General features: G+C 41.9%; 3 protein-coding genes across 3 annotated transcripts in view; all 3 read right to left on the bottom strand.

Annotated features, from left to right (window-relative positions):
• Positions 1-8031: 8031 nt before the first annotated feature.
• On the bottom strand, positions 8032-13856 carry LOC311601165 (melanoma antigen preferentially expressed in tumors-like; the record flags this gene model as incomplete). Its single annotated transcript, XM_084788582.1, has 4 exons — positions 8032-9452; positions 10198-10782; positions 11820-12119; positions 13846-13856. 4 exons carry the CDS (start codon positions 13854-13856, stop codon positions 8939-8941), a joined length of 1410 nt encoding a protein of 469 aa, XP_084644708.1. The 3' UTR covers positions 8032-8938.
• A 22431-nt stretch (positions 13857-36287) lies between these two features.
• Positions 36288-47196, bottom strand: LOC311601979 (melanoma antigen preferentially expressed in tumors-like; the record flags this gene model as incomplete). The annotated part of the gene is made up of 5 exons (XM_084789719.1): positions 36288-37215; positions 37963-38547; positions 39598-39897; positions 41119-41181; positions 46967-47196. 5 exons carry the CDS (start codon positions 47194-47196, stop codon positions 36702-36704), a joined length of 1692 nt encoding a protein of 563 aa, XP_084645845.1. The 3' UTR covers positions 36288-36701.
• Positions 47197-71085: 23889 nt separating this feature from the next.
• Positions 71086-72089, bottom strand: part of LOC311601796 (melanoma antigen preferentially expressed in tumors-like) — a 10119-nt gene continuing 9115 nt past the window's right edge. Inside the window, exon 7 of the mRNA XM_084789533.1 lies at positions 71086-71878. Coding sequence (XP_084645659.1) covers positions 71365-71878 — 514 coding nt within the window. The 3' untranslated portion in view covers positions 71086-71364. The remainder of the gene's footprint in view (positions 71879-72089) is intronic.

Genomic DNA, 72089 nt, shown 5'->3' with positions numbered 1-72089 from the left:
GAATAGGATGTGTCCATCAAATCTCTGTCCTCTGGGCTGAGAGAACCCCTTGGAAGCAGAAGCAGAAATAACCTAAGAGCCAGAGAGGGTGGAGGATACCAGGAGATCAGGACTTCTAAATCAACATGCTCAAAACTTACATGAACTCACAAAAACTTTGGCAGTATGAACAGGGCCTGCATGGGTCTACACTAGGTCCTCTGTGTATATATTATGGCTTCTAGTTTAGCTTTTTAAACAGGATTCCTGAATGTGTGAGTGAGTGGGTTTTTGATTCTTTTGTCTTTTCTTGAACTCTTTTCCTTCTGTTTGTTTGTCTTGTCTAACTCTAATGTGCGAGTTTTTGTTTTGTTATATTTTATTTTGTTATGTTTGATTGTTATATCTTAGAAACCTGTTTATTTTCTAATGAGAAACAGAAAGGAAGTGGATCTAGATGGAGGGGGAGTTGGGGAGAAATTTAGAGAAGTAGGGGGATGGGAAAACATCATCAGGATATATTATGCAAAAAATCTATTTTCAATATAAGGAAAAAAAGAAAAACTTATAAGCTGAAAATCACACAATAGAAGACTTTGGTATATGGGATCAGTAATATATGTGACCGAAGCCATTATCTGTGAACTTGAAGACACAGCAGTAGAATTTCCTGAATATAAGTAAGCCAGAGAAAGTACAATGAGAAACATCAGTGTCAGGGAATTGCAGAAGCATAATAAAATGGCTAGGGTTATAGTGTTATTTTCTGGAAGTGAACTGAGAGTATGAATGTGGCTTTTAAAAGACTTTGAAGGGATAATGGCTGAATATCATTATCCCAACATAAGCACAAAGAGTCAAACTTTAAAAAGATAGAATTATTCCTACTTGCTGATGACATACCTGGACACATAAATTATTTCAACAATTCTATAAAATATACTTAGAACCAAAACCAACCACAACTTTAGAAAACCGGACAAAAGAAATTAATTTTTGTGGGTATGCTAGCAATGTAAATGTGGAAATTATAATAGAAAACATATTTGAAACTTCATAAATAAAAGTTTTAGTGCTTAATCTGGTAAATTATGTATGGTATCTATTATGTGGATGTTTCAAAACACAAAATGGAAGAAACTGGAGACTAAATCAGAGATATATCATGAAGAGGTCACAGATTAGAAGACTCAATATTTGGAAAATGCCAATTCTTGTAAAACTCTTGTACAATTTTAATACAATGGTTATAAAAATACTAATAACCTTTTATTTATATAGGCAATTTTATTCTATATTTCTATGGAAATTGACAAACTCTACCACAGCTAATATATATCTGGTAAAAATAATAAATTGTAAGAAGTCGTTCTGTGTGACTTTAAGTATACATATACTAAAGATGTTGAGACAATGGCATGGTTATTGACATACATATCAATGAAACAGCATGTAGAAATGAATTCATACACATTTTCCAGCTGAATTTTTGAGAAGGCTGCAAAACAGTTTGACTTACAAAGGAACGAAGTTTAAACAAATAATGGTAAACAATTGGGTATCCATATGGGGGGGTGCAAAATACCCTTACAAAGCATACAAAGTTCAACTCAAAGTAGGCCAGAGGTTTCAACGTAAAAGGCAAAAGTATAATGCTTCGTAAAAAATATCCTTGTAACAAACCTCTGGAATCTAGGCCTAGGAAAGGCTGTTTTACCTGACCTCAAAATTTAATTTGCAAATAGTACAAAAACAAACTAGACCCCATTGAAATAAAAAAAAATGTTTGCTTTGTGAAAGACTACATGTAATAGATGAAAATACAAGCTGTAGATTAGGAGAAACATTTTCAGACCACTTTGCACATATGAACTCATAATAATGATAAGACACCACTTGAATTTTCACAAGACCTGCACAAGTTCAGTGATAGACTAAATCTCAGAAGAAAGTGGGAGGTAGTCACAAAGCTCTACCCTTAGCAGAAGAGCTATTGGCAATTAATAACAGCAGAGTCCATTTGCTTTAAAGATACATCCCCTGCTAGATATACTGTGTTCCGATGGAAGGCTACAAATCCGAGAATACATATGCAGCAAAAATTGAACTTGGTGTGTTATAAGGAAAAGAAGAGAATGTATCCAAAAGTGGGTTTCTAGGAAAAGGGGATGGATCTTTGAGGATTTGGAAAAGGGTAATATATGATCAAAATATATTGTACAAAGTTATCTGAGGATTATTTTTTTAAATCAGAAAAATATAAATCACATCATCCTGAATCTATTACATTTTCTTCCATGTAAGAAACTTCTTGTGTATCATTTATTTAAATGCCATAAATCATAAGGTATAGATTAAAAAGAAGGAAAGTATGTTTCCTTGTTTTAGCTTTCTGTGTATCTTGCAGTATAATTACCTTTGTGTGTGTGAGAGAGGTACTAAAGATTGAACCTGGAGCCCCACATATATTTTCCTAGTCTGTGGTATAACCTCAGTTTTTTTTTCATTTCTTAAAAAAATGTCTTGCTAAATTACCCAGGCTGACCTAAATGCCACTCTATAGCCCAAGCAGTTCTTCCTATTGTGATCCTCTTCACTCAGCTTCCCATTGGTGGTCATTGTAGACCCATGCCGCTAGGGTAGGACTTACACAGTAACTTTATATTTAGGATTCAGAAGGACAATATCTCAGACAACAAGGAAACCAGATTTTTTTTTATAATACAAAAAGTGACTCTAACCATATTTTCCATTTTTAGCAATGAATACTGATTTTACAATTGTATTAGAGACTTGAAAAGACCGAAACTGGTTGAATGAATATATGAATATTCATGAGTAAAGAATATATATTCATTTTATATAGACAGATGGGAGGAGACAGACAGAGAGACAGATAGGAGATTTATTAGAATGGCTTACAGGCTGTGGGCCAGCTAGTCCAAAAATGGTTGTTTACCAATGGAAGGTCCAAGCATCCATTAACTGTTTAGTTCATGAGGGTGTATGTCTGAGATGGTCTTCAGTATACTGTAAAATCCTGATGAAGTAGGCTTTAATGCCAAGGAAGGAATGGATGTGCTAGCAAGGTGAGGGCAAGCAGGCAAAGAACAAAAGCTTCCTTCTTCCATGTCCTTTATATAGGCTGCCTACAGGTGTCTCCCAGACTACAGGTGGATCTTTTCATCTCAGAAGATCTAAATTAGAGGTGTATCTTCTCACTTCAAAACACCAGATTAAAAGTAGGTCTCCCCACTACAAATATTTTAATTTAGAAAAATTCCATCACAGATGCTTGAGTTTTAGTTAATTCTAGATGTAGTCAAGTTGACAACCAAGAACAGTGATCACACCAAGTCAGTTGTTGGACACTTTGCATTTGCCTATGTTTGCTGCATCTAAATGTACAGAAAAGTATACTGAAATAATGTAAAATTATATAAAGCAACACAATCTGATCTTTCAATTTTTTCTTCTTGATGGTACATCTGGTAGTAACTGATGTTAGGTTTATCTAATGTGCTTTATTTTAAGAAAGGGAGAATAGGCTAAATAATAATCCCTTCTAGGTTTTATTTCAATTCTAGAATTTCATGTCTAGAATTTCTGGACAACTTAGTACTTCAACTGCCTTCTATCAATTTAAAATGTGACACTGTTTGCATGGCTATTTGATGATACGATATGTATTGTCCTTCTAATTCTGATATAGTTACAGACATTGACATAGTTATTTTTTTATAGGTTGAGTGTGATCACTTGAAAACTCAAAAAATTTCTCAGGAAATAGAGACTACTACCAGATATATATGCTATCATATATCTTTACTTACTGTACTCATGTTATAACAGGGCCCCAGAACTTAGTAGTCCCTTATCACTGATTCCATGAAAGTAACATTCAGGCCATCAAACTCAGTACACAGCACTACAAGTTAAAATGAAAACAAAGACCTAATCCATCAAATTCCATAGTTCTGAGAAAGTCTCTAACTTTACTAACTTGCTTGACTCTGTAGTTCTGATTCTGACTACCTGTTCTTATTAACTGAAATATGTCAACCCTTTGGGAACCAGCAAAAAGAAACTTGTCATAAGTCCCGTCACTTTGCTTTCAGATGTCATTCTAATCACAAAGTAAAACTAAGTTCTGGTTCCCAGGCCCTAGTGGAGCTGGGGACTCCTCAATAGTTTTCCAGCTTCTGTCATTTATATTTAGTTCCCCAGAACATAATAACTGTTCTGAGGTCCTGGGAAAATCAAAAGATTTTCCTTGTCATCCCACTTAAGTAAGTTTAAACAGTTTTCTTTTTTAAAATGGAACTGTTGGCACCTAAATTACCGCACGCCCTAGTGTGGAGATTAATGTTTTCTAACTGGATCGATCAGTGTGTCCCCAAATGGAGCTCACTTCAGGGATAGTTTATCCTGAAGTTGTTAGCTTCGATTGTGTGACTACTCATAGTGTTTAACGGTCTCAAAGCATCCTTTCGCTTATTAAAAATATTTTACTCTCTTCAGCCGGGTGTGGTTGGGCATGCCATAGCCCTTTTTTTTTTTTTTTTTTTTTTTTTTTTGGTTTTTAAAGACAGGGTTTCTCTGTGTAGCCTTGGCTGTCCTGGAGTCCCATTGTAGACCAAACTGGCCTCGAACTCACAGGGATCCACCTGCCTCTGCCTCTTGAATGCTGGGATTAAAGGCATACATCACCATCATCAGGCTAGCCCTAACATTTACAAAACTGAAGTAAGATGTTTTGGGGGATCTGTGCCAGCCTTGCCCATACATGGTGAAACCTTGCCCCCCCCCCCCCCCCCGCCTACACACACACAAAAGGATTTTATTCCTTTTTTTCCCCTCCCAGGCAGGGTTTCTCTGTGTAACAAAGCCCTGACTGTCCTGGACTTTGTAGAGAAGACTAATAGAGATCTGCCTGCCTCTGCCTCCATGAGTAGTGGGATCATAGGCACGCGCCACCTGTATTTACTCCTCCTCTACACTTATTTTTTATGTCAGCTTTTTAAAGTAACAAGGAGTGAGCTGTGTAATTATTAATTTCTTTTTTGTTGTATTTCATTCCCTTAGTTTTAAAAGTGCTTTTGACTTTTGAAAAGTGAAAACATGAAAATACCTGTCTTCTTCCTCTGCTTAGGGGGCCTCTTTAAGTATCTTCCGAAAAAGTGGTGCCCCTCTGTGAGTTCAACGCTAGCCTGGTCTACATAGAGATTCCAGGACAGCCAAGGCTACACAGAGAGACCCTGTTTCAAGAAAAAAAAAGAAATTAAGAAAGAAAGAAAAAGGGAAAGAAAGAAAGAGAGAGAGAGAGAAAGAAAGAAAGGAAATAGCAGGGTTTGGCAGTGAATGCCTTTAATCCTAGAACCCCTGAGGCAGAGGCCGACAGATCTCTGTGAACCCTAAGCTACTGAGGTAAACAAAGCCACCAAGTGAAAGTACAGGGGCCATGTTGCCAAGTGCTAGAGCCTAGGAGGCTGGGCAGCTCTGCTGATCTCACATCCTCAGGCCTGGCTCACCAGGGCATTCTGGAGCCATCAGGGCCAGAGCCACTCTGTTTCCCAGGAGAGGTGCAGGGCCTGCTTTCCCAAGTTCTACAGCTAATGAGGAGGGTAGATCTAGCTCTTGTGCTCTCATGACCTCAAGGCCAGCTCTCCCAACTACCACAGTTAGCAAGGGGGGAAGGCATCACCCCTGCGCCCATGATGCATCACCACAGATAAGTGGTAGGGCCAGCTCCCCCACACTCCCGCGCTCAGGGCCCACTCACCCACAGCCCAGTTATCATGGCCAGCTCCACCTTGCTACCTGAGCTGGGTGCAGGGTCCCCTCTCCCAAGTGCAGCTGTCAGTGAGAAGTGGGGCCAGTGCTCCAGAGCATGCCAGTCAGTGAGGAATGGGGCCAGATCTGTATGGCAATACCAACTCCTGATGGTACATTAGCCACAGACTTAGGCCCTCAGAGGCAGCCTCAGTGTAGCCTTCATTATGACCCCAGGTGGTGGGGAAAGCTGCTAACAACAGGCTACTTCTCTCCACCCTTGTGCCTCCTGTTCCATCTCTCTTCATACTACTTAAGCTGCTCCACTTCTCCCTCCCACTCATATGTCAACCACATACACTGTGGTGGCTCCTGTTGCAGGCTGGCCACGTGGATGTTCGGCCCCAGAGTGACATCCTCAAGGGGTGTCTACCACCTGCCTCTGTGCCATGCGCCAGAGAGCAGGCCTTTTGGTGGCATGTTCTCTGTCCTCCTTCTCCTCCTCCTGTTAAAAGGTACCCTGGCAGTGTGAAAATGCCTGTAATAGCAGAACTTGAAGGTGGATATGTGGACCAAGGGGCCTTGTGGTCCAACCAGCCTAAGCATTGGGTACATTTCAGATTCAGTAAGCAACCCTGCCTCAAGCAATAGGGTGGAGACTGACTGAGGAAGAAACCTTAATGTGATCTCTGCTCCAGACCCACATGTTTGTAACATATGCATGTACACAATAAACAACAATACCCTGCACAGTCAAACCTCCTATGGGAAAATGCTCCAGAATCAACATCAACCTGTGCTTCTTTGACACATGACTACAGAAGACCTTGGGTGTAGATTAGCACTTAATTCTTTGGGAGGGATATTCTTTAAAATTAGCTTTGATTATCTCTGAGCATGGGTTATTTTTTGAGTCAGATGAAAGCAAACATTTGAGAGTAAGCTACATATATATGCCAAGAAAACATATAGTTACATTGGAAAGAGTAAACCCAAACGAAAAACTTAAATGAGACTCATGAACTTAAATTTTGATGTTTTGTTTAATATAAAGTGTCAAAATAGTCTGATGTTAACAAGGAAGCAATATAAACCGTTTGCTAGTTACATTGACATTTTAGTAAGTTTTTACATTCTGTGAAATAACATGGCACAATATAAGCAACATGAAAACTGGGAATGCCATTAATTCTCCGTGCTTGCTCCCAAGTCTTTGAGATGCTATGTTCAGAAATGCATCAGAATTGTGCATCTTGTTTTTACTTGTACTTCTTCTTCACTTTGATCATCTTTTATCTCAAGGATGTAATGAATGGATACTTTACTTTTCTAGGTAAACGTTCAGGTTTTATATCTCCAAAATGTACTTCATTTTTCATCTTGACATATGACAACTATGAACAAAATTCTGTAGCTTTTAACTGCATTTTTACTTTGTAGATCTTAAATTCAGTAAGTTACAATTTCGAAATTGAAGCAATATAGACATACTGTTGTTTCTAATTTTCTCTTGCTAGATCTTTAAAATGCAGTTAGCTTTATTTCAGAAAAAAAGAACTACATAAATTATTTTTTCTTTTCCTTCACACTTACTAAAATGCAGTCGTGTTGACATTTCAGAATGTGACAGGAACAAACTAAATTGTATACATGTTTTGCGGTGACTTTTCAATGCAGTTTCATTGAATGTTTCATTTTCAATGAATTCACAGGGTAAACACATTACTAATTAATTGCTTTTATATGGTTGTTTTAAACTAGATCTTGAACAAACAATATGCTTTTCTACTTATATTTTAATCACAGTTGTGTCATCAATTATCAAGTATTTCAAGCACAAATTTGCTTCACAATATTATAGCAATTGTTACTATAAAGTAAATTGCAGAACACTCAATCAGAATCATGTCCGGCAAGAAAGAACCAGTGGTAAAGAAAAAAATCTAAAGGAAGAAAAGTCAGTGTTGTGGGTGGCTCCTAAATGTCCTCCCAAGCTCAAATGATGAAATCTTGGACTCAAGCTGATGACTCCATGGCAGGTGGGTGATAGTTTTGGGCAGGTTAGTTCAAGAATGGCTCCAGGGCAGGTGGTGGAAACTTTAGAGCAGGCTAGCTCGGGGACACAGATTGGTGTAGTCCAGCTCCTGAGGGGGACTCAGGGTCCCCCTCTCTCTGATTCTTGGACTCATGAGTTGAAAGGGGCTACATTTGCCACAAGCTCTTTACCATGGTCTGCTTTGCCAAAGATCCAAAGGAGCGCAATCAAGCAACCTTGGTGAACCATCTAAAACATGGAAACAACGTTTTCTTCCTTGCCAGTCTGTCATGCCTGGTATCTTGTACAGTGACAGGGGGCAGACATGAAACAGATTTGAGAGAAAGCTTCCAAGATGGTAACACTGAATGCATGAATTCTGCTGAGAAAAGATCCAGTATCATAGGGTCCCCTAGGCACTGAACAGCAGAGGGAAGAAGATCAAGAAAGATACAACTTACACTCCAAGAGTGAAAGATAACTTTCTATTGTGCAGAAATGGCAGGTGAGGCACGGAAATGTTCAGCCTCTCTCTGAGTGCCTTGAGTCAGGAGCCTGCCTTGCTTGTCTTTACTGTCAGGCTGCCAAACGGATCCTTGGCAAATGAGTATGAAATAAAAATGAAGACACGCAAAGGATAGTGCCTGCACATTTCTTCCCCTCAATGTTAAATTCGGATAGTTTTCTATAAACAGCTAAAGAGAGTCTTAAGTAGACAAGTTTAATACAACTTTAGGGATAAACAGGTTTGGCTTCAATCACCACCTGCCCTCCTAAGCCAGAAGTAGGACAGGTTAGATTGTCGCGACTGGAGTTACGTATCCTCACATAAAGCTCATTGGAGATGGAGCTGTGACATTTCATCATGTAGTCTTTCCAAATTCTCTACGTCAAATGTTAGTAAGTAAGATGAAATACTTTCAAGAACAATAGTCAAGAGACACACGGGTCCTCTCAAACTCCTCCATTTTCATCCTAGTTATTCGCTATTGAAATCAGTTACACACTTATACTTTTTTAACTGTATTTTCCTACAACATAAGGACTGTTTGTGTTAACTCTGGGGGATCACTAATAACAACAAAAACAACAAAAAACTCATTCAGCGCTTAGGAGAACAGATCAAGTTGAAACTGTGTTAGAATATTCAATTTAACCAGTGTAAGTGATCCAACACATGTCACCCCTTTCTGCCTCCTGCAACATGATCTTCAACTGCGCATTCACATCAGCAAGTTTCTGTCGATCCAAACTGCTCCGAAAGTGCCATCTCCCATAGCAATGCACAGGAATAGGATAAATCACGTATTTCAGCTGCGTCATGGGCGTTAAGTACTCAAGAATTCGCATGAGCATAGGCATAGTAATGGGATTAGAAGAAAAGCTGAACAAACAGAGTTGGGAACAGCGGCTCAGGGCTGGGGCCAGCATAGAGAGTGTAGCATCTGTTAAAAGGCAATGGTTAATTGCCAGACACTGTAAGGAACCAGAGAGATTCTCCAGGAGGCAATAAAAGGGTTCACAGTCTTCCCAATACATTGAATTGTTGCTGATATCCAATAACTTTAAATGATTGACTTGAGGACACTGAGACAGAAAGTTGAAGTCATTGTAAGTAAGTCCACAAAATGGCAGGTGTAAAAAATCCAAATCCGCTGGTACTACTCTGCCGAGAGAAAACACACAAGTACTTCTCAAAAGTGAGGACTAGATGATTGGAATTATACTCAGGAATCTAGAGTAAACTATTTTGCACATATATTGCATTAGCAGCTAATGCTCTGGGCTTTCACATACTTAGTAGACTTGTGTATCTGTGAAAGATACTTCATCACTTTAACAAATGCTATTTTAACCTTATAATGTGTACCAGACATATTTATAGAGATGTGTGAAAAGCTCAATGATATATATTATGTACTTAGTAACCAGAATATAATTAGAGGTGGGACTAATTCAGCTGCTTGGAAGAGATAGGGCAGACGGTGCAAGCAAACGGAAGCTCCCTGTGGCCTGCCCATGAATGACAGCCTCCACATTCCTGGCCTGAACCTTGGAGATAGCACATTAGGGAAATGGTCTGGCCCATAGTCTATGGGTATACATGGCTATAAGTATGTGCGCCTGTGCCACAACATAAACTTTCTCTCAATTCCTCCTCTTCATCTCCTGATGGCTAGAGAAGTACTGCACTGCTCTGTTCACCTTCACTGAGCACACTGCCTGCATGCGCTTAGATGACCAGTTTTCTGCAACTCTGTTTTTCTCTTCAAATAGAAAAAGGTGCCCTTCTTAGCTGTTTTTCAACCCACAACATTGCCCATTCTGCCATGGAAGGTGAAAGATGAATTATTTTTCTCACCTGAAAACAGGCTATTAACATACACCCAGTACCTATCTGAAGCTCTTACCTCAGGACATGTTCAAGATGATCAGTGAGGCAGAATGAGGACAGGCTGAGCTCCTTGAGGTGGTCCATACAATTCAGTTGAGAAAGGAAATTTTTGAAGGCTCTTCCATTGAAAGATCTACAGGTGATTTTAGACAGGCTAAGACTATCTAAGTTTATAGCCTGCTTCAGAAGAGAGACGACTTTAGTGAGAGAAGCCTCAACAACTTCCAGGTAAGTAACACATTTCAGATCAAGGTGGCTTAAGGCACTTTTGCACTCATTCAAATTCTTAATGCCCAAATCACGGCAGCACAGGTGCAAAGATCCCAAGCTCTGCTCAACTTTACTCAGAAGCAAAGCAAAAAATTCATTTTCCCTAAAGGCCCTATCAAGGGAAAGGCTCACTAGTAATTCCATAGTTGTCTTCGGGGACTGACTCTCAGATTCTGAGCTTGAACTACTATATTGGTTTTTGACTTTCACGAGAGAGCGCTCAGAGTTAGTGCAAGAACGCAAACAGGGTGTGCATGTAGTAGTGATCACAGGGCATTTGGTCTTGCAGCCAGGATGCTGAGTTAAATCTAGGATCCTCAGTTTAGGGCTCCTGTAGGTTAAAAAAAATCATAGAACATCTGAGAGGTAGCAAATATTAATATAACCAAGTGGGATCAATAATAACTTGTAATGACAAAGTTATCTCTCTTTTTTCTCATTCCCTATACCAGCTACCAGCAAGACTTTCCTATGCAAATACTATATCCGTTACTATCCTTCACTATTTTCTATATCAATTAATTCTCACAAGTCTTGCTGCTCCTGCCTCCATTTTATGTATATCTATAAGTATCACCCTCATGCAACTCAATTACCAAAGTAAAACCCTCTGTAAGACTTTAGAATTTTTAAGTTATTCTCACCTGACAGACCAAACACCTCACATCCATTTTTCAACATCTACCATAACAAACTGTGGAAGATAGACTACTATAGCTAGCTGGTGTTCTCTTGTATAAAGCTAGCTATCTTACCATGTATGTATTAAACACATTCTTACAGAAGAGCTGAATTCTTGGTAGTAACGTCTGAAGACCATCAGCCTTGGCTTTCAATTTACTGTGTTGCTTGTGTGCCTAATGCACTAATGCAGCATGAGAAAAAGGGTCAAACTTCAATACTGCTGTCAGTTCATCTTACATCCATCCACCGAGGCAGCATTGAACAACAGAACAAAGTTATCTTGGGATCTCCTCATGGTAATGGATCACTGGGCACTCAGAAAAAATCACTTTATTCTTGATTTGTATTTCTTATAGTGACTTACTGTCAACAAGTCTTTCCCAAGAAAAGTAAGCAGCACTCATGACTGTTTCCTTCAATTCTCCACCAATCATCAGCAACCTTAACACTCACGTCTTTCTTCAATGTATATAGTAATACCACAATTCAAATCCATCAATAGTGCTCTCGATCCCTTACATTCCATATCCAACATTATAAGACCCTTGTTTCAAAGTCACCTCAAGGTTTAGACTAACAGTCTCATCTTCTCTTTCACTACTAGCCTACACTACCTCTGAGAGAATAGCAGACAATGGCATAACCTCCTGTATATTACTACACCTCCGTTATACAGAGTCTTACCTAAAAGCTGGGTTCTCAGCAGGAAAAAGCTGAAGACTCTCAACCATGACCTTCCAGAGTTTGCGCTGGGCTTCCTGCATGCTTAATGGCCCAACATGGAGGCAGAAAAACGGCCAACTCTTCACCATTGCTGAAAGTATCTTCTCATGTCTACCCTTGAAGGCAGCAGTGAACAATGGAACAAAAAGCTCCCTTGGGATCTCCTGGAGAGCTTGAATTGCTAAAGGCTCATGGTGCAAAAGACATTGTATAGCAATATCCAACAGTGTGGGTGGTTCCTTGAAGTTCATCTTAATGAATCTGCATCAGAGTGAGAATCATTTAGAAAATTTGACAACATCCACAGTATCTTCTTTGCAAACAGTATTAACAACATGATAACTTTTGGTAGTAAAACAGCCACTTCTAGAGACCTCTACTTGTCTGCGATAGACATATGCCTGTGAGTATATTGTGGTCTATTTGTATATGAATATACATATAACAACTCCTTTACAAGTAAACACACACACGCACACACACATACACACACACATACACAAACCTGTGAAAGTGATAAAATGCCAATAGAAATGAACACTGTTGGTAGAACACAATTTTGTTCACTTAGAGAAACCATATTTCATCTCAATAATATACAAGGCATGTAAAAGGTTAGGGTAAGTATATACAAAATGGATAGCATCATCATTATCTTTAGAGAATCTAAGACATCAAATTAAGTGTGATTAAAGAGAAAAAAAGTCATTCTAGTCCATAATTTGTGATATTGTCATCCCCATCATGGCATATAGAGATACACCAAAATTACAAGAGATATAAATAAAAGAAAAAGGTTATGGGCTTCAAACTGACCTGAACCTATAACCAGAAAGACTAGTCACAATATAAGCCTAAAATAAAAATAATGTATCCTAAAGGTAAAGGGAGAACTACAGTTTAATGAAACAACCCTACCAAAGACGTCTAATTAAAATCCTTGTGCTCTCTCCCATATGTGGTAACAATCTACCTGAAAATAGAACTTCTAAGCGTCTAGTGAGGGTGCCACATACAGTGTCAAGGTGGGAAAAGAATTACAGGACATGTTAATGTAGGGTAGAGGAAGGTATGGAAATGCACAGTGAATTCCATTAAGATAAGTAACTAATGTATGTTAAAAATGAAGGTACCTATGTGAAAGGGAGAAGAAAAATCCCTTGGCTGTCAAGGGATGGGAGGGTGTGGAGAAGATTGAATTGAAGGTGGGAATATGTTTGAACTACCCTGGGTGATATTTTCAAATAATCAATGAAATTATTTTTAAAAATAAACAAATGAAATTTCCTTATAAGAAAGGCAGTTTCTGAAAAAGTGTAAAGTCAAACAGGCCAAGAGGATCATTCAAAGAAATACAGTATTTATGGGGAAAAAGCAAAGGGGGAAACTAAGAGTCTGATAAAGCAAAACGAAACACAGAATCAGAATATTTGTAACTATTATTTTAAGACCAAATCAAAAAGCTTACTGTGAAAAATTGTGCTCAGACATCTATACAGTTCCTTGACATGTACTCAACTGCACATAACACCTATCATAAATACAAATGCAACAACTTAAAATTAAAACAAAATTATAGAGAGAAGCAAAACAATAATGTAGATTGAGAAAAAGATAAACCTTAAATGTTCCAGTAGCATGCTCTCCTTGTGGGTGAGCTAAGAAATCACAGAGATCAAACCCCTAACACAAACAACAGAGTGACTTCCATGTCCAATCTTAAAACACACATGAGATACTCATCCCTATGCATGGACAGCTGCAACCTCATAATTTGCAAATGGGTGAGACTCTGGAGGAAGAGAGAACCTTCCTCCCCTAGAGGAAAAAGTTTTGAATAGATAATGGGCTTAGTGGGAAGCAGACACACACACACACACACACACACACACACACACACACACACACACACACACACAGACACACACAGACACACACAGAGAGAGACAGAGAGAGACAGAGAGAGAGAAGCTGTCAGACTACTGACCTTTGACTCATCGTGGATCAGCACCAACCTATAAGTTAATAAAGATGAGAAAATGCAAAGTCAATTCTCAGTTCTCACACTCTATCAGTGGGCCTAAAACAAGTATCTCCAAGATGTAGACATTAAATATAAATTGTATATCCGAATGTGTTTCCTCTTTTTTCCCTGCTGGGCTTTTGTATCATTTATACCTTACAGCACTTTAAACCTTCTAGCATTTATTCCTTTGGTTACATTTACCTAGTTTGTTCACATATTTGTTCTAACTAATGTGCTTCTATCCCTGTCCTTTCCTCTCCACATCCTAACATGCTTCGACTTTTCCTTTCTCTACTTTCCTTTATTTTATTAGGCATTGCCTGTCCCTGGGTTCCTCCCACCCACCCAATTCATTTGCTCAGTTTACTGTTTCCACTTTGGTCCACATTCAGTTTTAACTCTATGGTTCACTGCACAGTATATTCCTGATTCCTGATCTTTTCCCATTTGCCCTGTGGTAGTTGGATGTAAGCAACTTTGTGTCTCTTTACAGACATGGTCTATGATGGTGATCCAGTGCTTACTTTTGGTCCTCTCTAAAAAGTACTGAAGATTTACCCCACTGGAGGAGGATGCTCACTAACATCTCCAAATAAACCGTGAAGAGATACCAAGAGCAGGTGATGGAGACATCACAGCACAGATGCATAGGTCATATGAAAAGCATGGGAAAGGCTCACAAACTCTCAAATGTGTAAACTAAAAGACAATGAAGTAGTTGGAGGGCTCCACTGAGAATTCAGATGCCACACAAAATAGGACTCTTGGTGATTTCAGAGAAGTTTCAAATTGCAGGTGAAGGAATTCAACTACGAACCTGGAGATGCAAACCAGAAACATGCATGAGTACGTCAGCAGGACATTGTGAGTTTGAAAAGAGAAAAATTAGAAACATTAGAACTAAATAACAAACAAACAAAAAGCAGAGTAGAAAGGTTCACCTGCAGACTGTATCAGTTAAACTAAAGAATATTAGGGTTGGAAGAAAGATTCAAGGAAAATCTCTACTTAAACATCAAGATCATATAAGAATTATATAACCAAGGTGAAACTGGGTAAACCTAACTCAGGTCCTGCAGCATGCTCACTGCCCACAGCAAAGCATTATCTAGGTGGTTTCTTATCAGGGACACAGGATGGTTTCAGCGACACAAATCACTAAGTAATAGAGCTCAGAATATAAGATTAGACCAGAGAGCATGGGATGATCCAAAAAAGAGACAGCAAAGAGTGCTGGCTTAAAAAGGACACATCCTAAAAAGGGAAGGACACACAGGAAAGGCCTTGTGAAAAAATACAGATATGCTCATGAAAAAAAGCTCTGAAGGTTCTAAGAGCACACTCCTCAACATGAAATACTTTTACACGGCCAACTTGTAGCTGACATTAATCTAAACAGTGAAAACCAGATACTTCTTCATCTAAAGTCAGGGAATAAGACAATGGGGCCTGCTCTCTCAAACTATTTTCAATATGCTGCTGGAAGGTTTTACCTACAACAATGATACAAAAGGAGGAAGTAAGTGGGATACAAACAAGAAAGGATGGGGTTAAATAATCTCTCTCTCTCTGGGCAAGGGGAAAGCTCAAAGGGTTAAAAGAGTACAAACACTCAAACACAAGCACTAAGATGTACCTAATACTTTCACTAATGAAGCCGGATTCACAGCAACATAAAAATCCAGTTCACACTCACCGAAAACACATGATGCTATGAAAGGAATCAGAAAAGCAATTGCATGTAAAGTTGTTTCCAATATTAAAACACCTAGGAGTAAACCCGAGGGAGTGAAATACGTGAGCAAATGAAACTTTGAAACACTGAAGAAATGGAAAGAGACACTAGAAGAGAGAAAGGCTTCCCATTCGTACAGATGAGGCAAGTGACCATGTTACTGAAAGTTACACACAGGTACAATGAAATGCCTTGCAAAACACCAATTATATTTAGCACGAACTAAAAGCATGATCCAAAATACAGAGACAAGATCAAAAGACCATAGTTAGCCAAAGCAAAGGCTGCAGCAAAGCAATGCTGGAGGAAGCACACACAATACCTGTTCTCAGATGACACCCTGGAGCCACAGAAACAAAAACGAATGCTACTACAGGAAAAAGAGACACACGGAGACCCCCAGATTGGAATAGATGGCTCAGACATATAGCCAGGGACACTCATACTTTTTTAAATCATCTTTTTCTTTTTTGGGTCAAGGTTTCTCTGTGTAACACTACCCTCCCTGTCTGACCTGGATGCCCTTTGTAGAGCAGGCTGGCCTCGAACTCTCAGTGATCTGCCTGCCTCTGCTTCCCTGAGTGCTGCGATTTCTGGCCCCTGTCCCTCACTCTTCACCAAATCTAAATCAATATAGATCAAAGTTCCTAATGTGTGCTGGTACATACTGAAACCTCTCTCACAAGAACAGGCTGAAAATGCTTTAAGATATAGGGACCCTGGAAACAGCTTAGGAAACAATAAGAACTGAGTGAAAGGATTGTATGAAGTAAACAAGCTTCTGCCAAGCAAAGAAAATAAGTAAGAGTGAAGAGACAAACATCAGCATGGCCACAATGCTTTCCCACTATCTGACATGATTAATATCTACAATCTTTAAACAAGTCTACATTTAATCACCAAATAAAGGAACCACCAAATCAACACATGCCAAATGCACTGAACAGTTCTCAAAGGAATACACATGGCCAATAAATGGATTTTATGATGTTAAACCTCATAGTCATTACATAAATGTTCATCAAAAGAATTCTGAAAGTATACGGTTCCCAGACAGAAAGGGAGAAATCAAGAAAACACGTAACAGCCAGGCACAGTTAGACATTACGCCCATTCAAACCTGAGGCCATTTGTTCTTTTCCTAGGAAGGATTACTATTAAAGGAAGGTGAAGACAATATTTACTGAGCGCTTAGAGACAGATATTTCACTCTATTAATTAATCTCTCTCAATTAATTTGGAGGTATAATTGAATCATGTCTCTGCCATTATAGCAGCAATTTGAAAGATTCCTAATGGATATGAAATTTCCAAAGATCAGGCAACTAGAGAATGGTAGCATGCAAGGCTGAGCTCCCCCTAGACAGTTACCTTGCATGTGGCCTAGTCTGAGAGGTGAGGCCAGCATGCAGGCAGCTGTTCACCCAACATCCTCTGCTCTGCTGTGCTTTGTTTTGATGTTCTATTTCTTCTTTCTGGAGCTTAGTAAAAATGTTTTACTACAGCTGTTTAATTAAACAGTAGAGTGACAGGCCGGAGAGATGGCTCACTGCCCTTCGAGAGGACCCAAGTTTGATGCCAAGCACCCGTATCAAGTAGGTCACAACTCCTGCTAACTCTAGCTCTAGGAGATCTGACATCCTTTTCTGCCCTCGAGGGCACTGCGTTCATGTGTATACACAAACACACGCAATTTTAAAATCATATATACTTTTAAAAAAGAAGACAACAGAGTTGGGCACAGTGACACAGGCCTGTATTCCCAGCACTCTGGTAACCCTCTGTGAGTTCAAGGCCAGCCTGGTCTACAAAGAGATTCCAGGACAGCCAAGGCTACACAGAGAAACCCTGTCTCGGGGGGGGGGGGGAAAGAAATTAAGAAAGATAAAAGAAAGAAAGAAAGAAAGAAAGAAAGAAAGATAGAAAGAAAGAAAGAAAGAAAGAAAGAAAGAAAGAGAAAGAAAACAAAAAGCTCCGTTTGGGATGCCTTTATTCCCAGCAACCCTGATGCAAAGTCAGGCAGATCTCTGTGGAATCTAGGCCAGCAAAGTCTACAAAGCCAAGTCCAGGACTTATAGGACTAAAAGAGAAAACCTGTCTGGATAAACAAAACAAAAGAAAAGAAAAAACATTTTTTTAAATAAAGAAGAAAACCAATAACAAATGCTGAGGAGGATGTAGGGAAAAGGAACAGTTAAACATTGATGTTGGCAATTTGAGGAAGACAAATGTAACATAGGTTCTCTCATATGCAATGTTTAGACTTCAGGATATATTTACACACATATATGTAATACATACGTAGACATACACGCAATTGTTCCCTACTTACATTGACCTGATAATGGTCTTTTCTCCCTCTATCCTTTTTCCTTTTCCTATAATCCTTCTACTTCAAACAATCAGTCCTTATTTTACTTTTATTAAATATATACATACATATTATAAGCTGTGTGTGTTGGCAAAGGCTTTTAATCCCAGCACACGGCAGGCAGGGGCAGGAGGATCGCTGTGAGTTTGAGGCCAGCCTGCTGAACAAAGGGAGTCCAGGACACCCAAGGCTACACAGAGAAACTTAAAAAGGCAATATATGTATACATAGGTATATATGTATTATATATAGTGTGCAATAAAAATATATGTGCTTGCAAATGCCACAACCAAACCCATTATTGTGCATATAATGGAATATTCTTAAGTGAGACAAATGCAAATTGACAGAAATTGAAAAAAAATTAATGTGTACCTGACCAGGAATCTTCAGATATGTTCAGCTTGTAAACTTCAGTGATGATAGTGGAATTGTCCTTGTAGATGTGACTATGGAGAAATGAAGACTAAACTCACTGAAGTATCCTAAATGGAATCCTGGACCACAATGACAACATTACATGAATAAACCATAAAATACAAATGAAATATGTGGTTTACTCATTAGGACTTCAGCAATATTCATCTCCCTGTTTCTGGTAACCCTTTTAGAGTTGTAAGTTATGTATACTAGGGTAATATGGGGGCAGGAAAACTGTGTTATGCACCTAAGTTCAGTTTGTAATCTAAAGAGGTTCTGAGATACACATCTGTAATGACATCACTAGAGACAGAAGCCGGGGGATCGTAAAGACCCGTGAGAAGTTGCATGGCCACCTTGACTGGAAAACTTCCAAAGCATCTGAGAGCCTATTACACTAAACAAAATCACGTTCCTCTATGGCAAGTATGAAACAAGGTCCATGAGCATGTACGTGCTCTTCAGGAGTGAAAACCAAACTAATTAAATCCTGTAGAAAGCGAAATACAAATCTACACAGTTCGGTCCTTACTGTTTTAAAGAGCTGGCCCATAAGAGACGTTCCGACAGGTTGACGCAGAACTCCAAATCCGCGCAGCTCAGCTGTAGAAATACCAAGTCCTTCTCAGGAATCTAACTCTCCTGAGCTACCGCTACCTCGGGAGAAAGGCCGGCCTCCAGACACAGCACCACCTCAAAAGAAACGCACCAAAGGCAAGCCGATTCAGAACCACGGGGGAATCCTCCGTCCCGGTCACAGATTAATCCCTCTCCCCTTGTCATTTAGCCCCAAACAGGTTTAACTTCCTCGTAGTTTACCTAAGTAAGACGGTTCGTGTGTTCAGCAGTGGCAGCCACTCATTTTCTGAGAGGCTTTCCCGATGGCGGCAGCAGCAGCGGCCGAGGCCACGAGAAGGAAGGAAGCCGCCCTCGAAACAGTCCCGCCTTCTCCCGTTTAAACCAGTGACTGGAGAAATCTGATTGGCTCCTCGGCGTCACCTGACTCGTCACCAGATACTTCCGCCATCTGTGCGCGTCAATCATGCGCTGCATTGCTTGTCGGCTCGGAGTATGCGCCGGTCCACTTCCCTAAATACTCTTAGCCTAAGAAAAAAGAAAGTTACCTATAAAAATTAAACCCATCTCTGAGTGAGACATAACCACCACCTGGCCTCAGATTTTACTAGGCCGGGTCTCAAGCTCGGACACAGAGCCATCGCAATTAGTGGAACCAATACAGGAAGTGTTTCATTCAAACTCGAGGATCTCCTGGAACTCGCTCTGTAGATCAGGCTGGTCTCAGTTCGAACTCATAGAGATCCATGCCTGCCTCTGCCTCTGCCTACACAGAGTGTTTTTTTTCTCAAAAACAACAACAACAACAAAAAATAAATAAATATAGAGGCAGGCATGGTGTCACACGTCTTTAATCCCAGAGTTTGGAAGGAAGAGGCAGGGAGTTCTTGTGGGTTCAAAGCCAGCCTGGTCAACAAAGAGAATGCTGAACAGCCTAGACTATAGACAGGAATTCTGTCTCGAAAAACGAAAATAATAATAATAATAATAATAATGATAATAATAATAGTAGTAGTAGTAATAGTAGTAGTAGCAGCAGCAGCAGCAGCAGTAGTAGTAGTAGTAATAATAATAGTAAGAAGAAGAAGAATTAGAAATATACAAAAACAAACCAACAAAATTTGAGGGTCACTTATTGGAAAACATGGGTCTACCTTACCACTCTGCTTTCTCTTGACAAGGATACTTGCCCAAGTGCCAGCAGTCACAAAATGTAGGGTGCTGGAGAGGTTATTTTTGTTTAAGACAAAACTGAGAGGCAAAGAGACACAATTCTTTTTTTTTTTAAAGCCACCACCACAAACAACAAATTGCAGAAATAACCAATGATTTTTCAAAGGTGTTCTGAACACTCTGCTGAGAAACCACTATAATATTTTGTTGATATTTCAATGAGAAAAGGATACCTGCTCATCTTAGAATATTAACTGTCAATAAAGACGGTAGCCCCTAGTTATTTAATATCTTTTTTTTATCTTACAATACTGATCTTATTCCTCCTTACTTTTCTTTTCCACATTCTCATGCAATTGTATACAATACCGTTGCTCATGGCCTATTCTATCCTTTCCTGCCTACCATATCCTTTATTGCTTATGTCCCATGAAAGAAGGGAAAAGGTGCTGAGAGCATTATTATAGACTATGGAGGTTCAGCCCAAGAGGTTTCAGAGGGCAGTCAAATTAGCATCTGAGTAAAAGGCCATTCCTGTGAAATTTTGGCTGAGCACATGTATTGCATTGTTGCTCATCTGTTTGCTTTCCCTGCCCCCTTTCTTGGAATCTGCCTGAGGCTAAATTGAGGAGTTTCCAAACTAACTGTATTCGAAGAGGGGATTTGAAGATAGCCTCATAATGACTGGTTATTAGTCATCACTCTTATGCAGATTTGCAATGTTTGAGACTCAAAGATGTTGCTGATTCCAGAGCAGTGAGATTTCTGCCAGGGGAAGCTACCTACAAGAAGGAGATTCATCCCAAGAGAGAACAAAGTGTGTAGCAGTTAGAAAAGCTGACAGGATGGAACCATCTGAGCACTTTAACCTCAAGCATAGAGATACAGGCTTTGGAGCTTTTCTTGCTCGGTTTTGGTCTGGCTTTGGTCCAGTATGTCATCAGAGTGGCCGTAGTCCTCCCCTTTGGAGTGATAATATATATGTTGTGCCCTTGTATGTTGGATTTATGTAATTTGGTTTTTTGATTTTTTATGTTTTGAGGGTTCCTGTGAAGAAATTGCCTTATGTCAGAAGTAACTTTGGACTTTAGGCTTTCAAGCACTCTGAAGTTTATATTTTTGTTTAGATTTGAGAACTTTTATGATTTTGCTGAAAATATTTTCTGTGCTTCCTTTTTTCTCCTTTCTTTTTAACTATTATTTAGAGGTAGGGTCTTTTCATTGCATCCCAGATTTCCTTGTTGTTTTGTTCCTGTTTTTCTTACTGTTTGTCTTGTAAATATTTCTCTTTGATTTCATAATCATTTTTTTTCTTCCCTGATATAATATCCTTTTCACTTCATTCAGTTTGATGATTAGACTTTCTGGTTTTCTTTTTCATTTTCCTTTTATGGTTCTATGTAGTTTATTTCAGGGTGGGTTTTCTTCTATGTTTGTATCTCTTTATTAAATTTTTCATGCCTTTAATTTTTCATTGTCTTATATAAGTGTTTCTTTTTTCATGGTCTTCACTCAGTAATTTTTCAGTTTCTTCTTTTAGTTCCTTGCATTTGTTAACAAGTGTTAATTTGAAATTATTATAGATCAGCTATGTTATTTTCATCTGACCAAATTATAATGGCTATTGCTAATTTCTTGAAAACAGGAATTGTCTTGGCTTCTCTTGCAGTTTGTGTTTTACAATGGGATCTGGACATCTAGAGTTAGGATCTTTGTGGTGTTCCTTGGTCTGTAAGGCTATTCTTATCTTCGTTGAGTATATTTGGATGTTTGTTGTAACTCTACTTGTCAGGTTCAAACTCTATGTTCAGACTCCAAAAAGTCTCAGATTGGCAAAGTGGGTGTGGGGGTAGACGGTGGAGAAGGGACAAATTTCCATATCTTTCAAGTTTCAAGTGGTAGAATCCATTGTTTTAAAGTGTGTACAAAATGTTTCAGGCAATTTCAAGTTATTACATCTAATTAGGAATCCACACTTCAGATGGAGCCACAGAATACAAGGGAAGGCTGGAAAACTACTAAATCATGAAAACATACGACCACTTGGATACGTACTAGTACAAAACATTATTTGCTTTAGAACGATTCACAGAAACATTGTTCAGAGTTTAGAACTCTGGCCTTAATTCCTTGCCATGTAGGTGTCTCTAAGAGCTATTTGAACGTTCATACGACATTATCAGCTAGGTCGGGAAGAGAGGATTGAAAGAAGCCATAATGCCTTCCTTGAGTCCACCATGACTAGTAGTCCATGGCCATCTTTAAATAATCATTTTAACTGGTTTTTTTGCGAATGCTCTATTGCTATGAAGAGACACCACGATCATAGCAACTCCAACAAGAGAGAGCATTTTACATGGGCCTCTCATATAGTTTCAGAGGCTTAGTCTATTGTCAATAAGGAGAGCATTGTTACATATAGGCAGACATGTTGCTGGAGGATATTCTGAGAGTTCTATGCCCAGACCTGAAGTCAGTGGGAAGAAAGAGACACTGAGACTAGCTTGGCCTTTGAAAGCTCAGAGTGCACCCCCAGGGACATTCTTCCTCCAACAAAGTCACACCTCCTCATCCATCTCAAGTACTTCCACTCACTGATGACTAAGCATTCAAATATATCAGCCTATGGGGGCCATTCTTATTCAAACCACCACAATTATTGCAAGAGGGCCCCCCTCCACCTTACAAAGCCACCTAGTCTGTCACCCCTAGAGGGAAGTCTGGTTAAAGCACCTCTGTTTGGACACATAATAAAGATATGTTAAGGCTACTGACTCACTTACTAGGATCCATGTGAGAAGTCACCAGATTCCTCCTGTCTGTCTTAGGTATATGAATGTGTGGTGGCCACCCCGGTTTGTCTTTACTCTTGTATTTCTGTATGTGTCTCTCTGTCTGTTTTTCTGTGTATTTCTGTCAGTTCTGTTTCCTGTATTGACGAACAGTTTTCTCTGGTATGAGACAAAGCCATTTCTCCAGGCTTTACACTTATACTGCCCCTCATACTTGGACCTAATTACTTTGCCTCTGTCAGGTCCCTCAGAGAAAACAAAACCCAAACTGGAACCCATTTCTGCCTAACTCCAGGGCTCTAGCTTATTTCGTTGCCTGAGTCCCAATCATGGTCTAGGCCCCTGTGTGGAGTAAGAGAAGGGCTGGGCCTCTCCTTCAGGACTTTGCCATGTCGAAGCAAAATGCACACAGGGAGGGGAAGTAGTCCCTTAGGGTGCCAAGTTCTCTGGATAATTCTAAGCAGCCACAGAGAAGGGGAAAAGTTCCCCTGGGTTGTCCCTGAGAGGAAAAGAAGTTTCACTCCTTCTTCTTTCATGATTTTATTCCAACTTTTCAACTGATGATCCATACAATTGAGAAACTCAAAACCCGACATTCTCTGAGTAAAAGTAGAAAAAACTGCCCCTGGGCTGCATGGGGTAATTAATGATAGACAGCGCAGCCAGGATAAAAGTAATTTTCCCTTCTTTCCAACACTGACCAATGATACTGTTAGCCTAATTTTCATTGGCCATTTTTAGACAATTTAAAGACATCTGCTAAATGATTTCCTTTGCAACCCATTTGTCATCACCCCTAATCCCCAGGTATTAGTGTTGGCATAAGGTTACTGTATAATTCAAATGCTGATTTCTGTATCTCCCATGTCTGGTTGCAACCCTATCCTGCAAATCTTCTGTCTCAAATGTTGTGTAAACTCCATTATTGTCCCCTGGTATGTCAACAAAGCAGCTTGCAGCCAGTCACCGAGCAGGGGAGACTATAAGGATGGAATTCCTGCCAATAGGAGAGCATGACTTAGAAGAGGAAGGAGGGATCTGGCCTGGGGATTGAGCCATGAGAGAGAGGTCCAAGAGACATCAGGAAGAAGCAGAAAAAGGAAAAGCTGTAAAACACCAGTACCACTGAGATGTAAGGATGGAGGAAACCAAAGTACTTGAGAGAGTAAGAAATAGAGTTGTGAAGCTCATTATTAAACAAATATAAGAGAGTCTCAATTTTTTGTGTGATAGCCAGGATAAGAGAGAAACTAAGAAACAAGCACGGTTTCATAAAAGTAACCACAACGCATAAGGAAAATATTATAAATGTTTAAATGATTAGAGGTATGAGTAGGCCCCAGTTGGTGGAGGTAGCTGAAAAGGTACTTCTCAACAGAGAACTGATTGGGACAGACTTCTTGTATAAGCAACAGCCACTGTAACTTCTCTCGTAGGGAGACAATGTTAGACTTCCATCTACCCAGCAGAAGTCGGGAGTCTTACCCTCTGTGGGAAGAAGATCTCCTAGCTCAAAGTCCTCTCCTCAATCGAAAGATACAGTTGGACTATCTCTCAGATTGACACCGATGATTCTCAGGTGTATGAGCAGAAACCAACCCCCCAAGACTGGCCCAACACCAAGTTCCTACAATTCTTCAACTAACCGGCTCAGCTACCCCTGTGCAGATTAAACAATACCCACAGGCCCTGGAAACAAAAAGGGAAATTGCAGTCCATAGTGCCTGGCTTGCATAGTCAGGGACGCTGCCCGCTTGCAGGTCACCCTGCCTGTGAAGAAACCTGGGACCTCACGTTCTCAAGAAGCTGATTCCTCCAGAGAAAGAGGTGTCCACGGTCTTGAACCAGAAAGATGCATTCTTCAGCCTCCCAGTGACAGAGGTGAGTCAAGGCATCTAAGTTTTAAAACGGAGAGACCCATGGGGAGATTACAGTGGGCAACTGGACCAGATTGCCCTAAGGATTTAAAATCACTACCTGCTGATCCCCTGCCCTTCTGCCAAAGGTTTCCTGGGGCCATGTTCTTCCAACACATACATTACCTACTCCTAGCCTCTACAATTCAATAGATTCTAAAAGGGCCCCTGAGGGACTGCAGCAAGAGTTACAGAGCCAGGACTAGAGAATGCCCACTAAGAAAGCTCAGCTTGGTACACCAGAGCCTACCTATATTGGCTGCCACCTGACGGGAGGAATGGGGAAGCTGCTTCATAGAAGGGTTGCTTAAATCCTTCAGATCCCAACTCCAAAGGCTAAGAGACATGTTTGAGAGATCAAGGTGCAGCTCAGAATTGCTGCCCCTGGACAGCAGAGTTTGTGGAAATAGTAAGGCCTCTATACAGGAAAAGAACGACGGAAGGGTTGAAAGAGACAGAGCAGTCAAGGACACCACAAGAAACTCAGCAAAACTGTCAAAGACCAGCTTTGACACCACAGGGTAAACTGAGACGGGGCATAGATAGGCGGCTAGCTGATCACCCAGCAGACTTCTCTGAGGGTAGAAAGCTTTATTCTCCATGCCGTGACCAAAGGGAGCTGTCACTGACTGTAGCCACCATAGGGTGCTATTGATAGTAGCCAGCATCCAGTTTCCAGGCCAGACGTCACTGTAACTAGTGGGGACTGCTGCTGATTGCAATCAGTGACTAGAGAAAAGGAAGGAGAAAGCATCACACACACACACACACACACACACACACACACACACACACACACACAAACACACACAATGGATGAAGGAAGACAAGCTCCAAATGGCACGTTCCAACAAATTAACCAGATAACTGAATAGATGGAGTAAACTTAAAAGAGTTGGCTCCAACAGTTTTGTTATTTTCTCCCAGAGCTTGTATATCCCAGCAAAACCTTTCAAGTAGTACAAAACTCACAGTGTGGGTTCATTCTGTATATCTTTAAATGAGGGATCAGAAAATACAATAGAGTTTTTTCAATACCTTTACATGAAAAGCCTTAACAAATTACAGGTGAAGAAAGCAAATTATTCCCAAGAACCGACATACATTTTTAACTAAGCCACTTGATATAGATTAACAAAGTTTGAGCAAGCAAGCTAATTTCTTAGCCAGTTTCTCTTTACTGGCAGACTGCAATGTGAGGTTACAAACACAGTATCAATTGTCTTAAAAAGTAGTCCTATACAGATTTTAAAAGAATCACAAATCCAAACTGTTACATAAAACAATCCATTTCTACTTTAAACCCTCAAGCTTCACATCTACTCATTAAAAATACTTATTAAAGCATAGAGGGAATCTGAGGGCAAAACCGGTTACAAGAAATGAAGCATCACCCTATGATCACCAGTCCAAGTTGAGAGAGAGGCATGTCAGCCAGTACTATCTTGGGCTAGCTCAACTATTAAGAGTGGATTTTTTTGAACTTCAAACTGCTCCGAGATTTTCTACATTGTAGCCATTGAGAAAAACATCTTAACTTGCGAAACAATCTATTTTTCCAAATCCTTTCTAGGCTTAGGGGTCATTGCTAACTATCTACATCTCTAAGGACTTTCTAAGGGTGGTGCTTGAATCATTAATCTGCTCCAGCAGCAATTCCTGAAACAGAGCAAGCATTATTATTGTAAGTGCCAATGAGAGTGCCCAGAAAGGGGCTAGAAGCCCCCTAGAGTTTCCATACAAGTCATGTAGTCTTTGGTGACCACAGGGGCAACAAGCAGATTGATGCTCTCTAACAGGATGAGTTGCTCAGAATACATCATCCTTGTGGCTCTGCCTCCCAAGGTACACCCATGGTGGTTGTGCTAACTGGTGGGTTGCATTCCAGGAGTGCTAAAGCTGTTTTGCTGTTCCTCCTGAATGGCCCCTGACACAAGATCGACTAACCTGGACCCACAGGGGCTCACAGAGCCTGAACCACCAACCGGAGAGCATCCATGGGGTGAACCTAGGCGACGTGTCCCCCGACGACACATATGTAACAGACCTACCGCTTGGTCCTCATGTGGGACCTCTAACTGCAGCAGCAGGGCCTGTCTCTGACTCAGTTGCCTGCCTTTGGATCCCTTTCCCCTAACAGGCAGCCCTGTCTAGCCTCAGTAAAAGATGTGCCCAGTAGTACTTGATATGCCAAGGGGTTGATATATCCATAGGAGGCCTGCCCTTCTGTGGGAAGGAAGGGAGGCAGCTCAGGCACAGGGGGAGGGAAGGGGAGGTGAGAGGGAAGGACTGGAAGGAGACAAGGGAAGGGAAGTTCAGGTAAGGATGTAAAGGAAATAAATAAATGAATGAATCAGGGGGAAAAAGACAGCTTTGACTTTGCCTCCATCCCTAGCACTTCCAAATGTTGCAAAATCTTTTCGTCTGTTTGTCCACAAAACAACAAATCATTAAAAGCCAGGTGGGGATGGCACATGCCTTTAATCCTAGCACTCCTGGGAGGCAGAGACAGGTGGATCTTTGTGAGGTCCAGGCCAGCCTGGTCTACAAAGCAAGTGCAGAAAAGCCAGAGCTACACAGAGAATCCCTGTCTCAAAAAAAAAAAAACAAAAAAAAAAAACAAACAAACAAAAAAAAAACAAAACCAAAACAAAAACAAAAACAAAATCCAAAAGAACCCAACAACAACAAAGCAAAAACAAACACAAAAAAGCAAAAGGACAGAAGAAAAAAATATTGCGAAAGGGGTTTAAAATAAATTGTAGTGCCATGGAGCATGGAAACACTCTGTGGCATACTGGTCCAAATGGTTGGTCCCTCTTGCCACAGGATAGCCCCACCTGTCTAAGGGCTGTGGCAGCTACTGCCAGTTTAATGAAAAAAAGGAGCCAGGTTGACTCTGGATCAGAAGCTTAAACTCAAAGCACACCCACGATGTGCCTGAGGCCCTCCTCCAAGGCACACCAGAATGCTGGCTGTCTAATAAGTGTGTGGCCCAGAATCAAGCCCTACTCCTGACCCGCCCTGCAGGCCAGGTTGAGAAACCCACTGCCTTCAATCATGCTGCAGGCGGCCCAATAATGACCTGCGGGTGCCCATCCATGACTGTGACAAGATGAAAGATGAAACCAGGTACGTGGGAGCTGCAGTAGATGCTTTAAAAATTACCTGCTGAGTAATGAAATAGCTGATTAATTTAATATTCAATTATTATTTTAGTAAGATCCGTGATTACCCCTTCATCAGCCTAATAACCAAATAAGCACAAAGAAAGCACACAGAAAGACTTGAATCTATTTAATTAGCCTATACCACAATGCTGCCCAAAAATTAATCCATCCAAAACCTCCATGCTAGCATAGTTTCTTCCCATTCAGATTTCCCCCCTCATACTTGCCTTTGAATCATCTTCAGGACCTGGTTCATTTCTCCTGGAGCTTCTCGGTCTTCTCCTCACGTCTTCCTTTTTTTCCCCCCCAATAATAAACTACCATACAACAATAATTCTGGAACATTTATGAAAGCTGTGAGGCAAGATCTACATTTGTAATGTCCAGTACATATGCATTTGGCAACTTAGGGGAAGTATTATCTACCCTATCTATGAGAGTCCAAACTCTTGTACTTAAAACAATCTCTATCATATCTCATCGCTATCACCAAATAACCATCTGTCTAGACCTAAAAATGGTTTATTTATTCTCTTTACATCCTGGTCCTAGCCCCATCTCTTCTCACCTCCCAGTACCACCCTCCCTCCCTCTCCCCATCCCTCTCACTATTCCTCAGAAAAGGGGAGCCCCACTTCTAATCCACCCCAGTGCATCAATTCCCTTCAGGACTGAGCGCCTTCTCTTCCCCTGTGGCCTAGCAAGGCAGTGACATCAGGGGGAAGTGATCAAAGAGCTAGCAACAGAATCCCTGTTAGACTCAGGCCCTATTCCCTTCACTACAGGACCCACATGAAGCCTGAGCAGCCCATCAGCTCCCTCTGTGTAGGGAGCCTAGGTGTAGTCCAGGCATGGTCCTTGGTTGGTGCTTCAGTCTCAGCAAGCCATTCTGGGCCCTGGTTAGTTGGCTCTGTTGGTCCTCTGATGGAGCTCCTGTCTCTTCCAGGGCCTTTTCTTCCTCCCCTCAGCTCCCCATTTTTTCATAACACTCCATTCGCAATACCAATGTTTGGCTGCAAGTCTCTACATCTATTACAGAGCACTGTTGTATGAAGCATCTCAACGGACACTTTTGCTACGCTCCTGTCTGCAAACATAACAGAGTACCATTAATAGTGTCAGGGGCTGGCTCTCTCCCAAAGGGCGGGTCTTTGCTTAGGCCAGGCATTGGTTAGACTATCTCTGCTCTAACTTTGCTATCTTTATCCCTGCACAGCTTGTAGTCAGGGTGAGGTTGTAGGTCCTGTGGGTGAGTTAATGTTCCCCTCCCTCTACTAGGAGATTTGTCTAGTTCTAGGGTCTCCTCTTCAGTCTCTATGGCCCCTGATACCAGGAGTCTCTCCTAGAGTCCGTCTCATATCCTGCTAGGAGCCTACCCTGACTTAGGTGTGAAGCCTGCCACAGAGAAGCTCCTGCCCACCGTTTCTTTTACTTTTCTCCTTCTGCAAGCCTTCCAGCCTCCTCCTTCCCCCTGCTCCCTCCAGGTCTAATCTCCACCATTATGTCTATTTGCACTCCCTAACCTATGCTGTTCCTTCTCTTCAACAACTACCTCTGTCTGTTCTGTGTCCTCCTCTGGGTGAAGTTTAAGCATCCTCCCCTGGATCCTCCTTGTTACTCATCTTCTTTGGGTCTGTGCATTGTAGTATGATTATCCTGACTATATGGCTCAAATCCACTTATAAGTGAGTACATAGCACGTGTGTCTTTCTGGCTCCAGCTTACCTCACTCAGGATGATCTTTTGCAGTCCTTACTTTCACGGAAAAGATTGGGGCCCAAGTCACCTACCTCAGAGCAGAGAACAGGACTGATCAATCTCACTCAGGCTTTCAGAGAGGGAAAAGGAAACTCCAGCACCTTATACGAAGACAGTCGCTATGCTTTTTAGTACTGTGTCCACTGCTGGCAGGGCTCTGGTAACTGACCTTCACCAGGCTACTCCTCTGCAGTACATAAAACTTTCTGATTGGCTCAGAGGAAGGTATGTTATACCTAGGCTAGACAGCATAGTGTGGGATGTCTCAGCGAGATGCCAGGTTTGCACTTAAGTAAATCCAAAACACTGACACTTTATGCAGAAAAGAGTTTGAATGACAGGCCTGCCAAGGGAGGATAAAAGTACTTCCAAGTGCTTACAGATGTCTTTCCAGATGGGTGAAAGCATTCTCCTTCTAGGACTGAAACAGCTTAAAAGCTTCTCAAGGAACTGGTCCCCTGATTTGGGCTCCTCCTAGCAATGGAGTCTTACACAGGCCTGGCTTACATATTGAAATTATCTCAACAGTTAATGTTTAGATATAGATTAAAGAGTTCACTGTGCACATATAGCACAGACCTCAGAGTTCTGGTCAGCTGGAAAGAATGAACAGGATCTTGAAAAACAAAAATACAAAAACAAACAAACATAAAACCCAAACCAAACCTTGAACTAAACTCTCCTTACAGTCCTGAGAAGGATGGATAGACTTCCTTCCTTTGCTTTGGGCTCGCTGTACCCTATAGAGGGAGGAATCCCTCCTTATGATATTATGTTTCAAAGACATCCCCCACTGCCCCCATGTCACAGACCCAGAAGGTGGAACTCTCTAAGCACTCCTTTCCCAAGTCACTACATGCTTTTTCGTTCTCCACACAGGCTACTAATTGGACTACCAGAGAGACCCCGCCAGCCTCTGACTCCACCACTACCTTCCCCTGGTTTGAATTCAGTGATTCTATCTAGGTCAAGCAGGTCCCCAAAGAGGCTCTGGCACCAAACTGGAAAATACTCTACATAGTCATTCTCTCCACTGCTATGACTGTGAAGGTAGCTGGCATAGCATGGATCCAGCTTACCCAGGTTATGAAAATGGAAGCCACAGCGATCATGGCAAACAGACTATCTCTAGACTATGAACCCAATTAAGTTTCAGCAGGCCCTGAGGCCATCCTTTCCTCCCCCTCTACCTCTGCCTAAGTCTTAAGCTTTATATAAACACAGGGTTATGGTCCATCCCTCCAGGCCTGGACCTGAGAACTGTGGAATATAGATTAAAAGGAAGGTATTAGGTAGTGTGACTACATACCAGCACTCCATATTCTTCTTGACCTTTGCACACTGATGTTTGCTTTAAAAGGTTGTGTTGGAAAAAGGGAAATAATAGGAGTTTATCTTTTAAGATACAAATACAGAGTTAACAATTCTATGCATGCGCTGCAGCTGGGTCCCCAAGTTGACTGGAACAACTGAAAACACATAGAGGCATATTTAGAAAGAAAGCCCTCTCCAAAAGAAAGGTACAATAGGAAAATAAAATCCAATGGCCATGATATTAAAAATCTCTAAATTTCACAAGAAAGATTATGGCCTTTGGAAAACTTGGGGATTCAGACTCTATCCCACAGGAAAGGATCCTGGGTACAGAGTTAATCATTGTCAGGGAGAAATCGGCCAGGATTGCTGGCTAGGCTTAGACCCCTGGCCCCTGTACTGCATAGGGAGAGGAGCTGCTATCCAGGCTGTCAGCCAATAGACTGAGAAACTCACTGTGACTGGGAACAGCCCAAACTAACATTAGGGGACTTACAAGTGGCTGGCACTCATCAAATGTCCAGAAATTTTAACCAAGACATTTCTGCTTAGTCTGATGCCTGCTATTCTGCCTTGTGGGTTGCCTCATCTGGGCAACAGCAGCATTGCTGGGCTCCTGAGTCTACTTGGTGGCATGTACTAAGGGTTTGACTAAATCCGCCTCTTCTGATGTCTTCCAAACTAAGTAGACAGGTAGACTACGATGCAGATATAATCAGATTCCATTTCAGAACTAAAATAACAGTTAGATTTCCTCACAGAAATAGCCCTACAAAATTGGAGAGGCTTAGAATTACTTCTCATGTAATAAGAGATTAGGTATGGCTAGGAGGGGAGAAACCCCTTTTTTTTCAAGATAATTAGTGAAAACCTTCCCAGTTGGGGAAAACTTCAAAAAGACAAAGAGACAAAGACATAAATCAGGTAATTGCACAAGCCACTGTTTCCTTGGTGCCCCGTGGCTAGCAGCTCTTCTATCAGCACTGACTGGACCTTGCATTCTCTATCTGAATGGAGAAGTGGCTGGACCCTGCATTTTAAACTATGTGGCCAATTATGTGTCAGCTCAGTCAAATTAACTGTCCTGAGGACCAACCACACCTCTTTAGAGCAGGATGAGTCCACGACTTGACTCATTCACTAAGACCAGTGTGGAATGTAACAGGGCCCAAGACCTCAGCAGGCTTCCAGACCTTATCACAAGTGACTCCATGATGGAAGTGTCCCTCAGCCTGTAAAACTCAGCACACAGACAGCACCACCTGCCAAAACTAAAACAAAGCCCCAATCCGTCGACATGTACTAACCTTGCCGTTTGGCTTTTGCAGTTCCACTTCTGGAACTGAAGTATGCTCTTCACTGAAGTATGTCCACCCAGGACAAGGATTTTATGCTTACAAGCTGACCTGAGAAAGGAGAGGGGCTACACTGGGATCCTGAGCATTCAGTTTAAGTGCAGACTAGCCAATAAAGACTTTCTTTTAAAAAATACAACCTTCTTATTGATTCTTTGTTAGTTTCACATCATGGACATCATTCCTGCTCATCTGCCCATCTATCTCCCTATCCTCCCATACCTGTTCTTCACCTTTACATCACCCTCCCAAATAACACACACACACACACACACACACACACACACACACACCACAGAAGAAATGTTATCATGGAAGCTGTAGTACGTCACAGAGTGTCCCACAGGACACCCCTGTCCACACATCTTCACTCGGAAATGTCCATTGCAATGAGTCATTGGCACCTGTGACACCGTCAATATTGGATCTTCATCTGCCTCCTCCTGGTTATCCTGTTTTTGCTTTGTCACCGAGATGCTGCAGCTTTGGGTCAGCAGGACTGGCCTTTTTCATGCATCCCAACCATTTGCAGATGGTACAGATTTGGGGGTGGGCTAACTCAGAGCCCTGGATCTGGGCTGGGTGGTAGCTCAGCTGGTCAGCAGGCTGGCTCTCCCTTATCTGCACCACCAGGGTGAGCTCCCCAGCACTGCTCTGGCTAGGCCACCCAGTGTTGCCCTCAGCAGGAGGCAGGGGCAGTTCTCCTGCTCTCATGCTTGTTCACAGGCACCCAAGCTTTCATAGCCAGCTCCACTGTGCTGCCCAGTGAAAGTCCAGGGCCCATGCTGCCAAGTGCTAGAGCCTAGGAGGCTGGGCAGCTCTGCTCATCTCACATCCTCAGGGCTGGCTCACCAGGGCCTTCTGGAGCCATCAGGGCCAGAGCCACTCTGTTTCCCAGGAGAGCTGCAGGGCCTGCTTTCCCAAGTGCTACAGCTAGTGAGGAGGGTAGATCTAGCTCTTGTGTTCTCATGGCTTCAAGGCCAGCTTCTCCCAACTACCACAGGTAGCAAGGGGGGAAGGCATCACCACTGCGGCCATGTTGCATTACCTCAGATAAGTGGTAGGGCCAGCTCTCCCATGCTCCCGCACTCAGGGCCCACTCACCCACAGCCCAGCCATCATGGCAAGCTCCACTGTGCTACCTGAGCTGGGTGCAGGGTCCCCTCTCCCAACTGCAGCTGTCAGTGAGAAGTGGGGCCAGATTCCAGAGCACCGCAGTCAGTGAGGAATGGGGCCAGATCTGTACAGCAATACCAACCCCTACTGGTATATTAGCCATAGACTTAGACTTGACCCTCAGAGAGGGCCTCAGTCTACACTTCATTATGGCCCCAGGTGGTGGGGACAGCTGCTAACAACAGGCTACTTCTCTCCACCCTTGTGCCTCCTGTTCCATCTCTCTTCACACTGCTTAAGCTGCTCCACTTCTCCCTCCCACCCATCTGTCAACCACATACACTGTGGTGGCTCTTGTTGTAGGCTGGCCATGTGGCTGTCAGGCCCCTGAGTGACATCCTCACCAGCCTGTGCCATGCACCAGTGAGCAGGCCTTTTGGTGGCATGTTCTCTGTCCTCCTCCTCCTGTAAAGAGGTACCTTGGCAGTGTGAAAATGCCTGTAATAGCAGAACTTGAAGGTGGATATGTGGACCAAGGGGCCTTGTGGTCCAACCAGCCTAAGCATTGGGTACATTTCAGATTCAGTAAGCAACCCTGCCTCAAGCAATAGGGTGGAGACTGACTGAGGAAGAGACCTTAATGTGATCTCTGCTCCACACCCACATGTTTGTAACATATGCATGTACACAATAAACAACAATACCCTGCACAGTCAAACCTCCTATGGGAAAATGCTCCAGAATCAACATCAACCTGTGCTTCTTTGACACATGACTACAGAAGACCTTGGGTGTAGATTAGCACTTAGTTCTTTGGGAGGGATATTCTTTAAAATTAGCTTTGATTATCTCTGAGCATGGGTTATTTTTTGAGTCAGATGAAAGCAAACATTTGAGAGTAAGCTACATATATATGCCAAGAAAACATATAGTTACATTGGAAAGAGTAAACTCAAAAGAAAAACTTAAATGAGACTCATGAACTTAAATTTTGATGTTTTGTTTAATATAAAGTGTCAAAATAGTCTGATGTTAACAAGGAAGCAATATAAACCGTTTGCTAGTTACATTGACATTTTAGTAAGTTTTTACATTCTGTGAAATAACATGGCACAATATAAGCAACATGAAAACTGGGAATGCCACTAATTCTCTGTACTTGCTCCCAAGTCTTTGAGATGCTATGTTCAGAAATGCATCAGAATTGTGCATCTTGTTTTTACTTGTACTTCTTCTTCACTTTGATCATCTTTTATCTCAAGGATGTAATGAATGGATACTTTACTTTTCTAGGTAAACGTTCAGGTTTTATATCTCCAAAATGTAGTTCAATTTTCATCTTGACATATGACAACTATGAACAAAATTCTGTAGCTTTTAACTGCATTTTTACTTTGTAGATCTTAAATTCAGTAAGTTACAATTTCAAAATTGAAGCAATATAGACATACTGTTGTTTCTAATTTTCTCTTGCTAGATCTTTAAAATGCAGTTAGCTTTATTTCAGAAGAAAAGAACTACATAAATTATTTTTTCTTTTCCTTCACACTTACTAAAATGCAGTCGTGTTGACATTTCAGAATGTGACAGGAACAAACTAAATTGTATACATGTTTTGCGGTGACTTTTCAATGCAGTTTCATTGAATGTTTCATTTTCAATGAATTCACAGGGTAAACACATTACTAATTAATTGCTTTTATATGGTTGTTTTAAACTAGATCTTGAACAAACAATATGCTTTTCTACTTATATTTTAATCACAGTTGTGTCATCAATTATCAAGTATTTCAAGCACAAATTTGCTTCACAATATTATAGCAATTGTTACTATAAAGTAAATTGCAGAACACTCAATCAGAATCATGTCCGGCAAGAAAGAACCAGTGGTAAAGAAAAAAATCTAAAGGAAGAAAAGTCAGTGTTGTGGGTGGCTCCTAAATGTCCTCCCAAGCTCAAATGATGAAATCTTGGACTCAAGCTGATGACTCCATGGCAGGTGGGTGATAGTTTTGGGCAGGTTAGTTCAAGAATGGCTCCAAGCAGGCTAGCTCGGGGACACAGATTGGTGTAGTGCAGCTCCTGAGGGGGACTCAGGGTCCCCCTCTCTCTGATTCCTGGACTCATGAGTTGAAAGGGGCTGCATCTGCCACAAGCTCTTTACCATGGTCTGCTTTGCCAAAGATCCAAAGCAGCGCAATCAAGCAACCTTGGTGAACCATCTAAAACACGGAAACAACGTTTTCTTCCTTGCCAGTCTGTCATGCCTGGTATCTTGTACAGTGACAGGGGGCAGACATGAAACAGATGTGAGAGAAAGCTTCCAAGATGGTAACACTGAATGCATGAATTCTGCTGAGAAAAGATCCAGTATCATAGGGTCCCCTAGGCACTGAACAGCAGAGGGAAGAAGATCAAGAAAGATACAACTTACACTCCAAGAGTGAAAGATAACTTTCTATTGTGCAGAAATGGCAGGTGAGGCACGGAAATGTTCAGCCTCTCTCTGAGTGCCTTGAGTCAGGAGCCTGCCTTGCTTGTCTTTACTGTCAGGCTGCCAAACGGATCCTTGGCAAATGAGTATGAAATAAAAATGAAGACACGCAATGGATAGTGCCTGCACATTTCTTCCCCTCAATGTTAAATTCGGATAGTTTTCTATAAACAGCTAAAGAGAGTCTTAAGTAGACAAGTTTAATACAACTTTAGGGATAAACATGTTTGGCTTCAATCACCATCTGACCTCCTAAGCCAGAAGTAGGACAGGTTAGATTGTCCCGACTGGTGTTAAGTATCCTCACATAAAGCTCATTGAAGATGGAGCTGTGACATTTCATCATGTAGTCTTTCCAAATTCTCTACGTCAAATGTTAGTAGGTAAGATGAAATACTATGAAGAACAATAGTCAAGAGACACACGGGTCCTCTCAAAGTCCTCCATTTTCTTCTATGTTATTCACTATTGAAATCCGTTACACACCTATACTTTTTAACTGTATTTTCCTTGAACAAAAGGACCATTTGTATTAACTCTATGGGATCAACAAAAACAACAACAACCAAAAAGCTATTCAGCACTTAGGGGAACATATCAACTTGAAACTGTGTTGGACTATGCAATTTAACCAGTGTAAGTGATCCAACACATGTCACCCCTTTCTGCCTCCTGCAGCATGATCTTCAACTGCGCATTCACATCAGCAAGTTTCTGTCGATCCAAACTGCTCCGAAAGTGCCATCTCCCATAGCAATGCACAGGGATAGGATAAATCACGTATTTCAGCTGCGTCATGGGCGTTAAGTACTCAAGAATTCTCATGAGCATAGGCATAGTAATGGGATTAGAAGAAAAGCTGAACAAACAGAGTTGGGAACAGCGGCTCAGGGCTGGGGCCAGCATAGAGAGTGTAGCATCTGTTAAAAGGCAATGGTTAATTGCCAGATGCTGCAAAGAACCAGAGAGATTCTCCAGGAGGCAATAAAAGGGTTCACAGTCTTCCCAATACATTGAATTGTTGCTGATATCCAATAACTTTAAATGATTGACTTGAGGACACTGAGACAGAAAGTTGAAGTCATTGTAAGTAAGTCCACAAAATGGCAGGTGTAAAAAATCCAAATCCGCTGGTACTACTCTGCCAAGAGAAAACACACAAGTACTTCTCAAAAGTGAGGACTAGATGATTGGAATTATACTCAGGAATCTAGAGTAAACTATTTTGCACATATTTTGCATTAGCAGGTAATGCTACGGGCTTTCCCATACTCAGTAGACTTGTGCATCTGTGAAAGATACTTTATCACTTTAACAAATGCTATTTTAACCTTATAATGTGTACAAGATATTGCTATACAGGTCTGTGAAAAGCTCAGTGAAAATATTATGTACTTATTAACCAGAATATAATTAAAGATGGGACTAGTTCAGCTTCATAGAAGAGATAGAGGCAGAGGGTGCAATCAAAAGGAAGCTCCCTGAGGCCTTCCCACTAATGACAGCCTCCACATTCCTGGCCTGAACCTTGGAGATAGCACATTAAGGAAATGGCCTGGCCCATAGTGGATGGGTATACGTGGCTATAAGTATGTGCGCCTGTGCCACAACATAAACTTTCTCTCAATTCCTCCTCTTCATCTCCTAATGGCTAGAGAAGTACTGCACTGCTCTGTTCACCTTCACTGAGCACACTGCCTGCATGCGCTTAGATGACCAGTTTTCTGCAACTCTGTTTTTCTCTTCAATTAGAAAAAGGTGCTCTTTCTTGGCTGTTTTTCAATCCACAGAATTCCCCCTTCTGCCATGGAAGGTGAAAGATGAATTCTTTTTCTCATCGTAAAAACAGGCTATTAACATACACCCAGTACCTATCCCAAGCTCTTACCTCAGGACATGTTCAAGATGATCAGTGAGGCAGAATGAGGACAAGTTGAGCTCCTTGAGGTGGTCCATACAATTCAGTTGAGAAAGGAAATTTTTGAAGGCTCTTCCATTGAAAGATCTACAGGTGATTTTAGACAGGCTAAGTCTATCTAAGTTTATAGCCTGCTTCAGAAGGGAGACGACTTTAGTGAGAGAAGCCTCAACAACTTCCAGGTAAGTAACACATTTCAGATCAAGGTGGCTTAAGGCACTTTTGCACTCACTCAAATTCTTAATGCCCAAATCACGGCAGCACAGGTGCAAAGATCCCAAGCTCTGCTCAACTTTACTCAGAAGCAAAGCAAAAAATTCATTTTCCCTAAAGGCCCTATCAAGGGAAAGGCTCACTAGTAATTCCATAGTCGTCTTGGGGGACTGACCCTCAGATTCTGAGCTTAGACTACTACATTGCCTTTCGACTTTCATGAGAGAGCGCTCAGAGTTAGTGCAAGAACGCAAACAGGGTGTGCATGTAGTAGTGATCACAGGGCATTTGGTCTTGCAGCCAGGATGCTGAGTTAAATCTAGTATCCTCAGTTTAGGGCTCCTGTAGGTTAAAAAAAAATCATAGAACTTTTGAGAGGTAGCAAATATTAATATAACCAAGTGGGATCAATAATAACTTGTAATGACAAAGTTATCTCTTTTTTTTTTCATTCCCTATACCAGTTACCAGCAAGACTTTCCTGTGCAAATACTATATTCTTTACTATCCTTCACTATTTTCTATATCAATTAATTCTCACAAGTCTTGTTGCTCCTGCCTCCATATTATGTATATCTATCGATAGCAGCCTCATGTACCTCTTATTACCAAAGTAAAAACCTCTGTAAGACTTCAGAGATTTTAAGATAACCTCACCTGACAGAACAAACACCTTACGTCCATTTTTCAACATCTACCATAACAAACTGTGGAAGATAGACTACTATAGCTAGCTGGTGTTCTCTTGCCATAGGGTCCAGTATAAAGTTAGCGATCTTAGCGTGTATATGGTAAACACATTCTTTCGTAAGAGCTGAATTCTTGGTTGTAATGTCTGAAGACCATCAGCCATGGCTTTCAATTTACTTTGTTTCTTGTGTGCCTAGTGCACTAATGCAGTGTGAGAAAAAAGATCAGACTTCACCACTGCTGTCGGTGCATCTTATGCCCATCCACTGAGGCAGCATTGAACAACAGAACAAAGTTATCTTGGGATCTCCTCAAGTTCATGGATTACTGTGCACTCCAAAAATCACTTTATTCTTGATTTATATTCCTTATACTGACTTACTGCCAACAAGTCTTTCCCATGAAAAGTAAACAGCACTCATGAATGTTTCCTTTAATTCTCCACCAATCCTCAGCAGTCTTAACACTCACGTCTTTCTTCAATGTAAATAGTAATACCACAATACAAATCCATCAATATTGTCCTCGATCCTTTACATTCCGTATCCAACATTGTGAGACACTTGTTTCAAAGTCACCTCAAGGTTTAGACTAACAGTCTCATCTTCTCTTTCACTACTAGCCTACACTACCTCTGAGAGAATAGCAGACAATGGCATAACCTCCTGTATCTTACTACTCCTCCGTTATACAGAGTCTTACCTAAAAGCTGGGTTCTCAGCAGGAAAAAGCTGAAGACTCTCAACCATGACCTTCCAGAGTTTGCGCTGGGCTTCCTGCATGCTTAATGGCCCAACATGGAGGCAGAAAAACGGCCAACTCTTCACCATTGCTGAAAGTATCTTCTCATGTCTACCCTTGAAGGCAGCAGTGAACAATGGAACAAAAAGCTCCCTTGGGATCTCCTGGAGAGCTTGAATTGCTAAAGGCTCATGGTGCAAAAGACATTGCACAGCAATATCCAACAGTGTGGGTGGTTCCTTGAAGTCCATCTTAATGAATCTGCATCAGAGTGAGAATCATTTAGAAAATTTGACAACATCCACAGTATCTTCTTTGCAAACAGTATTAACAACATGCTAACTTTTGGTAGTAAAACAGCCACTTCTAGAGACCTCTACTTGTATGCGATAGACATATGCCTGTGAGTATATTGTGGCCTATTTGTATATGAATATACATATAACAACTCCTTTACAAGTAAACACACACACACACACACACACACATACACACACACATACACAAACCTGTGAAAGTGATAAAATGCCAATAGAAATGAACACTGTTGGTAGAACACAATTTTGATCATTTATAGAAATTATATTTCATCCCAATAGTATACAAGCCATGAAAAAGGAAAGGGTCAGTATATACAAAATGGATAGCACCATCATTATCTTTAGAAAATACTAAGACATCAAATTAACTGTGATTAAAGAGAAAAAAAATGTCATTCTAGTCCATGATTTGTGATACTGGCATCCCCGTCGTGGAATATAGAAATACACCAAAATTGCAAGAGATATGAATAAAACAATATTGTTAGGGGCTTTTACTGACCTGAGCCTATACCCATAAAGACGTCACAATATAATCCTAAAATAAAAATAATGCATCCTAAAGGTAAAGGGAGAAATACAGTTCAATGAAACAACCCTCCCAAAGACATCTAATTAAAATCCATACGGTCTCTCCCATATGTGGTAACAGTCTTCCTGAAAATAGAACTTCTAAGCGTCTAGTGAGGGTGCCACATACAGTGTCAAGGTGGGAAAAGAATTACAGGACATGTTAGTGTAGGGTAGAGGAAGGTATGGAAATACACAGTGACTTCCATTAAGATAAGTAACTAATGTATGTTAAAAATGAAGGGACCCATGTGAAAGGGAGAAGAAAAATCCCTTGGCTGTCAATGGATGGGAGGGTTGGAAAGTGTGGAGAAGATTGAGTTGAAGGTGGGAATATGTTTGAACTACACTGTGTGCTATTTTCAATGAATCGATAAATTGTTTCTAAAAATCAACAAATGAAACTTCCATATCGAAAACACAGTTTCTGAAAAAGTGTAAAGTCAAATAGGCCATGAGGATCATTCAAAGGAATACAGTATTTACGGGGATAAAGCAAAGGGGGAGGAAATTAAGAGTCTGATAAAGCAAAAGAAACACAGAATGGGAATATTCTTAACTATTACCTTTAATACCAAATTAAAAAACTTACCGTGAAAAATTCTGTTCAGAGATCCATAGAGATTTGGACATGTACCCTCCTGCAAATAAACACCTGTAACAAACACAAATGCAACAACTGAAAAGCAAAATTATAGAAACAAGCAAAACAGTAGTAGGTTAGAAAAAGATAAGCCTTAAATGTTTCAGTGGCCTGATCTCTTTGTGGGTGGGATAACAAGGCACTGAGATCAAACCCCTAACACAAATCTCAGGGTGATTTCCTTGTCAAATCTAAAAACAAACACGAAATACTTATCCCCATGCATGGGCAGATGCAACCTCATAATTAACAAATGGGGAAGTCTCTGGAAAGAGGAAGAACTGCACACTTACAGGTAAAAAAAAGCTTTGAATACATAGTGGGGCTTAGTGGGAAACACAGAGGCGGGAGCATGTGTGTGTGTGTGTGTGTGTGTGTGTGCGCGCACACACACACACACACACACACACGCACACACAGAGACAGAGAGACAGAGACAGACAGAGAGAGAGACAGAGAGAATCTGTAAGACTACTGACCTTTGACTCATCAGGGATCAGCACCAATCTATAAGCTGATACAGATGAGAAAACCCAAACTCTCAGTTCTCACACTCCAAAAGTGGGTCTAGAAACAAGCACCTCCAAGATGTAGACATTAAATATAAATTGTATATCCCAATGTGTTTCCTCTTTTTTTTCCTTGCTGGGCTTTGGTATCATTTATACCTTACAGCACTTTAAACCTTCTAGCATTTATTCCTTTGGTTACATTTACCTAGTTTGTTCACATATTTGTTCTAACTAATGTGCTTCTATCCCTGTCCTTTCCCCTCCACGTCCTAACATGCTTCGACTTTTCCCTTCTCCACTTTCCTTTCTTTTATTAGGCATTGCCTGTCCCTGGGTTCCTCCCACCCACCCAATTCATTTGCTCAGTTTACTGTTTCCACTTTGGTCCACATTCAGTTTTAACTCTATGGTTCACTGCACAGTATATTCCTGATTCCTGATCTTTTCCCATTTGCGCTGTGGTAGTTGGATGTAAGCAACTTTGTGTTTCTTTACAGACATGGTCTATGATGGTGATCCAGTGCTTACTTTTGGTCCTCTCTAAACAGTACTGAAGATTTACCCCACTGGAGGAGGCTGCTCACTAACATCTCCAAATAAACCGTGAAGAGATACCAAGAGCAGGTGATGGAGACATCACAGCACAGATGCATAGGTCATATGAAAAGCATGGGAAAAGGTCATAACCTCTCAAATGTGTAAACTAAAAGACAATGAAGTGGTTGGAGGGCTCCACTGAGAATTCAGATGCCACACAAAATAGGACTCTCTGGGTGTTCAGAGAAGATTCAAAGTAGCAGGTGAAGGAATTCAACTAAGGACCTGGAGATGCAAACCAGAAACATGCATGAGTAGGTCAGCAGGACATTGTGAGTTTGAAAAGAGGAAAAATAGAAACATTAGAACTAAACATCAAACAAACAAAAAGGAGAGTGGAAAGGTACACATGCAGACTGTATCAGTTAACCTAAAGAATATTAGGGCTGGAAGAATGATTCTAGGACACTCCCCACTTAAACATCAGGATCATAAAAGAAATAAACAACCAAGGCGAAACTCTGTGAAGACCTAACTCAGGTCCTGTAGCATGCTTAACATTCTCGGCAAAGCATCATCTAGGTGGATTCTTATCAGGGACACCGGGTGGTTTCAGCGACACAAATCACTAAAGGTAATAGAGCTCAGAACATAGGATTAGAGCAGAGAGCATGGGATGATCTGAAAAACAGGCAGGAAAGAGTGCTGGCTTAAAAAGGACACATCCTAAAAGCAGAAGGACACACAAAAAAGGCCTTGGGAAAAGCTACAGGTCTGCGCAGGAAAAAAGCTCTGGAGGTTCTGAGAGAACACTGCTCGAAATGAAATGCTTCTACATGGCCAACCTGTAGCTGACATTAGTCCAAACTGTGAAAACCAGAGACAGCTTCATCTAAAGTCAAGGAATAAGACAATGGGGCCTGTTCTCCAAAACCCTTTTCCATATGCCGCTTACAGATTTTGCCTACAACAATGATACAAAACGAGGAAGTAAATGGGTTACAAACAAGAAAGGATGGGGTTAAATAATCTCTCTGGGCAAGAGAAAAGCTAAAGGGGTTAAAAGAGTACAAACACTCAGACACAAGCATTAAGATGTACCTAACACTTTCACTAATGAAGCACGATTCACAGCAACATAAAAAACTGTGCAGTTCACACACAACAAAAACACATGATACTATGAAATGAATCAGAAACAGAACTACAGATAAAGTTGTTTCCAATTTTAAAACACCTAGGAGTAAACCCGAGGGAGTGAAATACGTGAGCAAATGAAACTTTGAAACACTGAAGAAATGGAAAGAGACACTAGAAGAGAGAAAGGCTTCCCATTCACACAGATGAGGCAAGTGACCATGTTACTGAAAGTTACACTCAGGTACAATGAAATGCCTTGCAAAACACCAATTATATTTAGCACGAACTAAAAGCATGGTCCAAAATACACAGACAAGAACAAAAGACCACAGTTAGCCAAAGCAAAAGCTGCAGCAGAGCAAAGCTGGAGGAAGCACACACAATACCTGTTCTCAGATGACACCCTGGAGCCACAGAAACAAAAATGAATGCTACTACAGGAAAAAGAGACACACGGAGACCCCCAGATTGGAATAGATGGCTCAGACATATAGTCAGGGACACTCATACTTTTGTAAATCATCTTTTTCTTTTTTGGGACAGGGTTTCTCTGTGTAACACTGCCCTCCCCGTCTGACCTGGATGCCCTTTGTAGAGCAGGCTGGCCTCGAACTCTCAGCGATCTGCCTGCCTCTGCTTCCCAGAGTGCTGAGATTTCTGGCCCCTGTCCCTCACTCTTCACCAAATCTAAATCAACATAGATCAAAGTTCCTAATGTGTGATGGTACATACTGAAACCTCTCTCACAAAAACAGGCTGAAAATGCTTTAAGATCTAGGGACCCTGGAAACAGCTCAGGAAACAATAAGAACTGAGTGAAAGGATTGTATGAAGTAAACAAGCTTCTGCCAAACAAAGAAAATAAGTAAGAGTGAAGAGACAAACATCAGCATGGCCACAATGCTTTCCCACTATCTGACATGATTAATATCTACAATCTTTAAACAAGTCTACATTTAATCACCAAATAAAGGAACCACCAAATCAACACATGCCAAATGCACTGAACAGTTCTCAAAGGAATACACATGGCCAATAAATGGATTTTACGGTGTTAAACCTCATAGTCATTACATAAATGTTCATCAAAAGCATTCTGAAAGTATACGGTTCCCAGACAGAAAGGGAGAAATCAAGAAAACACGTAACAGCCAGGCACAGTTAGACATTACGCCCATTCAAACCTGAGGCCATTTGTTCTTTTCCTAGGAAGGATTGGTGAAGATAATATTTACTGAGCGCTTAGAGACAGATATTTCACTCTAGCCCTTAAATACATCTCTCAATTAATTTGGAGGTATAATTGAATCATGTCTCTGCCATTATAGCAGCAATTTGAAAGATTCCTAATGGATATGAAATTTCCAAAGATCAGGCAACTAGAGAATGGTAGCATGCAAGGCTGAGCCCCCCTAGACAGTTACCTTGCATGTGGCCTAGTCTGAGAGGTGAGGCCAGCATGCAGGCAGCTGTTCACCCAACATCCTCTGCTCTGCTGTGCTTTGTTTTGATGTTCTATTTCTTCTTTCTGGAGCTTAGTAAAAATGTTTTACTACAGCTGTTTAATTAAACAGTAGAGTGACAGGCCGGAGAGATGGCTCACTGCCCTTCGAGAGGACCCAAGTTTGATGCCAAGCACCCGTATCAAGTAGGTCACAACTCCTGCTAACTCTAGCTCTAGGAGATCTGACATCCTTTTCTGCCCTCGAGGGCACTGCATTCATGTGTATACACAAACACACGCAATTTTAAAATCATATATACTTTTTAAAAAGAAGACAACAGAGTTGGGCACAGTGGCACAGGCCTGTATTCCCAGCACTCTGGTAACCCTCTGTGAGTTCAAGGCCAGCCTGGCCTACAAAGAGATTCCAGGACAGCCAAGGCTACACAGAGAGACCCTGTCTCGGGGGGGAAAAATGAAATTAAGAAAGATAAAAGAAAGAAAGCAAATAGCTGGGTTTGGGATGCCTTTATTCCCAGCACCCCTGAGGCAAAGTCAGGCAGATCTCTGTGAAATCAATGCCAGCGAGGTCTACAAAGCCAAGTCCAGGACTTCTAGGACTAAAAGAGAAAACCTGTCTGGATAAACAAAACAAAACAAAACAAAACACCAAATTTTTTTTAAAATAAGGAAGAAAACAAATAACAACAAATGCTGAGGAGGATATAGGGAAAAGGAACAGTTACACTTTGATGTTGGCAATTTGAGGAAGACAAATGTAACATAGGTTCTCCCATATGCAGTATTTAGACTTAAAGATGTATTTAAACACATATATGTAATACATATGTAGACGTACACTCAATTGTTCCCTACTTATATTGACCTAATAATGTTCTTTTCTCCCTCTATCCATTTTCCTTTTCCTATAATCCTTCTACTTCAAACAATCAGTCCTTATATTATTTTTATTAAATATATACATACATATTATATGCTGTGCATATTGGCAAATGTGTTTAATCCAAAAACACCGCAGGCAGTGGCAGGAGGATCGCTGTGAGTTTTTGGCCAGCCGGCTTTACAAAGTGAGTCCAGGACAGCCAAGGCTATACAGAGAAACTCAAAAAGGCAATATATGTATATGTATATATAGATATATATGTATTATATATTGTGTGCAATAAAAATATATGTGCTTGTAAATGTCACAGCAAAACACATTTTTGTGCATATAATGGAATATTCTTAAGTGAGATAAACGTAAATTGACAGAAATTGAAAAAAATTTAACGTGTACCTGACCAGGAATCTTCAGATATGTTCAGCTTGTAAACTTCAGTGATGATAGTGGAATTGTCCTTGTAGATGTGACTATGGAGAAACGATGACTAAACTCACTGAAGTATCCTAAATGGAATCCTGGACCACAATGACAACATTACGTGAATAAACCATAAAATACAAATGAAATAGGTGGTTTACTTATTAGGACTTCAGCAATATTCATCTCCCTGTTTCTGGTAACCCTTTTAGAGTTGTAAGTTATGTATACTAGGGTAATATGGGGGCAGGAAAACTGTGTTATGCACCTAAGTTTAGTTTATAATCTAAAGAGGTTCTGAGATACACATCTGTAATGACATCACTAGAGACAGAAGCCGGGGGATCGTAAAGACCCGTGAGAAGTTGCATGGCCACCTTGACTGGAAAACTTCCAAAGCATCTGAGAGCCTATTACACTAAACAAAATCACGTTCCTCTATGGCAAGTATGAAACAAGGTCCATGAGCATGTACGTGCTCTTCAGGAGTGAAAACCAAACTAATTAAATCCTGTAGAAAGCGAAATACAAATCTACACAGTTCGGTCCTTACTGTTTTAAAGAGCTGGCCCATAAGAGACGTTCCGACAGGTTGACGCAGAACTCCAAATCCGCGCAGCACAGCTGTAGAAATACCAAGTCCTTCTCAGGAATCTAACTCTCCTGAGCTACCGCTACCTCGGGATTAAGGCCGGGCTCCAGACACAGCACCACCTCAAAAGAAACGCACCAAAGGCAAGCCGATTCAGAACCACTGGGGAATCCTCCGTCCCGGTCACAGATTAATCCCTCTCCCCTTGTCATTTAGCCCCAAACAGGTTTAACTTACTCGTAGTTTACCTAAGTAAGACGGTTCGTGTGTTCAGCAGCGGCAGCCACTCATTTTCTGAGAGGCTTTCCCGATGGCGGCAGCAGCAGCAGCGGCACGAGAAGGAAGGAAGCCGCCCTCGAAACAGTCCCGCCTTCTCCCGTTTAAACCAGTGACTGGAGAAATCTGATTGGCTCCTCGGCGTCACCTGACTCGTCACCAGATACTTCCGCCATCCGAGAGTGCCAATCATGCGCTGCATTGCTAGTCGGCTTGGAGTATGCGCAGGTCCAATTCCCTAAATACTCTTAGCCTAAGAAAAAAGAAAGTTACCTATAAAAATTAAACCCATCTCTGAGTGAGACATAACCACCACCTGGCCTCAGATTTTACTAGGCCAGGTCTCAAGCTCGGACACAGAGCCATCGCAATTCGTGGAACCAATACAGGAAGTGTTTCATTCAAACTCGAGGATCTCCTGGAACTCGCTCTGTAGATCGGGCTGGTCTCAGTTCGAACTCACAGAGATCAATGCCTGCCTCTGCTTCTGGCCACACAGAGGTTTTTTGTCTCAAACAACAACAACAGCAACAACAACAACAACAGCAGCAAAAAATAATAAATATAGAGCCTGGTACGTTGGCGTACGCCTTTCATCCCAGCATTCGGGAAGCAGAGCCAAGCAGTTCTCTGTGGGTTCAAGGCCAGCCTGGTCTACAAAGAGAGTTCAGGACAGCCAAGTCTACAGACAGGATTTCTGTCTTGAAAAACAACAACAACAAAAACAAAAACAACAACAACAACAATAATAATTGTAATAATAATTAGAAGAAGAAATATACATAAACAAACCAACAAAATTTGAGGGTCACTTATTGGAAAACATGGGTCTACCTTACCACTCTGCTTTCTCTTGAAAAAGATACTTGCAGAGGTGCCAGCAGTCACAAAATGTAGGGTGATGGAGAGGATATTTTTGTTTAAGACAAAACTGAGTATCAAAGAGACACAATTCTTTTTTTTTTTTTTGAAAGCCACTACCAACAACAACAAATTGCAGAAATAACCAATGATTTTTCAAAGGTGTTCTGAATACTCTGCAGAGAAACCACCATAATATTTTGTTGATATTTCAATGAGAAAAGGATACCTGCTCATCTTAGAATATTAACTGTCAATAAAGATAGTAGCCCCTAATTATTTAATATCTGTTTTCTATCCTACAATACTGATCTTATTCCTCCTTACTTTTCTTTTCCACATTCTCATGCAATTGTATACAATACCGTTACTCATGGCCTATTCTATCCTTTCCTGCCTTCCATATCCTTTATTGCCTATGTCCCATGAAAGAAAGGAAAAGGGTGCTGAGAGCATTATTATAGACTATGGAGGTTCAGCCCAAGAGGTTTCAGTGGGCAGTCAAATTAGCAACTGAGTAAAAGGCCATTCCTGTGAAATTTTGGCTGAGCACATGTGTTGCATTGTTGCTTATCTGTTTCCTTTCCTTGCCCCCTTTCTTGGAATCGGCCTGAGGCTGAATTGGGGAGTTTCCAAACTAATTGTATTGGCCAAGGAGATTTGAAGATAGCCTCATATTGACTGGTTATTAGTCATCAATCTTATGCGGATTTGCAATGTTTGAGACTCAAAGATGTTGCTGATTCCAGAGCAGTGAGATTTCTGCCAGGGGAAGCTACCTACAAGAAGGAGATTCATCCCAAGAGAGAACAAAGTGTGTAGCAGGTAGAAAAGCTGACAGGATGGAACCCTCTGAGCACTTTAATCTCAAGCACGGAGCTACAGGCTCTGGAGCTTTTCTTCCTCGATTTTGGTCTGGCTTTGGTTCAGTATGTCCTCAGAGTGGCCCTAGTCCTCCCTTTTGGAATGACAATATATATGCTGTGTCCTTGTATGTTGGATTTATGTAATTTGGTTTTTTGATTTTTTAATTTTTGAAGTTTCCTGTGAATATATTGCTGGAAATATTTTCTGTGCTTCCTTTTTTCTCCTTTCTTTTTAACTATTATTCAGAGGTAGGGTCTTTTCATTGCATCCCAGATTTCCTCATTGTTTTGTTCCTGTTTTTGTTACTGTTTCCTTTTTTGGAAACATTTCTCTTTGATTTCATAATCCTTTTCTTTCTACCCTGCTATTGTCACCTTTACACTTCATTTGGTTTGATGATTAGACTTTCTGGTTTCCTTTTTCTTTTTCCTTTTATGCTTCTTTTTAGTTTACTTCAGGGTGGTTATTCTTCTATGTTTGTATCTCTCTATGAAAGTTTTCATGCCTTTAATTTTTCATTATCTTATTTAAGTGTTTGTGTTTTCATGGTCTGCATTCAGTAATTTTTCTGTTTCTTCTTTTAGCTCCTTGCATTTGTTAGCAAGTGCTAATTTGAAATTCTTATAAATCAGCTATGTTGTTTTCATCTGATCAAATTAAAGTGGCTATTGCTAATTTCTTGAAAACAGGAATTGTCTTGTCTGCTCTTGCAGTTTGTGTTTTGCAATGGGATCTAGACATCTAGAGTTAGGATGTTTGTGGCGTTTCTTGGTCTGTACGGCTAGTCTCACCTTCCTTGAGTATATTAGGATGTTTGTTGTAACTCCACTTCTCAGATTCAAACTCTGTGTTCAGTCTCCAAGAAATCCCAGACTGGCATAGTGGGTGGGGTGGTAGATAGTGAACATGGGACAAATTTCCATATCTTTCAACTTTCAAGAGGTAGACTCCATTGTTTTAAAGTGTGTGCAAAATGTTTCATGCAATTTCAAGTTATTATCTAATTAAGAATCCGTAGCTCAGCGGGAGCCACAGTGAGTGGATTAGGGCCTAGCTCATAACAGAACCCTCTAGAATCTTCTTATTACGACTGAGATTTCTGTATCCACTGACTCTGCAGTGAAGTATTTGAGGTTAAATTTACCACATTATACTGACAAGGAATAGAATGGGAAATATCCCAGTGACCATCACTTCTGATGTCCTGATATATCTATGTGTGGCTTTCTGCTGGTTTTTCTATCCTCACGAATCCCAAAAGTCCGTTATGAATTCAGACTTCAATCCATACCTAAGACCCCAAGGAACTTTAGATCAGGAATATCAATGTCTGATTCTCATTATTTGCAGGCTGATTCTACTGTGAATTGCCATAAAATAAAATTCTTTTTTTTTACATTATTAATTTATTCTTGTTACATCTCAATGATTATCCCATCCCTTGTATCCTCCCATTCTTCCCTCCCTCCCATTTCCCCCTTATTCCCCTCCCCTATGACTGTTCCTAAGGGGGATTTCCTCCCCCTGTATATGTTCATAGGGTATCAAGTCTCTTCTTAGTAACCTGCTGTCCTTCCTCTGAGTGCCACCAGGTCTCCCCCTCCAGGGGACATGGTCAAAGGTGAGGCACTAGAGTATGTGAGAAAGTAATATCCCACTCTCCACTCTACTGTGGAGAGTGTTCTGTCCATTGTCTAGATCTGGGTAGGGGTTTAAGGTTTACCGCCTGTATTGTCCTTGGCTGGTGCCTTAGTTTGAGCCGGACCCCTGTGCCCAAATATGCCTATCATAATGTTCTACTTGTAGGCTTCTAGGACCCTCTGGATCCTTCTACTTTACCATTCTCCCATGCTTCTCTCATCTAGAGTCCCACTAGAATGTCCTCCCCTCTGTCTCAGTTTCCTGGTAAGTGAAGGCTTTCGTGGGACATGCCCCTTGGGCTAATGTGCAGATATAAGTGAGTATATACCATTTGAGTCTTTCTGCTTCTTGCTTAAGTCACTCATTATGATCATTTCTAGCTCAATCCATTTGTCCACAAATTTCGGGAATTCCTTGTTTTTAATAGCCGAGTAGTATTCCATAGTGTATATGTACCACAGTTTCTTTATCCATTCTTCTACTGATGGACACTTAGGCTGTTTCCATGTTCTGGCTATTATGAATAAGGCTGCTATGAACATGGTTGAGCAAATTTTCTTGTTGTGTGCTGGAGCATCTTCTGGGTATATTCCAAGGAGTGGAATAGCTGGGTCTTGAGGAAGCCCTATTCTCATTTTTCTGAGATAGCACCAGATAGATTTCCAAAGTGGTTGTACTAGTTTGCATTCCCACCAGCAATGAAGGAGTGTTCCTCTCTCCCTACATCCTCGCCAGCATGTGGTGTCGCTTGAATTTTTGATCTTAGCCATTCTGATGGGTGTAAGATGGAATCTCAGAGTTGTTTTGATTTGCATTTCCCTGATGATTAAGGAGGTTGAGCATTTCTTTAAGTGTTTCTCAGCCATTTGATATTCCTCTGTTGAGAATTCTCTGTTTAGTTCCAAGCTCCATTTCTCAATTGGGTTATTTGGTTTGGTGGTGTTTAATTTCTTGAGTTCTTTATATATTTTGGATATTAGACCTTTGTCAGATGTAGGGTTGGTGAAGATCTTTTCCCAGTCTGTAGGCTGTCGCTTTGTTCTCTTGACAGTGTCTCCTGCCTTACAGAAGCTTCTCAGCCTCATGAGGTCCCATTTATTAATTGTTGACATTAATGTCTGGGCTGTTGGTGTTCTGTTCAAGAAGTTGTCTCCTGTGCCAATATGTTCCAGGCTCTTCCCCACTTTTTCTTCTAAGTGACTTAGTGTCTCTGGTTTTATGTTGAGGTCTTTAATCCACTTGGATTTGAGTTTTGTACAAGGTGACAAATATGGGTCCAGTTGCATTTTTTTACACATAGACATCCAGTTAGACCAGCACCATTTGTTGAAGATGCTATCCCTTTTCCATCGAATGGAATTGGCTTCTTTGTCGAAAATCAAGTGACCATATGTGTGTGGATTCATATCTGGGTCTTCGATTCGATTCCTCTGATCAAACAGCCTGTTGCTGTGCCAGTACCATGCTGTTTTAATTACTATTGCTTCATAGTACAGTTTGAGATCAGGTATAGAGACTCGTCCGGAGCACTTTTTATTGTACAAGATTCTTTTAGCTATTCTGGGTTTTTTGTTTTTCCATATGAAGTTCAGAATTGAACTTTCAATGTCTTTAAAAAATTGTGTAGGTATTTTGATAGGGATTGCATTGAATCTGTAGATTGCTTTTGGTAGGATGGTCATTTTTATTATGTTAATTCTCCCGATCCATGAGCAAGGAAGATCATTCCATCTTCTCATGTCATCTTCAATCTCTTTCTTTAGAGTTTTGAAATTTTTTTCAAACAAGTCCTTCACTTGCTTAGTTAGAGTAACTCCTAAGTACTTTATATTGCTTGTGGCTAATGTGAAGGGTGTAGTTTTCCTAATTTCTTCCTCTGCAAGCTTGTCATTTGTGTATAGGAAGGCTACAGACTTTTTGGAGTTAATTTTGTATCCAGCCAATTTGCTGAAGGTGTTTATCAGCTGTAGGAGTTCTCTGGTGGAATTTTGAGGGTCACTTATGTAGACTATCATATCATCTGCAAATAGGGATAATTTGACTTCCTCCTTTCCGATTTGAATACCCTTGATCTCCTTTTGTTGTCTTATTGCTCTGGCTAGAACTTCGAGTACTATATTGAAGAGATATGGAGAGAGTGGGCAGCCTTGCCTTGTTCCTGATGTTAAAGGAATTTCCTTGAGTATCTCACCATTTACTTTGATTTTTGCTATTGGTTTCCTATATATAGCCTTTATTATGTCGAGGAAAGTGCCTTGTATTCCTGATCTCTCTAAAACTTTAAACATGAATGGGTGTTGGATTTTATCAAATGCTTTCTCTGCGTCTAAAGAGATGATCATGTGTTTTTTTTATTTTCAGTTTGTTAATGTGGTGGATTACATTGATGGATTTCCATATATTAAACCATCCCTGCATGCCTGGAATGAAGCCTACTTGGTCATGATGAATGATATCTTTGATGTGCTCTTGTATTCGTTTTGCAAGTATTTTATTTAGTATTTTTGCATCGATGTTCATCAGAGAAATTGGTCTGAAATTCTCTTTCTTTGTTGAGTCTTTGTTAGGTTTAGGTATCAATGAAACTATGGCCTCATAAAACGAATTTGGTAATGTTCCATCCCTTTCTATCTTTTGGAGTAGCTTGAAGAGTATCGGTATTAGCTCGCCCTTGAAGGTCTGGTAGAATTCTGCACTGAAACCATCTGGCCCTGGGCTCTTTTTGGTTGGGAGACTATCAATGATTACTTCAATTTCTGTAGGGGAAATGGGACTATTTAGCTTGTTTATCTGTTCTTCACTCACCTTTGGCAAGTGAAATTGATCAAGAAAATCGTCCATTTCCCTTAGATTTTCAAATTTTGTGGCATATATGCCTTCAAAGTAGGATCTTATGATTCTTTGTATTTCTTCAGTGTCTGTTGTTATGTCTCCCTTTTCATTTCTGATTTTGTTGATTTCAATACTGTCCCTCTGCCTTTTAGTTAGTTTGGCTAATGGTCTGTCTATCTTGTTGACTTTCTCAAAGAACCAGCTCTTGGTTTTGTTGATTCTTTGGACTGTTTTCTTAATTTCTAATTTGTTAATTTCACCCCTGAGTTTGATTATTTCCAGACGTCTACTCCTTTTGGGTGTTTCTGCTTCTTTTTTTTCTAGGGCTTCCAGTTGTGTCATTAAGGTGTTTATGTGCGATGCTTCCAATTTCTTTTTAAAGGCACTTAGTGCTATGAATTTTCCTCTTAGCAATGCTTTCAATGTATCCCACACATTTGGGTATGTTGTTCCTTCATTTTCATTGAATTTCAGAAACTCCTTGATTTCTTTCTTTATTTCTTCCCTCACCCAGGTGTCATTTAGCAGAGAGTTGTTTAGTTTCCACATACGTGTAGGCTTTTTGTTATTTCTGTTGTTGTTGAATTGCAGCCTAAGCCCATGATGATCTGATAGGATACAAGGTATTATTTCAATCCTCTCTTATCTGTCGAGGCTTTCTTTGTGAACTACGATGTGATCAATTTTGGAGAAGGTTCCATGGGGTGCAGAGAAGAAGGTATATTCTTTCTTGTTTGGGTGAAAGGTTCTATAGATATCTGTTAGATCCATTTGACCCATGGCATTGGTTAATGATGTTATTTCTCGGATTAGTTTCTGTTTCAATGACTTGTCCTTCAGAGAGAGTGGGTTGTTGAAGTCTCCCACTATTATTGTGTGGGGATCGATGTATGGTCTAAGTCTTTTTAGCAGATCTTTTACAAATGTGGGTGCCCTTGTATTGGGGGCATAGATGTTCAGGATTGTGATGTCATCTTGATTGACTTTACCTTTGATGAGTATGAAGTGTCCATCCTCATCCCTTTTGATTAATCTTGGTTGAAAGTCTATTTTGTTCGATATTATAATGGCTACGCCTGCTTGCTTCTTGTGACCATTTGCTTGGAATATTTTTTTCCAACCTTTTATCCTGAGGTAATGCCTATCATTATGCGTGAGATGTTTTTCTTGAATGCAGAAGAATGTTGGATCCTGTTTATGCACCCATTCAGTTAGTCTGTGTCTTTTTATTGGAGAATTGAGACCATTGATGTTGAGAGATATTAATGACCAGTTACTATTAAGAGTCTTAATTTTGATGTTGGTTCCAGTCGAGCGTTTGTGAGGTTGTGTTTTTGCCATGGTATAGTTATCTATTTCCTGAGTAGTTTTGGTTGTAGCTTGACCCTTTGGGATGGAGTTTTCCTTCTAGTACCTTCTGTAAAGCTGGATTTGTGGATAGGTACTGTTTGAGTTTGGTTTTGTCATGGAATATTTTGTTTTCTCCATCAATGGTTATTGATAGTTTTGCTGGGTAAAGTAGTCTGGCCTGGCATCTGTGGTCTCTTAGGGTTTGCAGGATCTCTGTCCAGGCCCTTCTGGCTTTGATGGTCTCTGCTGAGAAGTCGGGTATAATTCTGATAGGTTTGCCATTAAATGTTATTTGGCCCTTTTCCCTTGCAGCTTTTAATATTTTTTCTTTGTTCTGTATGTTTTGTGTTTTGATTATTATGTGACAGGCAGTTTTTCTTTTCTGGTCAATTCTATTTGGTGTTCTGTATGCCTCTTGTATGTTTATAGGCATCTCTTTCTTTAGATTGGGGAAATTTTCTTCTATGATTTTGTTGAGAAGAGTTTCTGGGCCTTGGAGTCTGATATCTTCTCTTTCTTCAATGCCTATTATCCTCAGATTTCTTCTTTTCATGGTGTCCTTAATTTCTTGGATGTTTTGTGTCAGGAGTTTTCCATATTTGGCATTTTCTTTAATCGTTGCTTCAAGATCTGTGATTCTATCTTCTAGACTTGAGATTCGTTCTTCCATCTCTTGGATTCTGTTAGAAAAGCTCAGCACTGTGTCATTCGCCTTTTTCTCAGAGGCCTCACGTTCTCGTTTTTCTTCTGTCTGTGTGTTTATCATTGAATCCATTTTCATCTTCATATCTTGAACAGATTTTTTTATTTCTTTCATCTGGTTGTTTACATTTTCCTGAAAATTTTCCAGTTCCACTCTATGTGCTTCTTTTATGTCTCGCACCTGCTTCGCTGCATCTTCCTGCATCTGATTTCGAATTTTATTTGTTTCCTCCATTATCATCCTCATTACCAAGGATTTGAGGTCATTTTCTTGTGTTTCCGTTGTATTTGAGTTCTCCGGGTTGTTTTCTTTGGGATAGCTGGGAACTGGAGATACCATGTTGTTTTGGGTTTTTTTCCGTATGCTTTTACGCTGTCCCTTAGACATCTTGCCGTCTCTGTTTTTGCTGGGTAACTTCCAGAGTTGGGTGGGGGGAGTCTGATGATAGATTCACTTGTTTTCTCACAATTTCCGTAGGCTGTAAGCCCTGATACCTCACTGGTGTGGATGTCAGGAGGTTAGCCCTGTCGTTTTGGGCTCTCACAGCCAGAGATCCTCAGCTCCCCTTTGCTGTGGGTCCTGCAATTGTTCTGGGTCTCTTAATGAGCGTTGGATCAGGCCAAGGTATCCACAGCCTTTTGGGTTCCCTGCCAAGTCCTGCCAGGGATACTGGGCCCGAACCACGCGTCGAGCTCAGCTAGTTTCTCAGGGCCTGAACCGTCTGCCACAGCAGGCAAACTGCGACTGCGCTGAGCAAGAACCTGGTGGAACTGAGCTCTCCGCCCAGCCTGCACCACAGCAGGAAAACTGCGACTGAGCTGAGCAAGCACCTAGGGTGGAACTGAGCTCTCTGCCCAGCCTGCACCACAGCAGGAAAACTGCGACTGAGCTGAGCAAGCACCCAGGGTGGAATTGAGCTCTCCGCCCAGCCCGCATCACAGCAGGAACACTGCGACTGCGCTGAGCAAGCACCCAGGGTAAAAGTGAGCGCCCGCCCAGTCTGTGTCACAGCAGGAAAACTGCGGGGCCTAGCTGAGCTGGAGCCTAGCCTGTGTCACAGCATGGGAGCTGTGCCTCGGGCAAAATTGCTTGCTGAGCTGAGCCTGCTTCTCCACGGCACCGCCCACTGAGCAAACCCAGGACTCTGGGGCCCAACCGTCCGCTGAGTCCAGCCTGGGTCTCAAGGCACCATGACCCAAGTCCCGTCCAGAGTCCCCTCTCCCGCAGCAACTCCCACCGTCCACCACACCAATCGCCTTCACTGGAAGGCTCCGAGCTGCAAACCTCAGCCACCGCCGCTGGTGCCGCTGGAGCCGCTGGTGCCGCTGGAGCCGCCGGTGGCACCGCTGTCTCTGCCGCTGCTGCTCTGATACGAGAAAGTCCACGCTCCTCCCGTGTGCAGGGGCAAGCAGGTCCTCCGCACCCTGGTCCCTCTGAACCACGGAGCACCTCTGCTGCTGTGGTGTGGGGACCCTGGTGTTCCTGGCTCAGAAATCTGCGCAATTCCCTGAATTGTTCACTGGAGCTTTCAAACACGGTCCAAACTGCTCGCCGCCATCTTGGACCCCCATCCATAAAATAAAATTCTTGTCTGCAGTCAGACAGGTTAAAAAGTACACAAAAGAGCAAGGAAGTTTATGCTTGTTGAAGAAAGTAGTTCATTGACAGGTATCCAGGTAAGCTAACTGGCTATCGTATCCTTCCCCAATGAGTATAATCTACATGGGGTTCCACTCATCTTTTTAAGACTCAGGAGAGAACGACAGGCAGGAAAACTACTAAATCAGAAAAGCAAATGACCACTTGGATACGTAGTAGTACAAAACATTATTTGCTTTAGAATGGTTATGGAAACTTTGTTCAGAGTTTAGAACTCTGGCCTTAATTCCTTGCCATGTAGGTCTCTCTAAGAGCTATTTGAACATTCATATGACATTATCAGCTAGGTCAAGAAGAGAGGATTGAAAGAAGCCATAATGCCTTCCTTGAGTCAACCATGCCTAGCAGTCCATGGCCAACTTTCAATAATCATTTTAACTGGTTTCTTTGCCAATGCTCTATTGCTATGAATAGACACCATGATCATAGCAAGTCCAAAAAAAGAGAGCATTTTACAAGGGCCTCTCATACAGTTTCAGAGGCTTAGTCTATTGTCAATAAGGGGAGCGTTGGTACATATAGGCAGACATGTTGCTGGAGGATACTATGAGACTTCTATGCCCAGACCTGAAGTCAGTGGGAAGAAAGAGACACTGAGAGGAGCTTGGCCTTTGAAAGCTCAGAGTGCACCCCCAGGGACATTCTTCCTCCAACAAAGTCACACCTCCTCATCCATCTCAAGTACTTCCACTCACTGATGATTAAGCATTCAAATATACCTGCCTATGGGGGCCATTCTTATTCAAACCACCACAATTATTGCAAGAGGGCCCCCCTCCACCTTACAAAGCCACCTAGTCTGTCACCCCTAGAGGGAAGTCTGGTTAAAGCACCTCTGTTTGGACACATAAGAAAGATATGTTAAGGCTACTGACTCACTTACTAGGATCCATGTGAGAAGTCACCAGATTCCTCCTGTCTGTCTTAGGTATATGAATGTGTGGTGGCCACCCCGGTTTGTCTTTACTCTTGTATTTCTGTATGTGTCTCTCTGTCTGTTTTTCTGTGTATTTCTGTCAGTTCTGTTTCCTGTATTGACAAACAGTTTTCTCTGGTATGAGACAAAGCCATTTCTCCAGGCTTTACACTTATACTGCCCTTCATACTTGGACCTAATTACTTTGCCTCTGTCAGGTCCCTCAGAGAAAACAAAACCCAAACTGGAACCCATTTCTGCCTAACTCCAGGGCTCTAGCTTATTTCGTTGCCTGAGTCCCAATCATGGTCTAGGCCCCTGTGTGGAGTAAGAGAAGGGCTGGGCCTCTCCTTCAGGACTTTGCCATGTCGAAGCAAAATGCACACAGGGAGGGGAAGTAGTCCCTTAGGCTGCCAAGTTCTCTGGCTAATTCTAAGCAGCCACAGAGAAGGGGAAAAGTTCCCCTGGGTTGTCCCTGAGAGGAAAAGATGTTTCACCCCTTCTTCTTTCATGATTTTATTCCAACTTTTCAACTGATGATCCATACAATTGAGAAACTCAAAACCCGACATTCTCTGAGTAAAAGTAGAAAAAACTGCCCCTGGGCTGCATGGGGTAATTAATGATAGACAACGCAGCCAGGATAAAAGTAATTTTGCCTTCTGTCCAACACAGACCAATGATACTGTTAGCCTAATTTTCATTGGCCATTTTTAGACAATTTAAAGACATCTGCTAAATGATTTCCTTTGCAACCCATTTGTCATCACCCCTAATCCCCAGGTATTAGTGTTGGCATAAGGTTACTGTATAATTCAAATGCTGATTTCTGTATCTCCCATGTCTGGTTGCAACCCTATCCTGCAAATCTTCTGTCTCAAATGTTGTGTAAACTCCATTATTGTCCCCTGGTATGTCAACAAAGCAGCTTGCAGCCAGTCACTGAGCAGGGGAGACTATAAGGATGGAATTCCTGCCAATAGGAGAGCATGACTTAGAAGAGGAAGGAGGGATCTGGCCTGGGGTTTGAGCCATGAGAGAGAGGTCCAAGAGACATCAGGAAGAAGCAGAAAAAGGGAAAGTTGTAAAACACCAGTATCACTGAGATGTAAGCTTGGAGGAAACCAAAGTACTTGAGAGAGTAAGAAATAGAGTTGTGAAGCTCATTATTAAACAAATATAAGAGAGTCTCAATTTTTTGTGTGATAGCCAGGATAAGAGAGAAACTAAGAAACAAGCACGGTTTCATAAAAGTAACCACAACGCATAAGGAAAATATTATAAATGTTTAAATGATTAGAGGTATGAGTAGGCCCCAGTTGGTGGAGGTAGCTGAAAAGGTACTTCTCAACAGAGAACTGATTGGGACAGATTTCTTGTATAAGCAACAGCCACTGTCACTTCTCAGGTGAGGAGACAATGTTAGACTTCCATCTACCCAGCAGAAGTCGGGAGTCTTACCCTCTGTGGGAAGAAGATCTCCTAGCTCAAAGTCCTCTCCTCAATCAAAAGATACAGTTGGACTATCTCTCAGATTGACACCGATGATTCTCAGGTGTATGAGCAGAAACCAACCCCCCAAGACTGGCCCAACACCAAGTTCCTACAATTCTTCAACTAACCGGCTCAGCTACTCTTCTGCAGATTAAACAATACCCAAAGTCCCTGGAAACTAAAAGGGAAATTGCAGTCCATAGTGCCTGGCTTGGAGAGCCAGGGATGCTGCCTTCCTGCCGGTCACCCTGCCTGTGAAGAAACCTGGGACCTCACGTTCTCAAGATGTTGATTCCTCCAGAGAAACAGGTGTCCACGGTCTTGGACCAGAAAGATGCATTCTTCAGCCTCCCAGTGACAGAGGTGAGTCAAGGCATCTAAGTTTTAAAACGGAGAGACCCATGGGGAGATTACAGTGGGCAACTGGACCAGATTGCCCTAAGGATTTAAAATCACTACCTGCTGATCCCCTGCCCTTCTGCCAAAGGTTTCCTGGGGCCATATTCTTCCAACACATAGATTACCTGCTCCTAGCCTCTGCAATTCAATAGATTCTAAAAGGGCCCCTGAGGGACTGCAGCAAGAGTTACAGAGCCAGGAATAGAGAATGCCCACTAAGAAAGCTCAGCTTGGTACACCAGAGCCTACCTATCTTGGCTGCCACCTGAGGGGAGGCAAAGGGAAGCTGCTTCAGAGTAGGGTTACTTAAATCCTTCAGATCCCAACTCCAGAAGCTAAGAGACAGGTTTGACAGCTCCTAGCTGCAGCTCAGAATTGCTGCCCCTGGACAGCAGAGTTTGTGGAAATAGTAAGGCCTCTATACAGGAAAAGAACGACGGAAGGGTTGGAAGAGTCAGAGCAGTCAAGGACACCACAAGAAACTCTGCAAAACTGTCAAAGACCAGCTTTGACACCACAGGGTAAACTGAGACGGGGCATAGATAGGCGGCTAGCTGATCACCCAGCAGACTTCTCTGAGGGTAGAAAGCTTGATTCTCCATGCCCTGACCAAAGGGAGCTGTCACTGACTGTAGCCACCATAGGGTGCTATTGATAGTAGCCAGCATCCAGTTTCCAGGCCAGACGTCACTGTAACTGGTGGGGACTGCTGCTGATTATAATCAGTGACTAGAGAAAAGGAAGGAGAAAGCATCTCTCTCTCTCTCTCTCTCTCTCTCTCTCTCTCTCTCTCTCTCTCTCTCACACACACACACACACACACACACACACACACACACACACACACACACGATGGATGAAGGAAGACAAGCTCCAAATAGCACGTTCCAACAAATTCACCAGATAACTGAATGGATGGAGTAAACTTAAAAGAGTTGGCTCCAACAGTTTTGTTATTTTCTCCCAGAGCTTGTATATCCCAGCAAAATCTTTCAAGTAGTACAAAACTCACAATGTGGGTTAATTCTGTATGTCTTTAAATGAGTGATCAGAAAATACGATATGGTTTTTTCAGTACCTTTACATGAAAAGCCTTATACATATTACAGGTGAAGAAAGCAAGTCATTCCCAAGAACCGACATACATTTGTAACTGAGCCACTTGATATAGATTAACAAAGTGTGAGCAAGCAAGCCAATTTCTTAGCCAGTTTCTCTTTACTGGCAGGCTGCAATGTGAGGTTACAAACACAGTATCAATTGTCTTAAAAAGTAGTCTTATAAACATTTTAGAAGAATCACAAATCCAAAATTTTACATAGAACAATCCATTTCTACTTTAAACCCTCAAGCCTCACATCTATTTATTAACAATTCTTGTTAAATCATAGCAGGAATCTGAGGGCAAAACTGGTTACAAGAAATTAAGCATCACCCTATCAACCCCAAGTTGAGAGAGAGGCATGTCAGCCAGAACTATCTTGGGCTATTTTTCTTGTTCCTTAACCTCAAAAGGTCCCTAGCTCAACTATTAAGAGTGGATTTTTCTGTACTTCAAACTGTTCCCTCGGATTTTTTACATCATAGCCATATAGAAAAACATCTTAACCTACTAAACAATCTATTTTTCCAAATCCTTTATAGGCTTAGGGGTCATTGCTAACTATCTACATCTCTAAGGACTTTCTAGGGGTGTTGCTTGAATCATTAATCTGCCCCAGCAGCAATTCCTGAAACACAGCAAGCACTATTATTGTAAGTGCCAATGAGAGTGCCCAGAAAGGGGCTAGAAGCCCCCTTAGAGTTTCCATACAAGTCATGTAGTCTGTGGTGACCACAGGGGCAACAAGCAGATTGATGCTCTCTAACAGGATGAGTTGCTCAGAATACATCGTCCTTGTGGCTCTGCCTCCCAAGGTACACCCATGGTGGTTGTGCTAACTGGTGGGTTGCATTCCAGGAGTGCTAAAGCTGTTTTGCTGTTCCTCCTGAATGGCCCCTGACACAAGATTGACTAACCTGGACCCACAGGGGCTCACAGAGCCTGAACCACCAACTGGAGAGCATCCATGGGGTAAACCTAGGCTCCCCCGATGACAAATATGTAACGGACCTACCTCCTGGTCCTCATGTGGGACCTCTTACTGCAGGAGCAAGGCCTGTCTCTGACTCAGTTGCCTACCTTTGGATCCCTTTCCCCTAACAGGCAGCCCTGTCTAGCCTCAGTAGAAGATGTGCCCAGTCGTACTTGATATGCCAAGGGGTTGGTATATCCATAGGAGGCCTCTCCTTCTGTGGGAAGGAAGGGAGGCAGCTCAGGCACGGGGGGTGGGGGAGGGAAAGGGAGGTGACAGGGAGGGACTGGGAGGAGACATGGGAAGAGAAGTTCAGATAAGGATGTAAAGGAAATAAATAAATGAATGAATCAGGGGGAAAAAGACAGCTTTGACTTTGCCTCCATCCCTAGCACTTCCAAATGTTGCAAAATCTTTTCATCTGTTTGTCCACAAAACAACAAATCATTAAAAGCCAGGTGGGGATGGCACATGCCTTTAATCCTAGCACTCCTGGGAGGCAGAGGCAGGTGGATCTTTGTGAGGTCCAGGCCAGCCTGGTCTACAAAGCAAGTGCAGGAAAACCAGAGCTACCCAGAGAATCCATGACTCAAAAAACAAACAACAACAACAAAACAAAAGCAAACAACAAAAGCAAAAGAACACAAGAAAAAAATATAGCGAAAGGTGTTTAACATAAACTGTAGGGCCATGGAGCATGGAAACACTCTGTGACACACTGGTCCAAACAGTTGGTCCCTCTTGCCACAGGATAGCCCCACCTGTGTAAGGGCTGTGGCAGCTACTGCCAGTTTATTGAAAAAAAGTAGCCAGGTTGACTCTGGATCAGAAGCTTAAACTCAAAGCACCCCCACGATGTGCCTGAGGCCCTCCTCCAAGGCACACCAGAATGCTGGCTGTCTAATAAGTGTGTGACCCAGAATCAAGCCCTACTCCTGACCCACCCTGCAGGCCAGGTTGAGAAACCCACTGCCTTCAATCATGTGCCTCCGGCCCAATAATGACCTGCGGGTGCTCATCCATGACTGTGACAAGATAAAAGATGAAACCAGGTACGTGGGAGCTGCAGTAGATGCTTTAAAAATTACCTGCTGAGTAATGAAATAGCTGATTAATTTAATATTGAATTATTATTTTAGTAAGATCCGTGATTACCCCTTCATCAGCCTAATTACCAAATAAGCACAAAGAAAGACTTGAATCTATTTAATTAGCCTATAGCACAATGCTGCCCAATCCATCGTAAACCTCCTTTCTAGCATAGTTTCTTCCAATTCAGATTTCCCACCTAGTACTTGCCTTTGAATCATCTTCAGGACCTGGTTCATTTCTCCTGGAGCTTCTCAGTCTTCTCCTCATGTCTTCCTTTTTTCCCCAATAATAAACTAATATACAACAATAATTCTGGAACATTTATGAAAGCCGTGAGGCAAGATCTACATTTGTAGTGTCCAGTACAGATGCATTTGGCAAGTTAGTGGAAATATTATCTATCCTATCTATGAGATTCCAAAATTTTGTACTTAAAACAATCTCTATCATATCTCATCGCTATCACCAAATAACAATCTGTCTAGACCTAAAAATGGTTTATTTATTCTCTTTACATCCTGGTCCTAGCCCCATCTCTTCTCACCTCCCAGTACCACCCTCCCTCCCTCTCCCCATCCCTCTCACTATTCCTCAGAAAAGGGGAGCCCCACTTCTAATCCACCCCAGTGCATCAATTCCCTTCAGGACTGAGCGCCTTCTCTTCCCCTGTGGCCTAGCAAGGCAGTGACATCAGAGGGAAGTGATCAAAGAGCTAGCAACAGAATCCCTGTTAGACTCAGGCCCTATTCCCTTCACTACAGGACCCACATGAAGCCTGAGCAGCCCATCAGCTCCCTCTCTGTAGGGAGCCTAGCTGTAGTCCAGGCATGGTCCTTGGTTGGTGCTTCAGTCTCAGCAAGCCATTCTGGGCCCTGGTTAGTTGGCTCTGTTGGTCCTCTGATGGAGCTCCTGTCTCTTCCAGGGCCTTTTCTTCCTCCCCCTAGCTCGCTACTTTTTCATAACACTCCATTCGCAACGTCAATGTTTGGCTACAAGTCTCTACATCTGTTACCAAGCACTGTTGCATGGAGCATCTCAGAGGACACCTCTGCTAGGCTCCTGTCTGCAAACATAACAGAGTACCATTAATAGTGTCAGGGGCTGGCTCTCTCCCAAAGGGCGGGTCTTGGCTTAGGCCAGGCATTGGTTAGACTATCTCTGCTCTATCTTTGCTATCTTTATCCCTGCACAGCTTGTAGTCAGGGTGAGGTTGAAGTTCCTGTGAGTGAGTTAATGTTCCCCTCCCTCTACTAGGAGATTTGTCTAGTTCTAGGGTCTCCTCTTCAGTCTCTATGGCCCCTGATACCAGGAGTCTCTCCTAGAGTCCGTCTCATATCCTGCTAGGACCCTACCCTGACTTAGGTGTGCAGCCTGCCACAGAGAAGCTCCTGCCCACCGTTTCTTTTACTTTTCTCCTTCTGCAAGCCTTCCAGCCTCCTCCTTCCCCCTGCTCCCTCCAGGTCTAATCTCCACCATTATGTCTATTTGCACTCCCTAACCTATGCTGTTCCTTCTCTTCAACAACTACCTCTGTCTGTTCTGTGTCCTCCTCTGGGTGAAGTTTAAGCATCCTCCCCTGGATCCTCCTTGTTACTCATCTTCTTTGGGTCTGTGCATTGTAGTATGATTAATCTGACTATATGGCTCAAATCCACTTATAAGTGAGTACATAGCACGTGTGTCTTTCTGGCTCCAGCTTACCTCACTCAGGATGATCTTTTGCAGTCCTTACTTTCACGGAAAAGATTGGGGCCCAAGTCACCTACCTCAGAGCAGAGAACAGGACTGATCAATCTCACTCAGGCTTTCAGAGAGGGAAAAGGAAACTCCAGCACCTTATAGGAAGACAGTCGCTATGCTTTTTACTACTGTGTCCACTGGTGGCAGGGCTCTGGTAACTGACCTTCACCAGGCTACTCCTCTGCGGTACATAAAACTTTCTGATTGGCTCAGAGGAAGGTATATTATACCTAGGCTAGACAGCATAGTGTGGGATGTCTCAGCGAGATGCCAGGTTTGCACTTAAGTAAATCCAAAACACTGACACTTTATGCAGAAAAGAGTTTGAATGACAGGCCTGCCAAGGGAGGATAAAAGTACTTCCAAGTGCTTATAGATGTCTTTCCAGATGGGTGAAAGCATTCTCCTTCTAGGATTGAAACTGCTTAAAAGCTTCTCAAGGAACTGGTCCCCTGATTTGGGCTCCTCCTAGCAATGGAGTCTTACACAGGCCTGGCTTACGTATTGAAATTATTTCAATAGTTAATGTTTACATATAGATTAAAAAGTTCACTGTGCACATATAGCACAGACCTCAGAGTTCTGGGCAACTGGAAAGAATAAACAGGATCTTATAAAACCAAAATACAAAACAAACAAACATAAAACCCAAACCAAACCATGAAGTAAACTTTCCTTACAGTCCTGAGAAGGACGGATAGATTTCCTTCCTTTCATTTGGGCTCGCAATACACTATAAAGGGAGGAATCCCTCCTTATGATATTATGTTCCAAAGACACCCCCCACTGCCCCCATGTCACAGACCCAGAAGGTGGAACTCTCTAAGCACTCCTTTCGCAAGTCACTACATGCTTTTTTGTTCTCCATACAGGCTACTAATTGGACTACCAGGGAGATCCCGCCAGCCTCTGACTCCACCACTACCTTCCCCTGGTTTGAATTCAGTGATTCCATCTAGGTCAAGCAGGTACCCAAAGGGGCTCTGGCACCAAACTGGAAAATACCCTACATAGTGATTCTCTCCACTGCTATGACTGTGAAGGTAGCTGGCATAGCATGGATCCAGCTTACCCAGGTTATGAAAATGGAAGCCACATGCGATCATGGAAAACAGACTATCTCTAAACTATGGACCCAATTAAGTTTTGTCAGGCCCCCGAGGCCATCCTTTCCTCCCCCTCTACCTCTGCCTAAGTCTTAAGTTTGATATAAACACAGGGTTATTGTTCAACCCTCCAGGCCTGGACCTGAGAACTGTGGAATACAGATAAAAGGAAGGTATTAACTAGTGTGACTACATGCCAGCAATCCATATTCTTCTTGACCTTTGCATACTGATGCTTGCTTTAAAAGGTTGTGTTGGAAAACGGGAAATAATAGGAGTTTATCTTTTAAGATACAAATACAGAGTTAACAATTCTATGCATGCGCTGCAGCTGGGTCCCCAAGTTGCCTGGAACAACTGAATACACATAGATGCATATTTGGAAAGAAAGCCCTCTCCAAAAGACTAACAAAACCCACTGTGACTGGGAACAGCCCAAACTAACATTAGGGGACTTACACGTGGCTGGCACTCGTCTAATCTCCAGAAACTTTAAGCTAGGCACTTCTGCTTAGTCTGATGCCTGCTATTCTGCCTTGTGGGTTGCCTCATCTGGGCAACAGCAGCATTGCTAGGCCCCTGAGTCTACTTGGTGGCATGTACTAAGGGTTTGACTAAATCTGCCTATTCTCATGTCTTCCAAACTAAGTAGACAGGTAGATTAGGATGCAGATCTATTCAGTTTCCATTTCAGAACTAAAACAGTTAGATTCCCTCACAGAAATAGCCCTACAAAATTGGAGAGGCTTAGAATTACTTCTCATGTAATAAGGGACTATGCATGGCTTGGAGGGAGAAAAACCCCGGTTTTTTCATGATAATTAGTGAAAACCTTCCAGAGTTGGGGAAAACTGCAAAAAGACAAAGAGACAAAGATATAAATCAGGTAATTGGCACAAGCCACTGTTTCCTTGGTGCCCCCTGGCTAGCAGCTCTTCTATCAGCGCTGACTGGACCTTGCATTCTCAATCTGAATGGAGAAGTGGCTGGACCCTGCATTTTAAACTATGTGGCCAATTATGTGTCAGCTCAGTCAAATTAACTGTCCTGAGGACCAACCACACCTCTTTAGAGCAGGATGAGTCCACGACTTGACTCATTCACTAAGACCTGTGGGGAATATAACAGGGCCCCAGCCCTCAGCAGACCTCCAGACCTTATCACAAGTGACTCCATGATGGAAGTGTCACCCAGCCTGTAAAACTCAGCACACACAGACAGCACCACCTGCCAAAACTAAAACAAAGCCCCAATCTGTCACAGTCCACAGTGTTGGGAAAAGTCTACATGTACTAACGTTGCCTTTTGCCTTTTGCAGTTCCACTTCAGGAACTGAGGTATGTTCTTCACTGAAGTATGTCCACCCAGGACAAGGATTTTATGCTTACAAGCTGACCTGAGAAAGGAGAGGGGCTACACTGGGATCCTGAGCATTCAGTTTAAGTGCAGACTAGCCAATAAAGACTTTCTTTTAAAAAATAAAACCTTCTTATTGATTCTTTGTTAGTTTCACATCATGGAACCCAGTCCTGCTCATCTGCACATTTATCTCCCTATCCTCCAGTACCTGTTCTTCACCTTTACATCACCCTCCCAAATAACACACACACATACACACATACACACACATACAAACACACACACACACACACACACACACACACACACACACACACACACACACTCACACACACACCATAGAAGAAATCTTATCATGGAAGCTGTAGTATATCACAGAGTGTCCCACAGGACACCACTCTGTCCACACATCTTCACTCGGAAATGTCCATTGCAATGAGTCATTGGCACCTGTGACACCGTCAATATTGGATCTTCATCTGCCTCCTCCTGGTTCTCCTGTTTTTGCTTTGTCACCGAGATGCTGCAGCTTTGGGTCAGCAGGACTGGCCTTTTTCATGCATCCCAACCATTTGCAGATGGTACAGATTTGGGGGTGGGCTAACTCAGAGCCCTGGATCTGGGCTGGGTGGTAGCTCAGTTGGTCAGCAGGCTGGCTCTCCCTTATCTGCACCACCAGGGTGAGCTCCCCAGCACTGCTCTGGCTAGGCCACCCAGTGCTGCCCTCAGCAGGAGGCAGGGGCAGTTCTCCTGCTCTCATGCTTGTTCACAGGCACCCAAGCTTTCATAGCCAGCTCCACTGTGCCGCCCAGTGAAAGTACAGGGCCCATGCTGCCAAGTGCTAGACCCTAGGAGGCTGGGCAGCTCTGCTCATCTCACATCCTCAGGGCTGGCTCACCAGGGCCTTCTGGAGCCATCAGGGCCAGAGCCACTCTGTTTCCCAGGAGAGCTGCAGGGCCTGCTTTCCCAAGTTCTACAGCTAGTGAGGAGGGTAGATCTAGCTCTTGTGCTCTCATGACCTCAAGGCCAGCTCTCCCAACTACCACAGGTAGCAAAGGGGGAAGGCATCACCCCTGTGCCCATGATGCATCACCACAGATAAGTGGTAGGGCCAGCTCCCCCACACTCCCGCGGTCAGGGCCCACTCACCCACAGCCCAGTTATCATGGCCAGCTCCACCGTGCTACCTGAGCTGGGTGCAGGGTCCCCTCTCCCAACTGCAGCTGTCAGTGAGAAGTGGGGCCAGTGCTCCAGAGCACCGCAGTCAGTGAGGAATGGGGCCAGATCTGTACGGCAATACCAACTCCTGATGGGACATTAGCCATAGACCTAGACATGGCCCTCAGAGGGGGCCTCAGTCTACACTTCATTATGGCCCCAGGTGGTGGGGAAAGCTGCTAACAACAGGCTACTTCTCTCCACCCTTGTGCCTCCTGTTCCATCTCTCTTCATACTGCTTAAGCTGCTCCACTTCTCCCTCCCACCCATCTGTCAACCACATACACTGTGGTGGCTCCTGTTGCAGGCTGGCCATGTGGCTGTCAGGCCCCTGAGTGACATCCTCACCAGCCTGTGCCATGCACCAGAAAGCAGGTCTTTTGGTGGCATATTCTTTGTCCTCCTCCTCCTGTAAAGAGGTACGCTGGCAGTGTGAAAATGCCTGTAATAGCAGAACTTGAAGGTGGACATGAGGACCAAGGGGCCTTGTGGTCCAACCAGTCAGATTCAGTAAGCAACCCTACCTGAAGCAATAGAGTGGAGACTGACTGAGGAAGAGACCTTCATGTGATATCTGCTCCACATCCACATGTCTGTAATATATGCATGCACACAATAAACAACAAAACCCTGCACAGTTAAGCCTCCTGTGAGAAAACGCTCCAGAACCAACATCAACCTGTGCGTCTTTGACACAATACTACAGAAGAAATTGGGCATAGATTAGCACTTAATTCTTCGGGAGGGATATTCTTTAAAATTAGCTCTGATCATCTCTGAGCATGGGTTATTTTTCAAGTCAGGTGAAAGCAAACATTTGAGAGTAAGCTACATATATATGCCAAGAAAACATATAGTTATACTGGAAAGAGGAAAACCAAAAGAAAAACTTAAATGAGACTTTTGAACTTAAATTTTGATGTTTCATTTAATATAAAGTGTCAAAATAGTCTGATGTTAACAAGGAAGCAATATAAACCGTTTGCTAGTTACATTGACATTTTAGTAAGTTTTTACATTCTGTGAAATAACATGGCACAATATAAGCAACATGAAAACTGGGAATGCCATTAATTCTCCGGGCTTGCTCCCAAGACTTTGAGATGCTATGTTCAGAAATGCATCAGAATTGTGCATCTTTTTTTTACTTGTACTTCTTCACTTTGATCATCTTTTATCTCAAGGATGTAATGAATGGATACTTTACTTTTCTAGGTAAACGTTCAGGTTTTATATCTCCAAAATGTACTTCATTTTTCATCTTGACATATGACAACTATGAACAAAATTCTGTAGCTTTTAACTGTATTTTTGCTTAGTAGAGCTTAAATTCAGTAAGTTATAATTTCAAAATTGAAGCAATATAGACATGCCGTTGTTTCTAGCATTTTCTTGCTAGATCTTTAAAATGCAGTTAGATTTATTTCACAAAAAGCACTGCATAAATTATTTTTCTTTTCCTTCATACTTACTAAAATGCAGTCGTGTTGACATTTCAGAATGTGACAGGAATAAACTAAATTGTATACATGTTTTGCTGTGTCTTTTCAATGCAGTTTCATTGCATGTTTCATTTCCAATGAATTCACAAAGTAAACACATTACTAATTAATTGCTTTTATATGGTTGTTTTAAACTAGATCGTGAACAAACAATATGCTTTTCTACTTATAGGGTAATCACACTTGCGGTGTCAATTATAGGGTACTCCAAGCACACATTTGCTTCACGATATTATAACAATTGTTACTAGAAACGAAACAGCAAAACACTCAATAAGAATCATGTCTGACATGAAAGAACCAGTGGTAAAGAAAAAATATAAAGGAAGAAAAGTCAGTGTTGTGGGTGGTTCTTAAATGTCCTCCCTAGCTCAAATGATGAAATCTTGGACTCAAGCCGATGGCTCCATGGCAGGCGGGTGATAGTTTTGAGCAGGTTAGTTCAAGAATGGCTCCAGGGCAGGTGGTGGAAACTTTAGAGCAGGCTAGCTCGGGGACACAGATTGGTGTAGTCCAGCTTCTGAGGGAGACTCAGGTTCCCCCTCTCTCCACTTCCTGGACTCATGTGTTGAAAGGAGCTACCTCTGCCACAAGCTCTTTACCATGGTCTGCTTTGCCGAAGATCCCAAGAGGCGCAATGAAGCAACCTTGGTGAACCATCTAAAACATGGAAACAACGTTCTCTTCCTTACCAGTCTGTCATGCCAGGTATTTTGTACAGTGACAGGGGGCAGACATGAAACAGATGTGAGAGAAAGCTTCCATGATGGTAACACTGAATGCACGAATTCTGTGAGAAAAGATCCAGTATCATAGGGTCCACCAGGCACTGAACAGCACAGGGAAGAAGATCAAGAAAGATACAACTTACACTCCAAGAGTGAAAGATAACTTTCCACTGTGCAGAAATGGCAGAAGAGGCACGGAAACACTCAGCCTCTCTATGAGTGGCTTGAGTCAGGAGCCTGCCTTGCTCGTCTTTACTGTCAGGCTGCCAAATGGATCCTTGGCAAATGAGTATGAAATAAAAATGAAGACACGCAATGGATAGTGCCTGTACATTTCTTCCCCTCAATGTTAAATTCGGATAGTTTTCTATAAACAGCTAAAGAGAGTCTTAAGTAGACAAGTTTAATACAACTTCAGGGATAAACATGTTTGGCTTCAATCACCACCTGCCCTCCTAAGCCAGAAGTAGGACAGGTTAGATTGTCGCGAATGGTGTTACCTATCCTCACATAAAGCTCATTGAAGATGGAGCTGTGACATTTCATCATGTAGTCTTTCCAAATTCTCTACGTCAAATGTTAGTAGGTAAGATGAAATACTATCAAGAACAATAGTCAAGAGACACACGGCTACTCTCAAAGTCCTCCATTTTCTTCTAAGTTACTCGCTATTGAAATCCGTTACACACCTATACTTTTTAACTGTATTTTCCTACAACATAAGGACCGGTTTGTGTTAACTCTGTGGAATTACTAACAACAACAACAAAAAATCCGTTCAGCACTTAGGGGAACATATCAAGTTGAAACTGTGTTGGAGTATGCAATTTAACCAGTGTAAGTGATCCAACACATGTCGTCCCTTTCTGCCTCCTGCAGCATGATCTTCAACTGTGCATTCACACCAGCAAGTTTCTGTCGATCCAAACTGCACCGAACGTGCCATCTCTCATAGCAATGCATGGGAATAGGATACATCACATATTTCAGCTGCGTCATGGGCGTTAAGTACTCAAGAATTCTCATGAGCATAGGCATAGTAATGGGATTAGAAGAAAAGCTGAACAAACGGAGTTGGGAACAGCGGCTCAGGGCCGGGGCCAGAGCAGTGAGTGTAGCATCTGTTAAAAGGCAATGGTTCATTGCCAGATGCTGCAAGGTACAAGAGAGATTCTCCAGGAGACAAAAAAAGGGTTCATAATCTTCCGAACATATTGCATTGTTGCTGATATCCAACAATTTTAAATGGTTGACTTGAGGGCACTGAGACAGAAACTTGAAGTCGCTGTAAGAAAGTTCACAGAATGGCAGTTGCAAAAAATACAAATCAGCTGGTAGTACTCTGCAGAGAGGAAACAAACAAGAATTTCTGGAAAATGTGCACTATGAGAGGGGAGTTATATCCTGGAATCTAGAGTAATGTATTTTGCACATATATTGCATTAGCAGCTAATGCTGTGGGCTTTCACATACTTAGTAGACTTGTGCATCTGTGAAACATACTTTATCACTTTAACAAAAGCTATTTTAATATTGATAATGCATACAAGATA

The sequence above is a fragment of the Acomys minous genome (genome assembly GCF_964271855.1).
Source record: "Acomys minous genome assembly, chromosome: 7".
Classification (NCBI taxonomy): Eukaryota; Metazoa; Chordata; class Mammalia; order Rodentia; family Muridae; genus Acomys; species Acomys minous.
Note: the sequence above shows the minus strand (reverse complement) of the source record. Positions and strands in the feature narration are given on the sequence as shown.